The sequence below is a fragment of the Sorex fumeus genome, unplaced genomic scaffold, assembly GCF_029834395.1.
Source record: "Sorex fumeus unplaced genomic scaffold, SorFum_2.1 ptg000061l, whole genome shotgun sequence".
Classification (NCBI taxonomy): Eukaryota; Metazoa; Chordata; class Mammalia; order Eulipotyphla; family Soricidae; genus Sorex; species Sorex fumeus.
The window spans coordinates 13,571,853-13,643,941 of NW_026606118.1; the positions used below are offsets into that span (position 1 = coordinate 13,571,853).

At 43.3% G+C, this 72,089-nt stretch overlaps 1 protein-coding gene and 1 non-coding gene across 2 annotated transcripts; one reads left to right on the forward strand and one right to left on the reverse strand.

Annotated features, from left to right (window-relative positions):
• Nucleotides 1-38,473: 38,473 nt before the first annotated feature.
• On the reverse strand, nt 38,474-55,946 carry IYD (iodotyrosine deiodinase). The gene is made up of 5 exons (XM_056126243.1): nt 55,686-55,946; nt 50,308-50,505; nt 45,254-45,413; nt 41,228-41,384; nt 38,474-38,964 (listed from the first exon to the last, which is right to left on the reverse strand). The coding sequence occupies exons 1-5, from the start codon at nt 55,861-55,863 to the stop codon at nt 38,782-38,784; spliced, it is 876 nt and encodes a 291-aa protein (XP_055982218.1). The 5' UTR covers nt 55,864-55,946; the 3' UTR covers nt 38,474-38,781.
• TRNAI-AAU (transfer RNA isoleucine (anticodon AAU)) lies at nt 52,459-52,532 on the forward strand. Its single transcript has one exon. It is a non-coding gene; the product is annotated as a tRNA-Ile (tRNA).
• Nucleotides 55,947-72,089: the final 16,143 nt, after the last annotated feature.

Consider the following 72,089-nt stretch of genomic DNA (forward strand, 5'->3'; position numbering starts at 1 on the left):
AATAGAAGCAGAGAAGTCATAGCCAATGCATTGATATCAATATTTAAGTATGGGTTGAATGAACCAATATTTAAATAATATGTGTATTTAACAATTTATTAAATTGTCTCCTATATGGGCTGGAGCGATAGCACAGCGGTAGGGCGTTCGCCTTACAAGCGGCCAACATGGCCGACCCGAGTTCGATTCCTCCGCCCCTCTCAGAGAGCCCGGCAAGCTACCGAGAGTATTCGATATGCCAGACACAGTAACAACAAAGTCTCCAATGGAGACGTTACTGGGCCCGCTCGAGCAAATCGACGATCAACGGGAGGGCCTTTACTTACTTACTTACTCCTATATGTGTGAAGATTGTGGAAATAAATTGTCCTTTAAAAAATCTTGTTTAATCCATGGTGTTTTGTTTAGTGTAGTTTGATTTTGGGGCCACACATGGTAGTGCTCAGGGATGTCTCTCTATGCTAGGGATCTCTCCTGGTGGTATTGGGGACTGTATGTGGTGCCAGGGATCGAATCAAGTTTGTTGTGTGCAAAGAAAATGTCTTAACCCTGTACTATCTCTCTGGCCCTAAACTATGATTTCTTGAAGTATAAAGCTAAGGGTGAATATATATATTAGAATACATATATATGTATATTTGAGTATATATGTATGTACTTACTACACATATAAGAAAATATATATATACCCATGCATATACATATTATGTGTATTTGAGTATAAAAACATATAGGCACATATACACATATACTGTGTATAAATAGAGGCACTGGAATATATTCAGATATATATTATATATTAGAACATTCTAGTCCAATTATTGATGTCTGTTCAGAGTTAGAAGTTCAGACAGAGAAGCATCGATAAACAGCAGGTGAGAATTGCAGTCAGCCCAGAGGAGTTCTACCTCTGAAAACAGACATTTTGGTTCATGTCTACGCAGATAAATGAAGTCTTAGTCTTTTTTTTTCCTAAGGAACTATCATCTATAATCTGAGCAACTGTTCTTACTAACCAGACTCCTCATTAAATCTCTCTCTCTATTTTTTTTTTTGATGGACAGCTTCAAGTTTAATCCAAACTAAGCAATAAATACCTCCTTAGCCAGAAATTTGAACTCTTTAGCTGCAGGGTTTGACTTTGAACCAATTCATGCTTATTGGCACTCGGCCAGAGGTAAAATAAATTTGGATTCTTTTCAATTGTTGTAAACAAACCAGATTTCATTTTAAGTGAACTTAAATACTCCCCCACTCCAATTCAGTGTGAAATAGAAAAGCGAGTTTAACATAACACCTAAAAATAAAGCTGGCCCATAGAACTCATCTTCTTCTAGAAGGAAAAATTCTTGTACATACTGCATTAGAATAAGCAAAGTAATGTCCTCAGTACATGGGAACATTTCTCTGGTGGTGGAAGGTGAAAAGAGGGTGCTCTCTGTGAATATACAGAGATCTCTAGGGATGTAAACAGGTTTCAAGGGGACCAAGTTATGGGAACACTTGGCAGTAATTACCACTAGAAGACCACGGAAGAGTGTTCATGCCCTGACTCCAAATCAACCTGCCCCACACCTTATTCAGTTTTTTGTGAACAGAGATAATGAAAGAAAAATAAGTGAGATACCCCTGTCACTTTTGAGCATCTAATTATTTCTTTTTTTTTCCTTTTTGGGTCACACCCAACGATGCACAGGGCTTACATCTGGCTCGGCACTCAAGAATTCCCCCTGGCAGTGCTCGGGGGACCCTGTGGGCTGCTGGGAATCAAACCTGGGTCAGCTGCATGCAAGGGAAACGCCCTCCCCGCTGTGCTATCACTCCAGCCCCAAGCATCTGATTCTTTTAGAATAAATCCAAGCATTTGAAAACAGGAGAGACAGAAACAGCTCGCCACAGAAAGTCTACGTATATAGCCATGGAAGGAAACAGAGAGGGCTCTCTTTTCTTCTCCACTGAGAAACCAACCAGGACAGGAGCCGAACACTGTGTGCCCACCCCTTAGCCCACCCTCCTTGGTCTCTGCCCTTCCCAGAAGGCATCTCCCCAGGGAGGAAACAAATGGAGAAGCCCGCCCAGTGGGGTCTCATAAAACTCCCCATAGCTTTGATCTCTCCCTCTTTAAGTATTTATGAAATTGAGAACGATAGACTCTATTCTAAAGGACATCTATAAGCCCGGATCCCTCCTGTTTCTTTATGTGCATTTTTTTTCTTTTTTTTACTGTGGGGTGGGGGGGGGGGGGAATTCCACCGTGTAAAGAAGGAAGGAAAGAGTACTTTGGAGCTCAGAAGGAAGCGTGGGGCAAGAGCAGCAGCTCACGTCATGCGTGTTTGAGCATCCACCCAGCAGGCAGCAGGGCTGAATAATAGCCTCCCAGCGCCTGCTGGTTTATCTCCTCCCGGCAGTGCGGCTGGCTGTCCTGCTTGGGCAGGAGTCCAGTAGAGGACTGGGCCCACCCGCCTGAGCCCCACACCCCTCGCAGCTGGCTCAGCAACCAGCCAGCAGGCCCAGATGGAGCCGCAGCGACTCTGGCCATTGTTCTAGCTCAGCTTCTTCCTGCAAGGTGGCCCACAGAGGGTCAGGGGCTGCGGGGACCCCTGTGAACTCTGCCTACTTAATGAGAACATTTAAAGGCGTAATGCACAGGAGACATTACTTATTCACTCTTGGGGAAACCATTGTTCGCCGTAGGTCCTGCCTCTCCATTGCATAGTCTCGGTCCAACGCGGGAGAAGCCCTTTGAACCTAACAGAACCCATGAAGAGTCAGGACAGCCTTGAGCTAGCTCATTAAAAGTCATTCAGCCAGCAGAGCGATAGCACAGCAGGTATGACGTTTGCCTTGCATGTGGCCGACCCGGGTTCGATTCCTAGCCTCCCATATGGTCCCCCGAGCACTTCCAGGAGTAATTCCTGAGAGCATGAGCCAAAAGTGACCGCTGTGCATCACTGGGTGTGACCGAAAAAGCACCCCCCCACACACAAAAAAGAGTCATTCAACCCGGTGGTACCACAATGCTAATGGCTCTACAGAGAACTTCTCCTTTGAGAGGTCCTTCTAAAGAATCTCTCAATAATTCTCATGGATGGAGCGATAGGGCATTTGCCTTGCATGCAGCCAACCCAGCCGACCAGGGTTCGATTCCTCCGTCCCTCTCTGAGAGTCCGGCAAGCTGTGGAGATTATCCACCCACACGGCAGAGCCTGGCAAGCTACCGTGACGTATTTGATATGCCAAAAACAGTAACAACAAGTCTCACAATGGAGACGTGACTGGTGCCTGCTTGAGCAAATTGATGAACAATGGGAGGACAGTGCTACGGTGCTACAATTCTCATGGATAAAGTGGAGTGACCATCCAACTGGCCATGTGGCCTGCACAGCTGCCTCTTCGCTCCTGGGCCTGGCCTCAGAACCTCTTCAAGGACCTCAGTGCCCCTGAGATATTGCCTGCTGTCATCTCTCCAACCCATTAGTATCTGCTCTGCCAAACTTTCCCTTCTTCACGTCTACCTGCCAGCTCTACTTGGACTCAGCCAAGGTTCAGTTCCACCAAAGCTCATAACCATACCCAGGGCAACCTCCACAGGCCTAGAAGAGGGTGAGACAGCTCATGCCTGAACTCCAGGCTTCAGCAGCTCTGCTTTGTCTCCAGAGACCATCACTATGTAGAGCATCTGGGCTCAAAATGGCTCATGGGTGCTGGGTGCTGTCCCCCTTGGCACCTCCCACCAGTTATGGAGAGACCCCAGTACTATCTTGTTCCATTCTGAGGTATCTCCAGGGTAGTCAGGCTCTTGTAACAGTAGAAGAGAGTGATTGGGCCTCAGAACTCACCTGGGTTCCTCCTGCCTGCTTCCCCACAGGCGACTTCTGTCTCTCCAACCCCTCAACATATGCCCCCTTTCATTGCTCCCGCCCCTCTCATGTCTCTCATCCCCTCTCACTCAGCCTGAGACCTTCCATCATGTTCTTTCACAAGCCGACTGATGTCAGCCACACTTGCTCCAGTCTGTGAAGGAAGCAGGGTCTCTGGCATGAAGCCCCCCTGAGGAGGACTGGCACAGTTCCGCCACACATTTGGCCTTCTAGATGATTCTTCAGTCTTTCCTCCATGCCCCGTGGAGAGTGTGCAGTAGAGGGTGTGCCTCCCTGCTGACTGTGGTCATGTGACAGAACTCTGCTGATGGGGTTCGCTTGGCCTCTTGCCCCCTTTCTGCCTGGGTCTGTGACATCTCCTCAGTGACCTGGGCCTGGGGTGGAGATAGATGAGTGTTGTGGAACCCCGCTAGCCGGCTTGTAAACCTGAACCCTGAGCATGGTTCTTACTGAGCTTTCCCAGTGCTCTCCTGCTTGGCTCCTCTCTCCTGGAGACCAGAGGTCCTTAGCATGATGCCTCCCTGCTTCCTCCATCACTTCCGGGGCTGTTCCTTCCTTCTCTGCCCTGCCTCTCCATGATCTCAAACCTGGAAGGGTGACATCAGCTACCAAATGGTTTTCTTGGTCCTGGGGCTAAAATTCCTGTTTGTTCTGCATTCTGCATTGGGAAATAGCTTCAGGAAGATGATTTTTCCACTAAAGCACCTCAACAGAGCACACTTCAGAGGGTAATGGCACACAGAGACAAAGACATTTCTATTAACGGAGAAGGCAAAAGAGGAAATAAGGTTTCTAAGTGAATGCCTGTTTTCAGAAAAACTTCCATCATGTTGATAAAGTCCAGAGATCATACTATTTCAAGGCATGTCCAATCCCGCCAGGGTGGGGATATTACATATATATATGTGATACGCAAATAATTCTTGGAGTGAGCAACTCACTCTGACAAGTTCACTGGAACCATTTAAATTCAACACAGGTCAATTCATCTTCTTAAATACTTAAAGGAGCAGTACTCCAGAACACTTCTCTCTCGCTCTCTGAAGAAGATGTTCTGAGTGGGGGCATGAACTCTTGGAGTAAAATGAAATGCCTTTTGAGAGCTGCCTCAAGCTTTGATGGGTAGAGTTGGTGGGGTAATCCAGAGCTCTCACCCCACAGGGGCAGCTCCTGGCTTCCTACTCAGCTCTCAAGTCTCAGAACTCAGAATAATTTTTTGAACAGGGGAGGCTGCTGTTTTAAGTTTTCACCGGCTTGCACAAAAATCACAGATCTTTTAAATCTTTAGAAGAGGGAGAGAGAGAGCGATTCTGGGCCTGAGCAATATCATAGCGGGTAGGGTTTTTTCCTTGCAGTCAATCTGGGTTTGATTCCCAGAATTCCATGTGATCCCCTGAGTTCATCAGGAGTTATTCCTGAGCACAGAGCCAGGAGTAACCTCTGCACATTGCCATATGTGACCCAAAAACCAAAAAGAAGGAGGAAGAGGAAGAGAAGAAGGAGGAAGAGAAGGAGGAAGAGGAGGAGGAGAAGAGGAAGGAAGGAAGGAAGGAAGGAAGGAAGGAGGAGGAAGGGAGGGAGGGAGGGAGGGAGGAGGCAGAAGAAGGAGGAAGGAAGGAAGGAAGGAAGGAAGGAAGGAAGGAAGGAAGGAGGAGGAAGGGAGGGAGGGAGGGAGGGAGGGAGGAGGCAGAAGAGGGAGGAAGGAAGGAAGGAATAAAGAAGGAGGGAGGGAGGGAGGGAGGGAGGAGGCAGAAGAGGGAGGAAGGAAGGAAGGAAGAAAGAAGGAGGGAGGGAGGGAGGGAGGGAGGGAGAAGAGGAGGGAGGGAGGGAGAAGAGGAAGAAAGGAAGGAAGGAAGGAAGGAAGGAAGGAGGAGGGAGGGAGGGAGGGAGGGAGGGAGGGAGGAGGCAGAAGAGGGAGGAAGGAAGGAAGGAAGAAAGAAGGAGGGAGGGAGGGAGGGAGGGAGAAGAGGAGGGAGGGAGGGAGAAGAGGAAGAAAGGAAGGAAGGAAGGAAGGAAGGAAGGAAATAAGGAAGGAAGGGGAAAGGAGGGAGGGAGGGAGGGAGGGAGGGAAGGAGGGAGGGAGGGAGAAGTGGAAGGAAGGAAGGAAGGAAGGAAGGAAGGGAGGGAGGGAGGGAGGAAGGGAGGGAGGGAGGGAGGGAGGGAGGAGAGGAAGGAAGGAAGGAAGGAAGGAAGGAAGGAAGGAAGGAAATAAGGAAGGAAGGGGAAAGGAGGGAGGGAGGGAGGGAGGGAGAAGAGGAAGGAAGGAAGGAAGGAAGGAAGGAAGGAAGGAAGGAAGGAAGGAAGGAAGGAGGGAGATTCTGATGGGACTTGAGTATCTTATGCTCTCTGTCTAATCATTTTTCAATTTATATGCACTCTTGGTATCAACTTGGGAGACCAAAACTTTCCTTCATAGTCACCTGAACTTTTAGAAACCATCTTTCACCACTTTTAATTTGGCAGGAGTCATGCAAGCTGGACTGATGTCACCGGTTTTTTGTGGCCAATGAAAATGTCATATTCCACTGTTCATTTCCAGCACACAGGAATTTATAGTCACAATAAGAAACCTGATTTTCTGCCACCTCCCCTCCTCTCAGACATAAAATGGTGAACATTTGCTCCTGAGGACAAAGAGCTACTTTAGTTAACTTAAGTTTGCCATTGTGGTAATTTTTTGAAAAAAAAAAAAAAAGGAAACCCTAAAGATAAGGCATCGTGGTAGCCTGGGTGAGACGTGCAGAGACAGATGGCCACCTGGCACTGTCGAGCAGGGGCAGACAGATGCTGGAGGTGGCTGGGGGTGTGGTGGGGGGGTCCCAGGAAGAAGGATGCCCTGAAAAGTGATGTGTATGCCCTGAAAAAGAGCGATGCATTCGATCCTCTTCTAGAAGAGTTCTGAATAAGGATGGTACTAAGGATGTGGAATTGTTTATGAATATTTTATTTGTACCTTTTAATGGTTGGTTGGTTGCTTTTTTCAAATCATTTTTCTTATTTAAAAATAATTCTGTGGGGGTATGGTGCCGCCAGCAGGTCAGTCTGTACCTGTGAGGCGAGTGCATCAGCAGCCTGATGGCATCTTCAGACTTCCAGATACCCCAAAATTGCTGCTGTGTCTTTGGCCAGACCCCAAAAACTTGGGGCAAAGTTTACCAAGAAAGTAAACGGCCAAAAGTTAGGTATGTGGGAAACACACCCACAAACCACCTCCGGCTCAGCTATATAATTGGAAACATGGCCTCTCTGGTTCCTGATTGAGCTGCTTAACAGCCATGATCCCAGAGACTGAGAAACAAATCTTGAAACCCAACGTCTTTTGGCAGAAATGCGTCCGGTTCCTGCAGTTGGTTACCAGTACTGGGCCACCCCAGATGGGAATAGGTTTTGTGCCTTGGCCTGTTCCCTCTGGCACCCTAGTGGCCACCATCCTCCAGAGGTCACTGGACAGTAGGTTTGGACCTGCAGTGATGAGACACGTGGGGCCTCACGGGATGGGGGTGAAGTCGGCCCTTTCCTCCCCGTCCCAATGAGACCCCGAGCCACTGCCCATGAACGGCCTCTCTGGCTCCTGATCAAGCTGCTTGACAGTCATGATCCCAGAGACTCAGGGGCAGATCTCGAAACCCAGCAGCATTTGGCAGAAATGTGTCTGGACCCCTGAATAGGTTACTGTCGCCGGACCACCCCAGGGGGGAAAGGGTGCTGTCCCTCCACCTGCTCCCCCTTGGCAGCTCGGTGGCCGCCATCCTCCAGAGGTCACTGGACAGTCAGGTTTGGGCCCGCAGTGACGAGACACACGGGGCCTCATGGGATGGTGGTGGGGTTGCCCTTTCCTCCCTGTTCCATCGAGACCCGGAGTCGCCACCCACAAGCGGCCTCTCTGGCTCCTGATCAAGCTGCTAAATGGCCATGATCCTGGAGACTCAGTAACGGATCTCGGAACCCAGTAGGTTTTGGCAGAAATCCCTCCAGATTTAATTGTTAAAATTTCGGAATTTCAAAATTGTGCGGCTACTACTTCAGACGTGCAACATCATATGTTGTTCATGACCAGCAGTGGAGAGCAAATTGTCTACTGTTGCCTTTTTGGTGGATCCAAGTGTTGGTGTAGGGTCCCGAATGGTAGTGGTGGGTCAGGTGTCGAGATGTTGGATGTGATAGGCATGGAGGAAGAGTGGTGTGGAGATCATTTGTCCAATGGGTGGGGGTGGGGTGGGATGAGGGTATACTGGGGTTTTTGGTGGTGGAGAGTGGGCACTGGTGAGGGTATGGATGTTTCATTGTGTGGCCAAGACTTGGACCTGAGGGCTCTGTGGCTGCTCTCACAATGATTCAATAAATAAAATTATAAAAAATAAAAAATAAAAGTAAGGTGGAGTTCATGCCCAATTCAATCAGCCTAATCAATGGCTGTATAACTAGCAGTACTCCTACATTTAAAAAAAAAATCTGACTTTACTAAGGTCACATGTGATTTAAAAAAAAACAACTCTCCAGATTAAAAAAAAAATTCTGATTTTATTCCTCCCTCTCCTCACCCAAAAATAAATAAAGGTGAAAGTGTGCTGAGTAAGCATTTCGTAGGATCTCCTAATCATTTTCCTTGTTTGAATTCCTAATGCGTGATGCTCTGTGGGTACACTTAGGTCAAGACATGGAGAGTGAAAAGAGTCAGAGAGAGAGAGGACAGACAGAGAATGATGGTGAGTGCCATCATTGTGCCTGCAGGATAGAACAAAACATAGTATGAGACTAATATCTGAGGACAGTAGAAATGGGGGCTAGGAAGACCATTACATGGTATAAGCATGCCACAAGTTGTGGGGAAGCATAGTTAGTTCAAAGAACGGACCACTATGATAATGATAACTGGAAATGGTCATTCTGGACAAGAACTGAGAGCTGAAAGCAGATAAAGCGATATACATGATAACGTTTCAGTAACAGTTTTGTTGCAAACCATAATATCCAAAAGGAAAAGGAGGACTGGGGTGGGGTGGGGGATAGCAGGGGGGGAAACTGGAGACATTGGTGGTAGGAAATGTACACTGGTCAAGGGATGGGTGTTGGAACATTGGATGACTAAAACCCAACCATGAAGAACTTTGTAGCTATATTTTTCAGGGTAATTTGATTCAAAATTCTTATTTTTTTAAATAGAAGCTTCTCTAAAGTGCTTGATGCCCCCTTGCTCTCTGCCACAATTCCAGTGTTTCAGCTTCTTAACAGAAGATCATTTTAATGTATATATAGATGCACACACATACACACACACATATATATATATGTGTGTGTGTGTGCACATGTCTTCCACTTTAATCTTTGACCAAAAAATCATGACACAGAGCACAATTATACTTGTTTGGATGAATTCCATGTATAAATCACATGCCAATCTCTGATATCTTAGAATTCAATTTCATGGTCATAGAACTGATAGGACATTGGTTTTCTCACAGAACATACCCTTTCTAAACCATCAGAGCGCCAAGGCCCCAGAACACAGATTTAAGGTGTGGATGTAGAATGTGATGCTTCTGGCATGGCATCTGCTTCAAAAGAACAGACAGAAAGATGGGGTTCAAAAATTCAATCTAAGCAAATGCCATTAAAATACAATTCTGTATAAAAACTGATTCAATAAATTATTTAAAAATTTAGAGAATTCTATGTCTTTAATAATAACTGTGGTAAAGTACTTAATGCAGAACCCGGCAGCTTGCGGCAGTAAAGTGAATGGACTCTGCGTTAATCCATACCACCGTGCCTGCCCGGAGGGAAAAGGATGTTGCTCCCTTCTGCCTTTTTCCCTCTGGACAGCAAGATGGCGGCTGCCTGGGAGCTTTTTGGAAAGCCAGGTATGAGCCGGTCATGACGGGGGTGACTGAAACCTCATGGGAAGGGGGGCGTTCCCGGCTCGTCCTTCACGCCCTACCGAGGTCACGAGTTGCCCCCCACGAGTGGTTCTCCGGCACGGCCATGGCTCTAGAGCCACAGAGACCAGTCTCATAATTATCTGACTCTCGGCAGAAATACTTCCAGGCTTAATAAGTAAAATATCAGAAATCCAAAATCGCGCAGCCGCTATTGCGGCCGTGCGTCATCATTTGATTCCTGTAACCAGCTATAGAAACAAATTATTTCAGAATGTCTTTTCAACAGGTCTGATTTGGGGGTATAAACTCTACACAATAATAATGCATCTTTTGTCAAAACAATGAATCTAATCAAAGTAGATAGAGTGTTAACTAGAATTCATCTGCCTCACAGTCATTGGGAGGGTTGGGAGGGAGGTATATTGGGGTTCTTCTTGGTGAAAAATAAAGTACTGGTGAAGTGAAATGTGTGTGATGATTGCATGACCGAGACTTAAACCTGAAAGCTTTGTAACTTTTCCCACAGTGATTCAATAAATTAATAAATTTAAAAAAATTATAAACCCAAATATCCAAACCACAGAGTCAACAACATTGTAATAATGAGACTCAAACTTTATAACCATATTTAAAAGGTGCCATCAAGACAGCAGGCTGGAGATGGGGTGGGCAGTTAGGACAGGAAAACTGGGAGTACTGGTGGACAGAAGGGACACTGGTGGCGGGATTGGTGATGGAACATTTTATGCCAAAATCCCAACTATGAATGACTTTGTGATTCACAGTGCTTTAAGAAAATACAATTTTGAAAAATAAAAATAAATAAAACTTTTCTTCTCTTCCTTTTCCTCCTCTTAAAAAAATAATAATTCTGGTAGATTATTCCGGGCACACACATCCTTCCTTGAAACAACTCTCACGATATATTGAACAAGAAGAAGGAAGAGAAAGAGAAGGAGGGGAAGGAGAAGGAGAAGGAGAAGGAGAAGGAGAAGGAGAAAGAGAAAGAGAAGAAGAAGAAGATTTCTCTTTGCATGCTTCTAGGTTTAAAGGCCATCATTGGAAACCCCAGTCACACAAACATCTAAAATCTTGTAAGAACAATCAAAAACTGTTTTTTAACTCTTTTCCATAAAAAAAACCCTTTTATTAAAGAGCCATAATTTACAAACTTACTGATGGTTGAGTTTTAGGCAAACAATAGTTCAACACCAATCTACCAGTATCAACTTTCCTCCACCAGTGTTCCCAGATTCATTCCCTCCCCACCCATCCCCCACTAGCTGTCAACTTGACAGGCACATTACAAAGTCTTGTAAACTTTTTTTTTTATAAGAAAGCAAGATAACACCAAGAGAGATGTTATAGTTTTGAGATTTGATTTCTTTTTTTTTTTTTTGCTTTTGCTTTTTGGGTCACACCCAGCCATGCATAGGGGATACTCTTGGCTCTGTACTCAGGAATTACTCCTGGTGGTGCTCGGGGGACCACATGGGATGCTGAGGATTCAACCTGGGTCTGCCACATGCAAGGCAAACGCCTTACCAGCTGTGCTATGGCTCCAGCCCCTAGATTTAATTTCTATATTATGTCCTCCTCTTGTGAACATTGAGCATCCAGGGCTGTGTCTGCTCATATTCACTTACCTCCCACCTTCCCGGGTGGTCCACTGTATACTTCCTTTCCTTAGAATCCCACTCGCTTCCTGCATCCCCTCCTCAGCAAGGCTTCTTCATAGTTCATGAGATCCTAAACTCAAATTTCTTCTTTTCCCCTCTGCTTCCAAAATCTGTGTGTATGTATGTGGTGTTGAGTATCAAACTCAAAGCCCCACACTTACAAGGCAAGAGCTCTACCAATGAGCCATGTCCTAGGCCCTGCAAGCATTTCTCTCTTTTTAATAGAAATTACTATTTTATTTATTTATTTGCTTTTTGGTCATACCTGGCGATGCACAGGGGTTACTCCTGGCTCATGCACTCAGGAATTACTCCTGGCGGTGCTTGGGGATCCATATGGAATGCTGGGAATCAAACTCAAGTTGGCTGCGTGCAAGGCAAATGCCCTACCCGCTGCACTATCGCACCAGCCCCACCTCGACCCCCCACCCCCCAGCAAGAATTTCTTGAGACAGCTGCAGCCATCTGGCCTCGGGCAGAACTTTAACCTTTTAAACTGGTGGTTCAGGATTTTACTTCTAGTGATGAGGAACCTCTGCTGCCCTGCAGGAGGCTCAGTGCCCTCAGACTAAGCCTGTTGGTTGCTTTATGCTCGTTTGCTGACTCTGGACCTGTTCCAAATAATGACCTACTGGACTTCTTTCCTGGGGAGCCAGTGTGCCATGCTCTGGAGGGGTTCCTGGCTGGGGCCACAGGTACACAGGAAGGTGATCTTCTCAAGTGATCGCTGGACACGAACAGTTTCACAAACATGTCTGGTCTTGCAGGCTCAACCTCTGACTGCAAATACAATTTTTTTCTTACCTTTATCTTTTTTCTCTCTTCTTTCTCCCTTTCTGTCTCTCTCTCCCTCCCCTCCCTCTCTTCCTCCCTCCTTCTCTTCCTCCCTTCCTCTTCCCCCTCTCTCCCTCCCTTCCTCCCTCCTTCCCTGCTTCCTTCCTTCCTTCCTTCCTTCCTTCCTTCCTTCCTTCCTTCCTTCCTTCCTACCTTTCTTCCTTCCCCTCCCCCCTCCCTTCCTCCCTCCCTCCCTCCCTCCTGCCCGCCCTTCCTGGATACAATCATTTACTTTGAATCTTAGTACATTTCATCTACCATCTTTCCAAAAGCTGGGACTCCCCAATGCCACATAGAATATAGTGATCTCCTTTAAAGGGCTGGAGAACTTATGTGTTGTAAAAGACTTTCCAGGACATGAAAGATAAGTAATTTTCCTCTCTGTCAATATATGTGCAAACTAAAAGAGACCCAGGCCAGTGATGTAACTGTATGAAAAAGAAAGGAATGCGTGGCAAAGGAATAGTCAAAATACTTGAACTGAAAACAAAGGGAAGTGAGCATTTTTATAGCGGAGTTTTAGTCACTCAACAGTTGATTTGGTTGATGACTAACTCTAGCACATCTGTATTTACATGATCTGGAAGACATAAATTGCGAACACACAGAGAAGTTCTGGGGGAAAGAAAAAAGTAGACTGTAGTATCCCAAATGTCAGCTGAAGATGGTTGGGAACTGAGAACGGTTATTTCCGTCTCTGCAGTAGTCTCAGTCACAGCTAGTGTGACGACGCCATCTAGTGCTCTCCCTCACTCTAACATCCTCAAGTTCCAGCAACCACAGTAAAAAGGGAGTTGAAAGTGCTTTTCAGGACACCAGTGTGCAGCTGCTTCCAAATTACTTAAACTAATCATGGAGTGAAAGCCCATGAACTTCACACATCATCTGAAATCAGGCTCTCGATGCCAAGATGTGTGTCGTGGTTGCATTCCTGAAGCACAGCAGATGCTGAACCCTCCTTACAGAGCGTGGCTGCCTGGGAGAGGACGTAGCGACTTCTCTCTCTTTCTTTTATTAGGTGTCAGGAGGCAGTGATGGCATTTGTTGCAACCAATAAGGATACACAAGAATCCCCAAACTCAATAGCCATCCTTCATATAACCAAAGCAATGACATTCATCTTTCAAATCCCTCCTCAGAATTTTTTCTGATATTATTCTTTTGAGATCTAAATGTGAAACTTACTCACATCAACTTCTGACTCCCTCAAACTCTTTCTGGAATCTTCTCCCTGAGCTATTTACTCGTTCTGGAATCTTCTCCATGAGCTATATTGTGAAGGCCATCAGGACACCCCCCAGCCTTCCAAAGCTGTTCCCAATCCTCTGATCCCTGAAAAGTTCTCTGCTCAGCTACCTGCATTACAGTTTGGGCAAAGGGAGCACTCAGTGCTAACCACAAGGAAAGAACCAGAAGAAACCCACAAAACATAAAAAAAAATCCTCAGAGTTTATTTCCCCAATTTCCTTAAAGTGACTACATATTTCATATACCCCTATGAAAATATGACTCCACAGAATGACAAAACAATTGAGCTAAGAAGAACTCAGGGCTGGGGGGGGAACCTCTGGATACTTTGGAAAAGATGGAAAATTGAGTATCTCAGATTTGTTAAAACATTCTACCTCTTGAAACCAAATAATTGATGCATTTTTAAAAATTTTTATTAGTGAGACACCATGAGGTACAGTTGTAGACTTACAAATTTTTGTGCTTGGGTTTCAATTATACAATGATCAAATACCCATCCCTCCACCAGTGCCCATTTTCCATCACCACAGATCCCAGTATCCCTCCCACCCCCCATCCCCCGCATCCCACCCTGCCTCTGTGGCAGGGCTTTCCCTTTTGTTCTCTCTCTCCTTTTGGGTGTTGTGGTTTGCAAAAGAGGCAATGAGTGGCAATCATGTTTGGTCGAATAGTCTACTTTCATCATGCCTCTCCCATCCTGGGAGGATCCTCCCAACACCCTTTATTTGGTGCTCTCTTCTCTATCTGAGCTCCCTTTTCCCCTAGCATGTATGGTTGGCCTCCAAGCCATGCATTTTTAAAATTAGTTTTCTAATGAGGTAGAATTCACATAGCCTAAAACTCACCTTTCTTAAGAAAAGTGAGTTTGGGATCATCCACATGTAATCATCATTTCAAACACACTAGGACATTTTTTATATCTACCAAAGACACCCTGTACCAGGGCAGCAACTCTCCTCTCTCTTTCCACTCCAGCCTAGGGCAATTACAATTTACTTCTTAATTTCTATGAATCTCCCCCCTTCTAGATATTTTATATAGATGGTTTCATACAGTGTTTATGGCCTTGGCTCTTGGAATGATTTCTAAACTTCTTCTGTCTTAGAGCATTTAGAGATACTATTCCTTTTTATGTGGAATGCTAGTCCATTATACACAGATACCACACTTTACTCTCTCATGCTTAGTAGCTAATGCAAACTTTGCGTGCATGTACTCTTGGCTGTTAGGTATAGTCCTATGAACATTTATGTAGAAGTTTTTGTGTAAATGGATGTTGTCAATGTCCTGGGGTATGTATCTAGATAAGTCATAATATAATTTTGCTTAACTATGAAGAGCTATGAAATTCTCCCCTACTCCAAAGCAGCTGTACCATTTTATTCCTGCCAACAATATGTAAGGGTTTAAATTTCTCTGTATCCTTACCAACACTCATTATTTCTGTCAAAAAGTTGCATAAGAAAAAATATTAATGCAAATTTGGATGGGGGGAAGGGTGAGGAAAGATCTTTGAGCATATGTTAAAGTCAGCTAGCTACATACTTTAGCATTAATGAATCCAGAGGAGAATTCCACAGCTTGTCTGTGTATATTTTCTGCTGTCAGGATATTTGTCTAATCCCAGAATCTTAAAGTCAATTTGTCATGGAGGAGTTCTTCCAACAGATGCCACAAAATTCCCTGCTGTTTTACTGACTGATAATCATTTCATTCACTGCATCGCATCCAGTGATGGGCAGTCTCCTTCACAAGGTTTTCCAACTTATTTATAATTTCTAAAATGCCTTTCTACAGTAGTCTAACCTTAAGGTTTTCATTCTATAACTCTTCAGTAAAGTTTTAGACCTTGTGAAAAATCTTAAGCTCAACAAGTCACCTTCTTGTCTTTAGTATTATTTCTCTCTGTTCAGCTGTCTTCATGAAAAAAAGGCATGGATTGCATCCTATCTCTTGGACCTTCTCTAGATAATAAAATGTGTCAATATTCTTTTCACTCAAATCTGAGCACAAGGTGTTCTGGGAAACGGGGATACAGTATGAACATTATTTAGCTGTGAAACTGATAATGTAGTCTAAGACTACATGACTGCATGGCTTTTTTGCAACTATGTGTTATATTTGCTCAAATGGGCTTGTATCAGCTAAAATCCCCAAGACTGGAATCACATGCTGTTATTTCAGTTTTCTCGGAGAGGTGGTCTTGGAAATTTATGGAACTCAATTTATATTTATCCCTATAAATTTTCATTATTTAGAATCTTTTGGATTCATGAATCTATTTTCTTTTTTATATTAAAAAATTTTTAATAGTGAGACATCATGAGGTACAGTTGCAGACTTATACATTTTTGTGCTTGGGTTTTAATTATACAATGATCAAATACCCATCCCTCCACCGGTGCCCATTTCCCACCACCACGGATCCCAGTATCCCTCCCACTCCCCATCCCCCCCCATCCCACCCTGCCTCTGTGGCAGGGCATTCCCTTTTGTTCTCTCTCTCTTATTGGGTGTTGTGGTTTGCAAAAGAGGCAATGGGTGACAATCATGTTTAGTCTATAGTCTACTTTTCGCATGCTTCTCCCATCCTGGGAGGATCCTCCCAACACCTTTATTTGGTGTTCCCTTCTTTATCATGAATCTTTTTTCTCTTCAAAAACTTTCCCAGGTTAGATGTGTGCAGAAAATAGATAAAGGACCAAACATGATAACCTCTCAGTGTCTGTATTGCAAACCATAATGCCCAAAAGTAGAGAGAGATTATGCGGAATATTGTCTGCCATGGAGGCAGGGGGAGGGTGGATAAGGGGGGGTATACTGGAGATATTGGTGGCGAGGAACGTGCACTGGTAGAGGGATAGGTGTTTGATCATTGTGTGATTGTAACCCAAACATGAAAGCTTGTAACCCAAGATTGTAAAGATTGTAACCCAAACATGAAATCTCACGGTGATTCAATAAAATTTAAAAAACAAAACAAAACAAAAAAAAACTTTCTCAGCTTTATGTCAATCATAAGTTAGCTGTTTTTATTGGTTCTTGGCAAGGTCATTATGATGAACCATACAGAAAATATCCTCTCAAGAGAGCATCCATCCTCAGAGGCAGTACACTTTAATGCTTGAATCCCTCTTCACTTGTCTACTTCTCTATTAGATTAGACTCATTGTCTTTGTAAGTACTAGTCATTTTATAAATGTTTATTTGGTTGAATTAAATCTTCCCTTTCAATGCCAGTTTAGGGCTTTGTTGATAGGAGCATTTAACAGACACATAAGTCACCTTTTGTTGCCTGCTATAATTGTGCTGCTTAGCTATGTTAAATTGTGGTCAAGAAACACACACACACACACACAAACACACACACACACACAGACTTCTGCGAATCTAACAATTTACTTCCTGCTAGACTTTTCTCCATATTCCTAATTCTCAAAATAATGGCTTTTAACAGGGGTGGTCGTGCACATCCCATGGTGGCCCTGGATTTTTCCTGATTCTATGTTCAGGGGTCACTCCTGGCTATGCTTGAGAGACCAAATGTAATGTGGGGGACTGAACCAGGGTTTATTGTATGAAAAGTAAGTGTTTTAATCTCTGTTCTGTCTTTCTATTCTTGGTTTATAATTTTTTTCAGTCTTATCTATGTGTCAGGATCTGGGCTAAACATTGTATGTATAATATTTCATTCTAGTCTTACGGCAAACCTTTAAGGTACAATTATTTATTCCCATTTTAGAGTTGAGGAAACTAACGCACAGAGTGAGAGTATGGGAGATTTAAGTAAATCACCCAGCATACAAAGTGAAGAAAAAAACTAAGCCCATCCAAAATCTCAACACAGATCAAGTCAAGCTAGAGGCAGAAAAGCTGTCAGATGCACACCTTAACATCTTTCAAGAAGTTGTGACCTTCACCTAGAAAAACTGATGAATTATTGAGTTTGTACTGAACACACTATTTCATTACTGTCATCCACATATTTCTACCATTTGTTGATGTCTTTTGTTCAAAAGGGACTCCTGAGGAAGTGACTCCTTACAGAAAGGTGAAAATGAGTTGAGAACAAGATGGGACAAGTCGAGGGTTGAGAGGTGGGGTTGCACATTCATCTCCCAAGCTTTTTTTTTTTATTTTAAGAGAAAACTTCAAAGTTACAGAGCATAACACTGTCTGTCAAACACTATCCTCCCATTGTTCATCAATTTTGCTCGAGCGGGTCCAGTAACATCTCCATTTTGAGACTTGTCATTACTGTGCTTGGAATATCGAATATGTCACAGGTAGCTTGCCAGGCTTTGCCATGCAGGCGAGATACTCTCGATAGCTTGCAGGGCTCTTCGAGAGGGGCAGAGGAATCGAACCCACCTTGGCCCGGCTGGCTACGTGCAAGGCAAACGCCCTACTGCTATACTATAGCTCCAGCCCTATAAAACATAAATATTCATTTATCCCAAGTGCTATGCTTATGAATGTATATTAATTTATTTATCTTTTTTGGAATCCTCCAAAGCAATGCCCAGAGAAGCTAGGGTTACTCCCAGGAATACTTGGCCAGTTAAGCAAGACTCAGTGCTGGGCCTGGGACGTCTGCATGCTTCTGTAGTCTCTGTATTTACCTGCCTTTTGCAAGTTACCAAAATAGTGTTTCAAAAGGCAAATCCAGAAAATGCCTAGTGTGTACATTTGGACTCATGGTTCTTCTAGAACACCAATTCACCTCCCAAGACCTAGGAGAGAGAAATATCTAGTATCCTTGACAGTGTGTGGATTCCTCTCAGATGCTCTAATAACTAGCTTTCTATTTAAAGCCAAGCCAGGCAATTAGGAAATGAACTAATAAATGGTAGTGCTATGCAAATTACTGCACATATTGGAGGAAATAAAACAAATGAAAAACAATGATTATTTCTAAATTATAGGATCATGGTCTTTATGTCCATTCCAGATTTTCCACAGGGAAAAAATGTCTCTTGAAATACATTCTGTCTTCCAATGTTTTGAATAATCCTCTAGGAGTTCATATGCTCTGACAAAGCTAGACATTATTGAGCACTGTTACATTTACAAGTAATAATTTGCTGCCCCTAAACTGCTATGGATACAGAGCAGTGATGAATCTGGCCTCAAATTTTTGTTAGTTGCCTGCCTTGCTAGCCAACTTACCTGGCCTAATGTTCCCCCTTTCTGTTTTTGTCGCCTTCTAAATTCCTAGACATTTCAAAAGTGCTGGGAAAGTAATTAAGTAGGTATTTTGAGCTTGTTTGTAAAATAAACAGACTCAGAATGAAGATCTGAAGATCTTTGTAGCAGATGGTTGTCCTGCATCTTTAGGAAGATATGTAGGACAGCTTCTTTATGTCTTGAATGGGTGAAATTCACTGGCGTACCAAACGGTTGATGTTTGGGGCAGAGGACCTCTTCTTCTGTTCAGCACTCTGGGGCCCCATTGGTGATTCTCAGCCCACTGGGAAGGAGGTTAAAGGTACGGGTGGGAGAGAAGATGGGGCTGCTCAGGCCCTGAGGTGGTATTACCCTAGCCATCCTGGTGGTGCTAGGGGGCACTCAGCAGTGCCCAGGGATGCACTGAGTGATGCTCCAGGGACCATGCGTTGCTGGGAATCAGTCCAGGGAAGGAGCATGCTAGGCATGTGCCCAAACCCTCTACTATCTCCATGCCCAGGGGCTGATACTTTTATAGATCTAAATGTCTTCCACGTAATATGTCTTTATACTTGATGGAAACTCTACACCTTCTCATTTTTACCATTAGAGAATTTTTGAAGAAATTATATACTTTCTGTTGAAAATTGTGCCTTGAAAATCGAAATCAAGATGCTTGAATCATTGTGAAAATATTTTTTTTTCACTTCTTGGATTTTAATAATGATAAAAATCGGTCTTTTTTTAAATTAAAAAAAATCTTCTTTGGGGTTTCTGTGCTTGGGGGTTGCTGGTGGTATTACTCAGGGACCGTGCCCTGCTGACCTGGAAATCCTGAATGCAAAGCATGAGTTCTAGTTTTTTGTCTAGTTTTTTTGAGCTGTTTCTCTTACCCCTACTTCTTTCTTTCTTTTTTTTTGGGGGGGGTCACACCCAGCAATGCACAGGGGTTACTCCTGGTTCATGCACTCAGGTATTATTTCTGGTGGTGCTCAGGGGATCATATGGGATGCTGGGAATCGAACCCAGGTTGGCCGCGTGCAAGGCAAATGCCCTACCTCTACCCGCTGTGCTGTCACTCCAGCCCCTATTTTCATTTTTTTAATCCAGTAAATTTTATCTAGGGAAAATTCACTTCATGATCTGTGTACCATACAATATCACTTGAACCAAATAAGCATTATGAACTAATATTTTGAGTTCACTTTAAAAATACGACCATTGAGTATTCATATATATTTTTGTGTGATTACTTATGTTTTCCTTCAAAAAACCAGTAATCATATTCACTATGTTCTGAGGCTATAGATCAACGGGAGAAAAACATTATTGTGATTTTCAGAGGATGGAATTTTTTAAATTTTACATTAGAGATTCTGTTTACTTCATTTATTATTTTTCATAATAGAGACCACTGATAAACTGATTGCATTTTATAGGCACATACTTTGGGTCATTTTTTTCAGAAGTTAAAAAAACAGCTTATATTGAATCACTAATATTTCTGTGTTCACCGTATTTCTCACATATAATCTATAGCTTCAGTTATCCATGGCATCATAATATGCTTTATAGCTTCAAATAATACATGATCTCATCAGATTGTACAATGCACAGTAGGAGTAAATTTGGCTGACCTTACTTGCCCAGAGAACTGAGAGATTGTCTTCTCTGTCTTGCATTGGTACTTTGACCACTCAGAGTAACTGTGAAATGAATCTGAAATGCTAGTTTTCAGTATTAACCCCAGGGAGCCTTCCTGGTTGGCTCATACTAGTTCACCAGTCTGTTCCTTTTTCAGCTTAATTGCCAGTTATGATAAACACTCCTCACCATAAGCATCATTTTATCAATTAGTGATCTCAAATAAGTTGCAGTGATTTCTACACAAACCTCCCTATATAGAAAGTTCCCCCAATCACAGACCACACTGGCTGTGGTCCAAAGCTTCCATAAGCTGCCAGTTTGTCCCTCTTACCTGGACTTTGAAAGGATACCTCTTCTGGTAGTTTGGCTGGCACATGTGTCAGTTTACTTTTTATGATCAATCATAGGAATTTGAGTGACAAAGAGGAAGGTAAAGGTAAAGGTAAAGGCCCTCCCGTTCATCATCAATTTGCTCGAGCGGGCCCAGTAACGTCTCCATTGGAGACTTTGTTGTTACTGTGTCTGGCATATCGAATACTCTCGGTAGCTTGCTAGGCTCTCCAAGAGGGGCGGAGGAATCGAACTCTGGTCGGCCATGTTGGCTGCATGCAAGGCAAATGCCCTACCGCTGTGCTAAATGGCATTTAACTTTTCAATCTATTAGTATGTAATTACTCACTTCTACTCGATGAATCACATTGAGGTCTTAAAGCAATTCTGAGCCTTACATACTGTAGCACTACAGTACTGCTTTAAGACCTCAATGTAATTCATCGAGTAGGAGTGAGTAATTGTCGCAATAATTATGATCTTGGGCATCTCTACCACTGATATGCTGTGTATACACCAAGCGACTGGGAAGCCCACGGCTCTCTCTCGCTGCCTGTGTTGGGTGGTCTCAAGCCGCTTCCCTACCCAGGATGGCCGATGCCATGGAAACGAGAGCCAGGCTGGTTGGTGATTAGTTGCTGTTTATTCCATTCTCCCCACGTGCCTGTTCCAATCTCATTAAACCCCTCATTCCCTTCTCCTCCTGTCTCCCTCGCTCATCTCTCTACACCCTGACTCACTCCCTTGGTCTCTCTCTAGTCTTTCTCATTGGGGGTAGCAACCACACACTCAGGTTGGTAGCTCAATCAACGTATCAAAGCCCTTCCTGATCAGGCTCAAGGGCAACCTACCATCTAAGGGTTTTTTTCCTCCTTTCCTTAGTCCAATACCTTAATTAACATCTTAATTCTACTTCTTATTATTAGCTACTTTGTATGGACACCGTAAGAGAAATATTGAGCTTGTAGGGTGGCTCTCCTGGGGTCATCTTGCTATGGATCTCAGACTACAGTGCTCAGGCCAGATTAATCTTTCCTAACACTAGCAGGGTCCTAATCTAGTTGTTACTTTTTGGATCATGACAGAATTTGTCCACGACCATGCTCTTAACTTACAGTTAAGTATTATGGCTCTTTGGCCTGGCCCATTTTGATGCCAGGTAGCTCACAGCTTGCCATGGATCCACACAGGCCCTTGTCAGGACCCTGCTTTTGGGGTGCTAGGAAGTAAGGGCAACTGAGATTTAAGTCGAGAAAACAGATGCCCAGGAGTGAATATTATTAAGAGTCCATTAACTCCCAAGCTACAAAAGCATAGCATTAACTGTCTTCCTGTGCCTATACAAAAAGGACATTGCTCTGAATTAGCTATGCAGGGGAAAGAAGGAGAAGAGAAAAGCAATATTTACAAGTTAATAGTCTGATTAGGAGATAAAGGTGATTGGCCTGTTGGGGAAGCAGAGCACAAAGAGGTTACAGATAAACACAGAGAAATGGGAGTGCCTTGGGGGCATTGTGATTGGGTGCAACCCAATAAATCTAAGCTCGCTATGGCAAGGTAGAAAGGACAAACCAATGTTATCCTACAATATGCCATATATCCTATTAAAATTGGCCCAAACTGCAGTTCCACAACTGAAGAAGTGAGCAGTGAAGAAGGCATATGTTATCAGGAGCTGCCTCCCTATGATCTTTAACTCTACCTTTTCTAACGTATGTTTTAATTATGTCAGCTGCCTTAAATCTTTGTTGAAGGTAGACATATTAAAAAAAAACAGGTGAGAGAGGTTTTTATACATTGTTATACATTTAACAAACACACAAATTCTCTTGCTTGGAATGGGCCTTGGAAACTTGGCGATGAGGTTTTAAAGAATTAAGCCACCATCTATTAACTCTATTTACGTGTCCCATTTTAGATTCAATTAGCGGACATCTGCCTCTTTTAAGCTTGCTTTCCTCTGAGCTTCTTCCCGCACCCCTAATTTTCCCTTCGGGTCACACCCAGAGTTCACGCTGGCTCAGGCTCAGTTTCTGCCTCTAAGCTAGGAAACTCTGAGTTTACTTTCAACATGGAAAAACTTCATGCATGGATAAAAACTGGCATAACTTAAATCACTTCATTCCCTTAGACCTTAATTAAGGGAATTGCAGCCGTGCTAATTTAATTACATTTAAACACCTCATTGAAAAATCAGAGGTCCACTAGCTTTTAAGCACACCGAGAGTGTGTGATAAAGGTTTCACCAACCTCCACTTCAGTCATATAAGTGGAATCTTTGATAATTGGTGGGAGGGCCTCACATTAAAAAAAAAAAATTAGAAACTACCTCCAACAAATACTCCCAAGAGAGCTGAAGCCAAACCCAGAACTATTTGTCCCCACCCACAGTGGTACAGAAGTGATGTTGCAGTGCTTGGGGCCACAGCAGGTGGTACTGGGGGGGTGCAGGTAAAGTGGGGGACACATAGTTCCAGGATCAAATTCTGAACTTTGTACATCTTCCTGGCCTTATATAATCTTATTTTGTTTCCAAGATTGACATATTCAGTCTAAAGAGCCATAACCTGATTTTTCACTGGCCTCGTTTGTATTCTTTCAAACATAAGTATCATAAAGGAGGAATATCCTGAAGGAACCCTAGAATCAGCAGATGTTCACAAATATGAACAGCCCAGGTTTTGGGTGATTCACCAACCACGGGGTGACATGGATGCGTGCTAACACGTTCTGCTCTGTCTCTGCCGAAGTGCACAGCCTGCCAGGCCTTCTGGCTGGAACTGGGCGGCCACTTCACTAGCCAATGCCCAGGGCCCTAATTCTGCAGGTGCAACACATTAACCCTGATTTGTGCTGGGGCAGCCGCTGAGCATGGCAAATTTTGAAATGCCATTGCGAGTCGTTTACAGGAGCTTATTTTGTCTTTCCTCCGGAAGGACTGCCTGGTTTAATTGGGTCCTAACCAGATGACATTTGGCAGGAGGCCAAGATAGCATTGGCATGTCACTGGTGGAAATAGTGTGTGTTTGGTTAGAGACTGAGGGTCGAGGATCCTTGAGCTCTAAGTCAAAGTATTTCCAAGGGAGGACTGTGGGGGCAGGTTTTCTATTCTCTGGATCTTTTTTCCAAGGACAGTTGAGGACGACAGAGCCATTTGGTACTGATAGCCAGGCACTGTTCTATGTCCCTGAGTGTGTAAATACTGTGACGAAACTCTATGAGGTAAGGACTGTGAGCATTGCTCTCTTCCCATAAAGGAGAATTAACTCTGGGGAAGAGGTTGACGCCCAACCTTTAGGAAGATGGTTAGGAGGAGGAGCTGGAACTTGGGTGGAATGTCTAGATTCCAGAGACAACATTTCTCCTCACCCACAAGACTTGGTATGAGAGAAACATTGCTCTGCAGTTTACTTGGGTTCAATGACCTCAAGAAGGAAGAAGTATTCTCAAGATGCTCAAGGTTCTCAATGTACTAGAGATTTTACTCTTTATTGTTAAATTGTGGGTTTTTTTTTTCTTTTTTAGTCTATCAGTAAGCTCGGGGGGAGAGGGGGATGGTTGTTAATTTTTTTTAATGTAAGTTAGGATGCAGTTGTTTGGGGACAAAAAGATCACTGCACGGTTTTAATGATTCTTTGGGCACTGATATGAAGAGTGCTTCCTCCAGAAATAATTTGTATTTGTTCTTACTCATACTCAGAGTGCTACTATCACGGAGGATAAAAAGAGGAAGGGGTCGAATAACCAAGTCATCTGATGTGTCCTCATGCAAAACTATATACGGGCATATGGGATTCTATTGGTTATATTACAAGCACTTATTTACAAAATTCAAAGGCAAAATCGTTATAAAGGTATATAGGATCTGATTGGTTGTTCATAATCAACTCTGATTTGCATGTGACATCTGGTTGGCCTTCCAAACCAGATAATTATGTAGGGCACAATCAAGTGGATAGCAGAAACCCTAAGAGGTGAGGATATGTTTGTACATATACCTAGCTAGATAAAAAACACAAGCCACTTGAAAAGAAGAGGAGGAAGAGGAGAGGGGAGCAGAGTGTGGCAGTTGGGGGTTGTTGTCTCAGATATGGAGGTTGCTGCTGAAGAATATCTCAAAGGCTCAACCCACAGAGATGCACCTAAGTGAGCTGTAAAATAAAGAGCTAGAACACTGAAGACATCCGATGGCTGGCACATTATTTTGACAAATTACAAACAAAATCTAAAGTTAGATCTATTGTCACTGTCACTGTCCTCCCGTTGTTCATCGATTTGCTCAAGCGGACCCAGTAACATTTCCATTGTGACAATTGTTACTGTCTTTAACATATCGAATACATCACGGGGAAGCCTGCCTGGCTCTGCCGTGCGGGCGAGATACTCTCGGTAGCTTGTCGGGCTCTTCGAGAGGGGCGGAGGAATCGAACTTGAGTCAGCCATGTTGGCTGCGTGCAAGGCAAATGCCCTACTGCTGTGCTATCGCTCCACTACCATTTTAGGGATGTGTTGTGTTAAATTGAAATCTTCACCCCAAGATGTTTGAGCCACCCAGGGGGTACAGGCTTACATGAGGGCCAGTTTGTGAGTTCTCGGGAGCTATGCCTTTCTTTTTCCCTATACTCTCAGTGAAATTTTGGATATCCTTTTTTTTTTTTTGTAGGAGGAAGGAAGTGTTAGGTCTATAACTAATTCATACTTTCTATATCCCTCTGCCTTTTTATTTTGAGTCAAGCTTTAGGAAGTAAAAAAATCCTTTGGACTTTTGACCTTTAGTGATCATGGGCTTTATTTCCTACCCTTGTCCTGGTCTTGATGACCCCCCAAACCTGAGGCCTGATCTGTTCCTTCAGTGTTGCTCTCCAAGGATAATCCTACAGTGCCCCCACAGACTCATCCAGATGCCCCCTTTCTCTCAATGAACTCGGCTATTCCTCGTTAACCTGGCAGTCAACAAATGCATTTTGTAAAAAATTTGAAAAAAAAGGTATTTTAAAAACTTTTAAAAGAAAATGGAAGGGAATATTAAAGGGAAATAAAAAGGAATGGAGAGATAGTACAGCTAGCAGGGTACTTGCCTTGCATGCAGCTGACCTGGGTTTAGTGCCCTGTACCCCATAGGGTCCAACAAGTCCTTGTAAGAATGATCCCTGAATGCATAACCAGGAATAAGCCCTGAGCACTACCAGATGTGACCCCCACAAAAAGAAAATAAGAGAAAAAAAAACGTCATGGCATTACCTTTATCAAGGATTTTTTGGATTACAAAAAGTAAAGGAAACAAAAGTTACATGACTTGAATCAAAATTTTGAACTCATAAAAATTTAAACTTCCGTTCATCAAAGGATACAACTGAAAGAGTAAAAGGCAACCCATGGAATGAGGAAAATAATGGTGAGAAAATATAGCAACAGAACAGTGGATAGAGCATTTGCTTTGCATATGGCCAACCCAGGTTTGATGCTCAGCTTCCTAAATGGTCCTCTGAGTCCTTCCAGGAGTGATTCCTTAGCACAGAGCCAGGAGTAAGCCCTAAACACCACCAGGTATGGTCCCCAAAACAAAAACAACTGAAAAATAAAAGAATGGCAAATGATATATCTATTAAAGGCTTAATGCCCAGGATATATAAAGTGCTTCTTTAACTCAACAATGAGCACCACCAAACCAAAACAACCTGACTTAAAAACAGGTAAAAGACTTAAATGTATGTTACCAAAGACTACATTACAAGTAACCAAAAGTGGAGCGATAGCACAGTGGTAGGGCGTTCGCCTCGCACGCAGCCAATATGGCCGACCTGAGTTTGATTCCTCCGCCCCTCTCAGAGAGCCCGGCAAGCTACTGAGAGTATCTCGCCTGCACGGCAGAGCTTGGCAAGCTACCTGTGACATATTCAATATGCCAAACACAGTAACAACTAGTCTCACGATGGAGACGTTACTGTGCCCTTTCGAGCAAATCGATGAACAAAGGGAGGACCGTGACCATGACCATGACAAGTAACCAATGAACACAAAAAAATCAGCATTATACACACTAGCGAAGAGAAAATAAGATGCCATCTGATTTTTATTAAAATGTCTAGTATTGGGTTTGGAGCCATAGCACAGCAGGTAGGGTGTTTGCTTTGCACGTGGCCAACCCAGGTTCGATTCCCAGCATCCCATATGGTCCCCTGAGCACCGCCAGGAGTGATTCCTGAATGCATGAGAGAGCAGTAACCCCTGTGCATCGCCGGTGTGGCCCCAAAAAGCAAGAATTTTTTTTAAAAAGTTTACTATTGAAGTTAAAAAAAAAAAAACAGAAGGACTTGGGAACTTAGCTCAAAAGCTTTGCTTGTGGGAGTCCCAGTTTCAATCCCTAATGCTGTAGGATTTCCCTGAGCAAATTCATAGGCAGAAAGGCAACAACCACAGGTGCTCGGCAGTGACCACAGGAGTGGAAAACAGGGTTTGTTTAATGGGTACAGAATTTTTTACAAGACAAGGAGTTGGGTGGTAAGGGTTATGCAATGTGAACCTGCCATTGAGCTGTCTGCTTAGAAACGGTTAAAATGGTAAATTTTATGTATGTGTATTTTACCACATGTTAAAAATAAAATTTAAATTTTATGATTTACCTTAAAACATATTTTAAAGATGTTTTGAAAAATGGTTCAAGCACAAGTACAGAAGTCAGGAAGAAGAAAGGAGGAAGGCAGATGGTCTCAATGCCCGGGAAGCCTTAGTGGGAATCAGAGTGAGGGAATCAGGGTGAAAGCAAAGTCAGTGTCTGACCTCTTCCCGCCTCGACTGTGTCTGTCTCTGTCTCTGTGGTTGTGGCTGCAGAATCCTGTGGCTCTAACTCCTACCTGGCATGAACATTCATATCCCCAGCTTCCTCTGGGCAGTCTGTCTGGTGGCCCTGCCCTCACCTCCACACTCTAACCATTAGTTCACCATTGAGTTCAATGAACCAAGTTCATGTCTTAATTCCCGTTTATGTAAAAACCTAGAAAAGCATCTGCTTACTGTATCTAATACACTCTGTAACACCTTTCCTAGAGTGAAGCAACACGGTGGCACCCTTCCCTTCCAAGAGCAGAAGATGGCCTTAGTAATAGCTATTTCATTCCTCTGTTAGTCTCCAAAGTAATGGTGTTGAGTCAGCCCAATACTCCCAGCTGGTAATCAGAAATTAAATGATAAACTCCGAGGGTCACAGAGTGAAGAAGCTGTGCTTCGTTAAATCTCAACTGGCCACCCACCCTCCACACATATACTGTACCCCACTCTGCCCATAATTATGTGGACTTGGTTGTATCTGGTTTATTAGACCCTACATTTGAAAACAACAGGACTTGCTCCTTTCTTAAAGGAGTTTTCCATCAAAAGTATAGAATCGAGGGGGCTGGAGGGATAGCATGGCGGGTAGGGCATTTGCCTTGCACGGGGCTGACCCAGGTTCAATTCCCAGCATCCCATATGGTCCCCAGAGCACCACCAGGGGTAACTCCTGAGTGCAGAGCCAGGAGTAACCCCTGTGCATCACTGGGTGTGACCCAAAAAACAAAACAAAAAAAATGTATAGAAAACAGAATCATTTTCAGTGGTGTCTTCTAAACACCCAGATAGAACAAGAAATGCAGAGAGGATTGTCTGCTTTGTCAAACCACTAAGTGTTTACCCAGGACTGCCATGAGACAGCCCTGCCCTGAGGGCTGCCTCTTATCACACAATGGGAGGAGGATATTCTGTGTCAGGTCAAGAGGACAACCAAGGGCAGTTGATAGGACAGCAACTTGACAGGGCTCTGTGAGTGAGCATGCATAAGTATGTGATAAGCAGGGAGGGAGGGGCAGGAGGTTCGAATCATCTTTTTGAGTGATGTTCAACACCCTGAAGCTGAATTCTGGGCCTCATCTCCTCCCTATACTTTATGTATGCACAGTCCATGCCTATCTCTGTCTTTCTTCTCTCTCTCTCTCTCTGTCTCCCCCCCCCCCCCCCCCCGCCCCCCTTCAGGTGTCTAAGTCTGGATCTCAGCCTGGGAACCAGGCATACTGTTTCTGTCCCTGCCAGCTTCCACCCTCCATTCCTCTAGGGTTCCCAGCCCAGCCTTTCCCCCCCCCCCCCCCGCCTTGTTCCCCTTTCTCTAATTGCCCTGCCTCAATCCCACTTTGGGGGTTTTATTTTCCATCCTTTTGGTGGCCCGGCTTGGCTTGCTTGCTAACTGATTTATACATTCCAGGTTGGATCCAAGTCAGTGTGGGAAGCAAACCAAATGCAAATTGATGAGAAAGAAAGGCCAGAATAAACAAACTTCAAGGCCTCAAACCAACAGTTTCTAAGACCATGCCTCCCTCCCAGCTGTCCCTCTGGGGTTCTTAATCTCTATCCAAAGCAGTGCCCAGGGCTGCCTCACAAGGACTTGTGGGGACAGGGGAACCAGCTCTGGGCATCTCTTGGGCATGAGCTCAGGACTTCTTGGGAAGGCTCTGCCAAGTGAGTGTCCCTCTATTAAGCAGTGGCATCTCCCTCTCTTTCTTCCTTCAGCTCCACTCTCCTTGTACAACCACCCCATCTTTCCAGCCAGTCTCCTCCTATATGCTGGGGTTCTGATTCTGAAGAATCTTCTAGAAAATTCTAGAACATTCTAGAACAGAAATGCCCACCTAGCCTATACCATCTGGAGCAAAGTGGAAAGCCCCCTAGTCATTGTGAATTCACTTTCTGGGGCCAGGGCATGCTTCCCTTTAGCCAGACTCTGAGAGAAAAGCCACACCCCAAATCCCAGCCTGGTCACTAGATAACTTCCTTGGGTGATTCATCCCTCCGGGTCTCCATTTCTTCAGACATTTAGCAAATATTTGTGGAGCAGCCAATATTATGGACACTGGGGATATAGAAGTGAACGTGGTTTGATAAGAAATCTTAGAATTTGCAGTTTGGTCATGGAGGTCATTAACAATTTCTTTTTTTTAAAAAAAAAAAGAGGGAAACGTTTTTATTATTGTTAATTTGGAAATATCTAGGAAAGTTAAAATATGAACACCGTTTAGCCTCGCAATTATATGTGTTGGTATGTACTATAAAGACATTGTTAAATATATGAATAAGGAGAAATGATAGTCATGGAAAAAATGTAATTGCCCACTCAAGAGAATAAATAATGATAGCACAGTGGGTAGGGCGTTTGCCTTGCATGCAGCCAACATGGCCGACCCGAGTTTGATTCCTCTGCCCCTCTCAGAGAGCCCGGCAAGCTACCGAGAGTATCTTGCCCACATGGCAAAGCCTGGCAAGGTACCCGTGATGTATACAATATGCCAAACACAGTAACAAGTCTCACAATGTCACTGGGCCCACTCGAGCAAATCGATGAACAATGGGAGGACAGTGATATTCCTTTAATGAGATATAGCAATTAAAAAAGTAAAATAAGCTGTAAATGTGATGTGAGTTATCTCAAAGTCATTTTGACTTAAAAACTATGCTATAGGGCAGGTAAAGTCCTATGTCTTTGTGTAACAAATGCCAATATGTATTACTGAATGACAAACTTGTTGTTTTTTATCATATCATTCATATTCCTCGTTTGTTTATTTATCAAGATTTTACAATACTATGGAATCTCAGTAATTTTTCATTTGTGTTTGTATCTAGAGTTCACTGCACCCACCACCAAAGTTCCAATGCCATCCTACCTTCCCAAAGATCCCTCTGCCCCTTCCTCTCACCCACCCTCTTTCCCAGATGATGACTACAATTGTTTTAGCAAAGTCTAGTAGTTTTATTGTTTTCAGATGCAATTTTTAAGGCATGAGATGAAATAACATCAAAATTATATTCATTCTTTCCTCTGTGGAGGGAAAAATGCATAGAATGGGCAAGAGTGGGGCTGGAGTGATATCACAGTGGGTAGGGCATTTGCCTTGCACGTGGCAGACTCAGGTTCGATTCCCAGCATCCCATATGGTCCCCCGAGCACCGCCAGGAGTAATTCCTGAGTGCAGAGCCAGGAGTAACCCCTGAGCATCGCTGGGTGTGACCCAAAAAGAAAAAAAAAAAGAATGGACAATAGTACCTAAAGGGCATCAACTGTATTGATAATATGCTATGTTTTAATTCAAGTTGCTGTTAATAGCTATCTGTAATGATATTCTTAGGTTGTACATGTATACATCAAGTGCTGCTTTAACATTTATAAATGCATTGAATGTGGACAAGTTCTACAAAGAGAATAAACAGTGGTGGGCACGATGGGAATTTAGACTGGGGGAAAGTTCAGAGAGGTACACCTGAGCTCAAAGTATGAATGACATGGTAAGTTCAGCATTTGGGCCAGAGAGAACACGGTGCAAAGTGTTCACTGGGAAGGGTCTGAGCTGTGCTTTTCTTGCAAACTAACAAGGTAGTTCATCCAATCTGTGGAGACTCAAGAGAGACTCAAGATATCTGTTCAGAGATCCGGATTTGTTTATTTCCATTGGGAGGAAGGCAGCGTTCACATTGTGTCTGCATTTGCTGGTCCCTTCCAGGGGCAATGTTAGAGGAAGAGTGAGTGGGTTAGCCTTAGTGATGGATTTGGTTGTGGGAATATGAGCATGCTGGACACAAAAGATGCTTTTTGTTTTAGAAGTTTGCCCATAGAATGAGTCATAGCAAGCGGCAAGAAGGAGATACATATTACTTTGAACATGTGAGAGAAAGATTCCTAACAGACATCAAAGTGCAGAAACCCAGAAAAGAGTTGGATGAAAGCGTGTTCAGTCAAGGTTTCAGGCAAGGCTCTGGGAACCACCTGCTGAGCACATGGGCTTAAAGACCTTCGAGAGAAGAGTTCACAAGAGAAGGGTCAGCAGAATCACCTGGAATGAGAACATAGATTTCTAGGGCCCCTTCAGATCTGGCCGTCTAAAATTGTAAGTTATTGGACTGGAGCAATAGCACAGCGGGTAAGGCGTTTCCCTTGCACGTGGCCGACCCAGGTTCAATTCCCAGCATCCCGTGTGGTCCCCGAGCACCTCCAGGAGTGATTCCTGAGTGCAAAGTCAGGAGTAACCCCTGAGCATAACCAGGTATGACCCAAAAAGCAAAATAAAATGAAATGAAATAAATAAAATAAAATTGTAGGTTATGGATATTCAGTTTTGCATAATTTGCAAATAATTTGCAATAATTTCAAGTTCAATACTAAGTGTCTATTATGTTTTGAACTCTATGTTAAATGGTAGAGCTATAGCAATATCCTATGGTTATGAAGAGAGACCAAAGGAACCACGGACACTTTGGCATTGATTTCATTAAACCAGTGGATCTTCATCCAAACTAGTCATTATGAGGGGGAAATAACCCCTATTTCTTTAAGCCACTGTAGTCAGCATTTTTGTTTATTTTCTACCAGAAGCATTCTCACATGAAACACATATTTTAGTATCATATTTATAAACCTAGTAAAATCAAATCAAATAAAAACGGATCACTTCTGGGAAGAGGGCCTTTGATTAATGTTTGATGAACTCAAGTTGAAGAAGCTAAACTCTTTGAAACCATTAGTCTCATTTACAAGCATCATTTATTAACATCTCCTAAACATTTTAAACTCCTGATACAGATTTATCACGTTTAATTTTCTGTTTTAGCACTTAAAATAATTGATATGGCAAATTTACAGTCAATTAAACCAAAAATGTTCTCTTAAGCTTGTCTTCTGAATCTAACAAATTAGTCTTCAAAATATAGTGATTCCGTTCTAATGCTGTTAATGAGCTTACTCAAATTTCCTTATACCTTTAAACTTAAGATCAAAAGCCAAAAATCAATTTTTCATTTTTAATTGAAATCACATGTATTTTGGAATCTTTGACTCACTAAAATAAGAAACACACTCACAGTTATTCTTAAAGTGATTATGAATGTATCAACATGATGGGTTTGATTCAGTTCATCCTTTCTGTATTTAATTCTAAACCTTCCAAGACTTGGAAAGTCACTTACTCAACAATGGTTGTGCTTTCTGCCTCAAGGAAGCCCAAGCAATTGGGTCAAGAACTCACGTCTTCTAAATGATGGACAGCTGAGATCAATTGAGATTGATTGCAAGATGAGAGTAGAGCAATGCATTCCCTGCCCTTTCTGGGGCCACTATGGTAACCATGGAGACACTGAAAGGAGTTTGCTTTTAGGACCTTCATTCCAGCTCCCTTTTAGTTACTATTTCTGAGTTTTTAATTATGAGAGTAGAAGGAAGTCGGCTACTCCACCTCCACCCACGTTAGCTAACTTCCTTTATTACTTCACTGGCCTCTGTTTACTTGGCTCTCTGCAAACATTACTGACATAGTTCCATGGCTCGAAGGACGTTTTAATGCTCTTGAGTTTAATCCTGAGCATTTGGCTCTGGGCCATGACTTGAAAGTCATCTTAATAACACAAACCGTTCCCTTTTCTTGTGACTTTTAAGAAATTCCCCAATGGGATTATAGCAGTTTGCATTTCATCAGAACCACTCTCTGTGACCGGACAGAATCTCTGCTTTAGGGGTTCTTCTGTCTTGAGCTCATCCCTGGATCTTTTCTATAATTTGCCGGAGCACGCATCCAAAGCTGACGCTATGCTGGTCTCTCCCAGATGGGAGTGTTTATTCTTTCTACCCCAACTGGGGAGTTTCTTTACCACCCCAAGTCCTGTTCTGTTTTCCACCTCTCTTTTAATAGGTAGATAAACATATCCTTTTTTTCAGTCTTCAGTCTTTTCATTTGATTATGAATTAACTGCAACAGTAGACCTGAGATGATATTTATTTTAGAATTTTCATTATTTATAGGTATCATTTATCTCTTTTGTTTTTGTATTTATTGCTTTTGGCCACATCTGGCGATGCTCAGGAGATACTTCTGACTCTGCACTCAGGAATCACCTCTGGCAGTGCTCAGGAGACCATACTGGATGCCGAGATCAAACTCAGTTCAACCACGTGCAAGGCAAGCACCTTACCCACTGAACTATCTCTCCAGCCATGATATCAGTTCTATTTGACCACATGATCTGAGTTGAGCACTTCTCTAATACCAAGAAAAATAAGTTATTTTTCTAATGTCTCTTGGGAGAAAATATTCATTGATGCTGCCTTTTCTTTAGGTTTATAGATGTTCTTTATTTTTCTTGGTGGGTAGGCCACACCCAACAGTGGAGGCTACTCCTGGTTCTGTGTTTCCAGGTTCTCAGGGTATCATGTGCTATTGGAGATCAAACCTGTGCCTCTGGCTTGGGCTGCCACTTATTCTTCCTATCTGGATCCTCTACAGATAATTTTAAATGACATTTATACTTTTTAAGATTATCATGTTCACTTGGCATGCTTTTTGAAAATTCTGATGTTTAGAGAAATTTAAGTCAATTTTCTAAGATAAATAAGCAGTTCTAATTTGTACATTTTATTTTAAAATCAAGTGCTCTTTGTCGGCTTGCTCTTCAAACCCATTGTTCTCCCTTGAAAACGTATCTCTCTTGATTTCTCCCTTGAACACGTTTTCCCTTTTTTTCTCCTCTCCTCCTCTCACATTTTTCTCAGTAAGTTTCCATTTTTAAAAAACTAAGTTGCTTCACGCAAACTTAATCACTTCACTTAACTTCCCGTTAGTCGTCGATTTGCTCGAGCGGGCGCCAGTAACGTCTCCATTTGTCCCTGTCGCGTGCTAGTGTAGCCCAATGGCATCTCTTCGCTCCGGGAACATGGAGGGCCTCAAACCGATCGTTCATGACCTTGACAAAGAAGTCTGACCATCTGGTAGGTGGGCGGCCACGCGGTCTCTTGACATCCCGTGGAATCCAATCAGTAACAGCTCTAGTCCAACGGTCGTCTTTAAATCTCATTACGTGACCAGCCCATCTGATTTTCGACACCTTGGCAAATGAGACAGCGTCCCTGATCCTTGATCGTCGACAGATGTCAGAACTCCGGATTCGTTCTCTCATTTGAGTGAAACGTGTTATTCCAAGCATAGCTCTTTCTATTCTTCTTTGGGAGACCTGAATGGCGTTCTCATCTTGTTTGCGTAGGGCCCAGGTCTCTGAGGCATATGTTAATGCAGGAAGAACAGTGGAATCAAAGAGATGTGCCCGGAGCCGGAGGTTCTTCGTCCTCTTAGCTATTTCTTCGACGTTCTTGAAGGCGTTCCAAGCCGCTCTCTTCCTCCTGCGCAGCTCGGGTGCCAGGTCATTTGTCATGTTGACCTCTCGACCTAGGTACACATAGCTGTTGCATTCGGAGATGGTCGTTCCATTGAGAGCGAATGGGGCGTCAGGAACAAGGCTGTTTCTCATAAACATTGTCTTCGTAAGATTCAGCTGTAGTCCTACCTTTCCACACTCACGGTCAAAGTCGGCCAGCATTTGTGCCGCTTGGCTGATGTTTGGTGTTATTAAAACAATGTCATCAGCAAAGCGGAGGTGGTGTAGTTGCCGACCATCTATCTTCACTCCCATTCCTTCCCATTCCAGTCGTCGCATGATGTTCTCGAGGGTGGCACTGAAGAGTTTTGGTGAAATGGTATCACCCTGCCGCACCCCTCTCTTGACATCAACGATCACTTCTTTGTAGAATGGTGAGATCCTGGTAGTGAATCCGCAATACAGCTCACGGAGGATCCTGATGTATTGGGCTTGAATGCCCTGATTGGCTAGGGCTTCAATGACCGCTTCCGTCTCAACAGAATCAAAGGCCTTCTTTAAATCAATGAACGTTAAGCAGAGCGGCATCTTGAACTCCCGAGAAACCTCAATGAGTTTGGTTATCGTGTGGATATGGTCGATGGTGCTGAATCCTTTGCGGAACCCTGCTTGCTCACATGGTTTGCTTCACGCAAACACAAAAACAAAATCAAGTGTTGTTTGTTGAGGTTTAGACATGTGCAAAAATTACATTTCCCCTCCAATTTTACCCATCAGAGAAATCACCAGTGCAGTCTCCTGCCCCTGCGCCTGGCTGTTCCTCGCTGGGGCCCCTTGGAGGGGGGCGGGCTGAGCTTTCCTCCCCGCCCTGACCAGGGCTCCGGCAGCCGAAGACCTCCAGGACCAGCCACCACCATGCTGAGACCACTCTCCGCACACATGAAGGTACTGGCAGAGGGACAAAGCCACGCGGGTTCCGGGGCCGAGATCTCCAAGCCTACTCGGATTGGAGTCGAGCATCCTCCACCCAGATCCTCCAAATTCCAGTAGGCGGGGGTCACACCCACCACCTGGCCCCCTGGCGCCGTGTAATCCCATCAGCAGCCAAGACTCTGAGACTGTAAGAACCAGCTCCCAGAACCGCGCGGCCGCATTTGTGGCTGTGCGACATCTTATCAGAACATCTTTTTATGACATCTTATTATCTCATTCCTACTTTGGACAAACTTGCAGGCTATCAAATGTAGCCTGCCCACAGGGCAGAGTCTGGCAAACTCCCCGTGGCATACCAAATATGCCAAATACCAGTAACAATGATGGGTCTCATTCTCCTAAAGAGCCTTGAATATAATCTCAGGGCTAGGATGAAAGAGACGTTACTGGGGCCTGCTCGAGGCAATCGACGAATAACAGGATGATGAAGGAATGAATGAATAAATGAGAAATCACTCTATTTTTGTAGATGAAGCTAAGTGGGAATGGGAGTTTTTCTTCTTTTGCTTCTCAGGAACTCCTATTTCATTTTGTGAGCAGAGGCAGAACCACTTAAAGAGAAGGGAATTTGAGTCCTCATCAGTCTACATTTCTCCATACATTTCTCAGCCCCAAGTGATGCTCTGTTTTCAAATCTCTCAGACAAATTTCTGCCAATCTCAAAATTAAACTTTCAAAAGAGAATCCTTATGTCTTTCAGTATTTTAATCTAACTTTGTTAATTCCTTCAAGCTCCTTTCCTTTCCCCTGTTTTCTATGTCATATTGTTTTCTTTCCCAAGCTCCCAGTTAGTTAAGGGAGAAACTCCTAAAGTCGCCCCATGTCTGGTCTCCATGCAGACGTAGGAGAAAGACACTTGCTTTTCTGGGAGACCAGGGAACTCATTTTTGCCAATGGACAATAAGAGAGCATTGGAGGGATGTAAGTAAGCACCAGAAGAGAATCCAGATAAAAGTGGACACTCCAGTGGAGGGAGTGGTGCCAGAACCATGAGCAAGGAAACAAAACACTCAGTAGTGTAGCCACCGCAGAACTGAATCCCCAATGGAGAACAGTTGTCTTGGTGGGTTTCAGAATCTGCAGAGGACTTTGCCTTCCCTAGAAACAATTTTTCTGTTTGTTTTCTATATTTTTTTCTTTTCTTTTGACACCATGATTTACAATTCTGTTAATGATAGGATTTGGTGAGTAACACTTTCCCATACCACTCTCCACTAGAGTGTCCACGTTTATCTGGGTTCTCTTCTGGTGCCTACTTGTAGGGTGGAGGGGACTATGGAAAGTTAAGAGTTACTGATAATCCATCCAACTAGAGAGCTGATTCTAACTCTTCTCTGGTCTGTGCCTTGGCACCTTTGTCCAGTCTTGAAACATCAGGGTTGTTTTTCTGGGAGGTTGGCCAACCCTTTGCAATCCCTTGGTTGAGGGCGCCTGATTCATGTACACCCTAGGCTTTGTCTTTGCTTTCAAGAAGCTCTGAGTTCAGTGACTGAATTCAGACCTCCCACGGTTGAGCAGATTTCCTCCCACCCAAAACCCAGGAGGCTGGATTCTCTTCTACAGCTCAGCCCTCCTCAGCAGGGTGGGCTAAAACACCAGCCAAGAACTCCCTGATCTCAGATAGTTTTTCATATAAGAAAGGGAAATTTATAAATATAACATTAGTATCTTTGCACTGTAAGGTCCAAGTGTGTTTATTATTCTGCTATTTGGAACTCAGAGTATCTTTTTTCCTGTTAAAAACAATGAGGATGTACAATGAGTAGGTTCCCCTTCAGTTCCACAAGAGCCACAAAAACGCCACCACACAGCTAAAAGAATGTTAGTTTACAATAGAGAGGGCAAGACAAATACCTGTCACAGTACTAATAATTCTTAAAATAAATTATTAAATAAATAAAATGTCAGAAAGCTTGTGTTTATTACAATGTGAGGGCCTAGAGAGAATCACGATGAAAGAAAATTAGGCCAACAAATAAATGTTTTGAGATTTTAAGAGACTTCTGGAAACTTCAGAAGTTGAGGACATAAACTCCCATAATATCAAACTATATTAAAAATTTAATCTCTGATACAGATTTATCACCAGCTCTTACTTTTTTAAATATATATATTTTTAAATGAATCACTGTGAGATATAGTTACAGACTTACAAACTTTCACCAGCTCTTACTCTTATTCTTGTTACTAAGATTTTATTTTTCAGTATGTGCTGAGTGTTGTAAATGCCCCACCATGGACGACATAAAGAAGCTTAGTTGATTCACAATCTACCAAGATTCAGAGCTCCCATGAGCTGGTGAGCACCAGCCCTATAACACCATTGAACCAGAGCAAGGAACCAGAGGCTGTTTGCCGCAGTGCTGTGCCCCACCTACCCAGCACATTATTCTGTGTTTGATGCTTTTAATTATTTTGATGGTTACTGTTCAAAAGTGGCACATCACTCAAAGTTCAGTCAAGGAGTGTCTCCTAAAATCATATCCTTGTCTCAAAGCTACTAGAAATCAGAGATCAGAAAGCCATCTGACTAGTTATTACATAACTGAATTCTTGAGACTATATTTTCTGGTCATCTGTGAATTAAGAAGAAAAATAAGAAAATCGTCAGTGAATTTTCTGAAACAATTTAGAAAAATGTACAAAGCCAGGCATGTCCTTGGTACCATTTTAATGCATCTCCAAAATCGATGAGACACAGGAGAGAACAAAGGATGAGAACACAGGATTAGAACATAACATGTCGTCTATCTGTTCTCCCAGTCACACTACTACGGACAAGATTGCTCACACTTGGTGCTGGAGAATGTGGAAAGCTTTGCATATACTCAGTGGCCTGCCCCGTGGTACAGAGTGCTGAGGAGATGAACTCCCCTCCCACCCCATCCCCCCCAAAAGGACAGCCTGAAGAGCCCAGAGAAATTGCAGGAGAGAGGAAGGCATGTACCTCCTTGAATCTCCTGCCTACACAGACACCATGATCTGGTCCAGAGGTTTCCGATGGAGGTCTGGCACCGTGGCCTCCTTGCTGGGGTACCCCACAGGGAGTAGCATCAGCAACTTTTCATTGGGGGGACGATCCAGGAGCACCCTCAGACGAGGGCCACAGTTGAGAGGAGTGGTGGTGACAGTCACGAGCCCTGCATTCTGAAAGGAGAGAAAAAGAAAAGTGTTGGTACAGTTGGTTGATACAGCTTTGAATCCATTCCGGGTACTTTCTAGTCTTTTTCAAGATCTATTTGTCCCAGCACAGAGGCTGCCAAGCTAAGACTGACTAGTATCTTGGATCTTATCTGCCCTACTCCACACCCCCAGCCTGGCCCTTTTTTGAACCATATTTAAGAAGGGACAACATTGGTCTTATTGATGCTTAAGATGCTTATTTTGTGGAAAGAAACTTGGGACCTCAGCTGTACCAATAAGTAAGAAAGAGTCAGAGATAGCACAGTGGGTAAGGTGCTTGCTTTGTACACGACTGACCTCAGTTAGATCCTGGGCACTATTGATGGTCTCCTGAGCACCACCGGGCGTGATCCCTGAGCACAGAGCCAGAAGTAAGCCCTGAGCACTGCTGGGTGTGCCCCCCAAAATAATAAGTGACAAAAACAAATCACAAAGGAAAAATAAAAATCCAAAGAGTGGGGCCAGAGTCATAGTACAGCAGGTAGGGCATTTGCTTTGCACATGGCTGACCTGGGTTCAATCCCTGGCATCCCCTATGGTCCCCCAAGCACCGCCAGGAGTAATTCCTGAGTGCAGAGCCAGGAATAACCCCTGAGCATCACTGGGTGTGACAAGGAAGGAAAGATAGAAAGATAGGAAGGAAGGAAGGAAGGAAGGAAGGAAGGAAGGAAGGAAGGAAGGAAGGAAGGAAGGAAGGAAATTAAAAATCCAAAGAGTTCCTAGAGAGGGAGGTACAGCATCACCCTATCTGGAAATCCCTATGACCAATAAGAGGAGACCTTGATGCCACGGGAGATGGTGAATACAGTGTAAAAACTCTATCCACTGCTCCCCCGTCCCACCTAAATCTCTAACAAATACTTCTGCAGTTTCAAGACAGCAGCCGTCTCCATGCACCCCAATCAGAGAGTTCCTGTAAACTTGAGTTGAAAGTTCTGGATGGAGCTAGACAGTCCTGCAGAGCCAGCTGGTTTAGTCCAGTCACTGCAGTCTGCCCTGCTGGGGGCTCTTTCCTCCTACAATTCGTCCTATGAAACGCTAGAGGGCAGCAAACTCAACAGCAAGGAAAGAGTCCCCCACTCTGAGTGCCTTCCAGGCCACTTTTGGGGACTCTTGAGATGGATGGCAGTGCCCAGTGCTCACCCTGAGCTCTTCACTAATCCCCGCCCAAGACCGGGAAGGAAGATGCCGGGTCCTTCAACACACATCTCCAAGTAACAGAAAAACGTGTCCCTCTGGGATGTCACAATGACTGTTAACACCCAAATTTTTTTAAGTTTTGGGGTCCACACTGTTTTCCGTTGAGGTAGCGGAGAGCACGGAATGGCTTGTGCTCCCCAGAAGTGCTTTCACTCACTTGAACTTCTAACTTAGACTTTTATTTTAACTGTCCCTGTTTACTTTACCCCTCTACTTAGTCCCCACCAAAAAGGAGTGCATTCCAACATCTGCCACATAGCCCATGCTTGGAATGTGGTTGCTAAGCACTGGGGATGAATGTGTGAAAGGCAAACTCCAGCCCTGCTCTGCTTCCTGGTGTGCATTGCTCTGGCTTCTAGGTAGATGGAATTTTTGAAAGCACATGGAGCCTTTCTAATTCATGACAGTGTAAACTCAGCCTCCAAGGAGCTGTGTGCCACCTTCTGGCTTTTTCGATCATGCAAAAGAAGAAACACAGCTGGGAAAACAGCTTCCGAGACATTTCACTGCTGGACACTCGGCTGTGTAACTGCCGCAAAACCTGGAAGTGCCTTGTCCATTCAGAGGAAGGCAAACACAAAGACCACCTTCTTATTTATTTATTTATTTATTTGCATTTTGCATTTTGGGTCACACCTAGCAATGCACAGGGGTTATTCCTGGCTCATGCACTCAGAAATTACTCCTGGTGGTGCTCGGAGGGGCCATATGGGATGCTGGGAATCAAACCCGGGCCAGCCGCATGCAGAGCAAATGCCCTATCCTCTGTGCCATGGCTCCAGCCCCCACAAAGACCACCTTCTGGCCCAGAAATAAGGTGGAGTGAATGTCCAACATAACTGCCAGTTTGTTGAATGGACCCACCCATTCAGGATTCCAAAGACAGTTTTCACATCAGAGTCACCTTATTTAGGAATGCACCTTTCTCGGTTTCCGGGAGTCCCCACATTGCAAACGCAACTGCAATTTGCAAGGATGGCCACTGTCTGATGCCCACACAGAGCTGACAGGGCGGAGGGTCACGTACCTGCAGGGCAGCCAGGAGCATGCCACAGGAGATGGACACGCTGATCTCGTTGTAGTAGTGGACCTTCTTCTTGCCGTTTGCAGCAAACCCATGTACTTGCTTAAAAATGAGAATCAAAACTGGAGCTGTGTCCAAGTACTCTTTGATCCAGTTGGTTCTGAAGGGGAGAAAAAAAGATATTCTAGAGCATATGTGTTCTTAGCAATTTCCGTTCTCTGCGACCACTCTGGTTTATTTACCTTGAAAACAAAAACAGTTGTCTTACATGATAAAAGGTGCAGGATTTTGGTATCTTGTTTATCTTTTTTCAACCCAAAGTTATTGGATTCAATAAACAGGTGTTAAGAAAGGCCTAGTATAGGGGCTGGAGTGATAATACAGCAGGTAGGGCGTTTGCCTTGCATGTGGCCTGACCCAGGTTCGATTTCCAGCATCCCATATAGTCCCCCGAGCACGGCCAGGAGTAATTTCTGAGTGCATGAATCAGGAGTAACCCCTGTGCATCACTGGGTGTGACCCAAAAATCAAAAAAAAAAATGTCTAGTATAGCAAAGCAGAAGGAATGAATACAAAGTTATCCCTATTATCCAGAGACCAATATGATGCCAGGTTTAGCAACATAAAATCCAGATCAACTGGTAGTCTAAAAGTCACTGTCACTGTCCTCCCGTTGTTCATCGATTTGCTCAAGCAGGCCCAGTAACGTCTGACAGGTCTGCATTGTGAGACTTATTACTGTGTTTGGCATATTGAATAGGTCACGGGTAGCTTGCCAGGCTTTGCCATGTGGGCAAGATACTCTCAGTAGCTTGCCAGGCTCTCTGAGAGGGGCAGAGGAATCGAACCCAGGTCAGCTGCGTGAAAGGCAAACGCCCTACTCACTGTGCTATCGCTCCAACCAGTCTAAAAGAAATTTAAAAAAATGCGTTGGAGGATGGGGGCAAAGTGAAATACTAGTTATTTTGACTAAAGAGCGGAAGAATCCTTCCAGAGTTTTCCTGAAGTTCGGGTAGAGAAGGGTATATGGATGCGCTGGCGGCGGTGTGGTGTGGTGAGTGGGATAAGGAAGGAGAATGCTGTGCAGGCATTTCCAGAAGCCTGGAGTGCGGGGAGACTGGGGCATGGGTGACCTAGGAGGTTCTGAGCAGAGTGAGCAGGTCCTGGACTTCTTTGGGTACAATAAAGAGTGGCCCATGCACCTGAACAGAAGCGTCTCATAATCCAATCTATTTCAGAAACAGGTAGGTTGCTGCAAGGTCGGGAGTGTCAGAAGATGCCAGCAAAACCCAGAGAATGTGGGGAGTTGTTGATAGTGGAGCAGAGGGAACAGATAAGGGAGCACGTGGTGGGGGTGGAGGTTTGACCAAGATTCCAGGGCCGAGATGGTCAGACAGACCTATCGGGAGAAAAGGCAGGAGACTTGGTGGAAGTGGGGGAGATTTCATGTGAGCTATGAAGGTGAGGCGTAGGAGAAATTTAAATTTAAATTTCTGTTTTCCACCTAAGAACATACTGTCATTTCATTATCCCATCTCATGTATCTTGGCCCAAACACCTTTCCTGCATAGATATTTAAGGAAGAGGTACACATAATGTAAACTTATGAAAGGGAAATATCATCCATCAATTTCAAAAACAAGTTAAATGAAATCTATAGCAGAAATATAAACAAAGTTCTTGAAATGGTAGAAAGAGAGAAATAATAGTCATGATGTCATCTGTGGGTTTTTTCTTAGAATGTGTCATAATTAGAAGATGATTGTTCATTTTTAGTCAACTTTATGCTTCAGTTCTTAAGCACACTAATTTCATTTGTGTGTTTTTCTGTGTTCCTCTTACCTGATTAACCTCTCTTGGTCACAGTTTAAAACAGCTCTACTCTACTTCAAGTAACTTGCTCATCCGAGATCTATTCATCCTGTTCTCCAAACAAATTACAACATTCATGCTCTAAAAGATACTCTCTAGACTTTACTAATTTGGCCTTGTAGTGAAAACTAATTAATATCTCAAGACTCCGTTTCCTCCTGGGTCACATGGACTATGGCATCCAAGACTCACACAGTTACTGTGACGAGGAAATAAGTCCAAATTCATAGTGTTTAGAATAGTCCCTAGGTCCTAGTGCCAGATATATGTTAACTGGTGTTATTATTCCTGTTAGTATCATGCTTATAGCCATATAAAATATTTTTAATGTAAATGAAGAATAAATGTTGGCCAATTCACCTTGTTTGAAGGCATGCTGGTAATTTTTTTTTAACCATGGTGATACTCAGGGGCTACAACTGGCGTGATATTTGGGGGTTATTCTGGGAAGTTCTCAGAGAACCATGCAATGTTGTGGATTAACTCTAGAGCTCTTGGATGCAAAGCATGAATTCCAGTCCTTTGAACATCTGACAGGTTGCTCATTTTTTGTACCTACCCTTTCCTCTTTCTTTTGGCTTTAGGGTCATACTTGCAGAGCCCAGGGACTACTGGCTCTTTGTCGGAAGTTGCTGTGGGTGCCACTGGGGGACCATGTGGAGCTGGGGATTGAACCAAGTGTTCCTGCATGAAGAGCACTTAACTCCCTTTATAAGTTTTAAAATAAAATGTTTGATGATAGCTCAGACACATACATCATCCTGGTAGGGAGGCTTTTTGTAGCGAAATGATATATGATCCAGATTGGTAAATTTTTATAATTTCTGTACTATTCAATACTATTTTCCTAGGTATTCACTGACATAATAGTTTGAATTTGTTCTAAATTATAAATATTCATTATGACATCTTGTTAAAGCGCTTTTGCTGCTGTGGGCAGACTCAGGAGGCCAGCAACAAAAAATGAGACAATCTGAGAGACAGAGAGCTAGTAGCGCAGAGAGGGCATTTGTCTTTCATACGGATGACCTGGGTTCAATTCCTGGCACCAAATGTGATCCCCTGCATACCACCAAGAGGGTCCCTGATTAAACAATCACATGATTAAATATAATCCTGGCTATATCTATGAAGAAGGTTCTGGTAAGATGAACAGAAAATCCCTAGACTGAGTAAAGATTTCTCATCTCAGTGTTGGTGAACCTCACCTAACCTGCTGACAATCTGAATACAACAGAAAGGTGAAATAAGAGAGAACTTTCCTCCTCTGTCTGGAAGTGTCTGAGCTGAGACCTCAGTCCTTCTCCTTCACTGAGCCTTGGTGTTGGATTGGTATTTTTTCATTGGCTGTCTTGTTTCTCAGACTCTCGGACTTGGGCTGGAACAATTCCATATGGTCTCTTGCGTCTTCAGCTCGAAGCCACACAACTTGGGACCTCTCAGCCTCCTTAATTTCACATCAATTAGAGATGCATGTCGAAAGTAGACTATGGACTGAACATGTTTGCCACTCAATGCCTCTTTTGCAGACCACAACACCCAAAAAGAGAGAGAACACAAGGGACTGCCCTGCCACAGAGGCAGGGGGGGATGGGGGGGATGGGGGTAGGAGGGATATTATCCATGGTGGTGGAAAATGGGCACTGGTGGAGGGATGCGTATTTGATCATTTTATAATCGAAACCCAAGCACAAAAAATTGTAAATCTACAACTGTACCTCATGGTGTTTCACTAATATAAATAAATAAATAAAAGAAAAAAATTACTTATAATAAATCTGTGTGCTTCTCTCTCTCTCTCTCTCTCTCTCTCTCTCTCTCTCTCTCTCTCTCTCTCTCTTTCTCTCTCTCTTCCTATTATTTTCATTTTCGTACAGAACCCAGATTAATATTTCATGAAAGTGAACAGCCCTGCAATCAGGGAAACAGAGCTAGGATCTGAATTTGGCTCTGCTTCCAGCCAGCCAGCATCCCTAACCAACACCACCGTCCCCGAGGTTCTGGCTGATGGTGAGTGGTGAGGCCCGACTTCAATCCAGTGTTTCCCCCTAGTGGTGGAACTAAACTGTTTGACACTGAAAACAAAACCAGGAAACCTAAGTCATAGTCATTTCTTTTGGGGGAAATGAAATCCCCCTTCCCCGACAGCTTCTGTACCTCAGTTTCTTCAGGTCCGTGACCCATCGTTGTCCCATCCTTTTCATGTAGTTAATTTCCTCTTCCTCCTCAATGATCTCACGAATCTTATGTTTCACTTCTGGGTCCTTCACCACCACGAAAGTCCAGGGTTCTGTGTGAGCCCCACTTGGGGCTGTGCCTATCACCCATGAAATTAAAGCCGGAAATTAAAACAAGGAAATTGTGAGAAGGTTAACCAGGAAAACATGGAACAAATTCAGTTTTGCTCCAAATGGAGTTAGGTCAAGAGGTAGACAAAGTCCTCGACTGGAGACTCCGGTGTGTTGCCACTGACTGACACTGTTCTGTTCAGCGTCACTCTAGATCCTTCAAGCCAGCTGAATGAGATCAAAACAGTAGCTCCAAGTCTGGGGAATGCATCACTGCTTTTCTAAGTAGGTGAAGGAAAGTCCCAGGTGACCACTATATAACCCTCAGTAGGCACAAAGGAAACGCAGAGGGGAAATTTAGAGTACGCTCTCCAAAGTGTAGTTTGTTTGGATAGTCTTGTGGGGGTGGGGGTGGGGAGAAGGATCAAGTTATGAAACTTAATGGAAATAAGTTTCGCGTGGTCGAGTTTTGAAAACATTATTTTAAAGGCAACTAGAGCATGTTTGTTTAGGGCGTATGTCAAAGCTCTAAGGGGGGGGGGCTCTCTGGATTGATGGGATCTGTGAGGACTCCCCAGAACTCCTGGATCCTGGGACTCAGCATCCATCACTTGCTCTCACTGGCTCCCACAGTCCTCTGCCCAGACCTGGATCAGTCCCGGTGTTGTGGAACGAAGCTCGACAGTGCAACACAGGGTCCAAGGAACTGGAGTAACATCCCAGTGGGCTAACTTCATTTTTTAAATTTTTATTTATTTATTTATTTATTTATTTATTTGATTTTTGGGTCACACCCAGTGATGCTCAGGGATTACTCCTGGCTCATGCACTCAGGAATTACTCCTGGCAGTGCTCGGCAGACCATATGGGATGCTGGGAATTGAATCCCGGTTGGCTGCGTGCAAGGCAAATGCCCTACCCACTGTGCTATTGTTCCAGCCCCGCGGGCTAACTTCTAATTGAGAATTATCCCTCTGTCCAAAATGGCCCACTATTTCTTTTCTTTTGTTTTTATAAGTTCTCTATCTTATTTTTTTAAATTGAATCACTGTGAGATATACAGTTACAAGGTTGTTCATGATTGGGTTTCAGTCACCTGTCCCTTCACGATTGTGCATTTTCTACTACCAATGTTTCCAGTTCCCCACATCCCATCCTGCTTGCCTCTATAGCAGGTACTCTCTCTCTCTCTCCTTCTCTATCTTCTCTCTCTCTCTCTCACATACACACACACACACACTCTCTCTCTCTCTCTCTCTCTGTGTCTCTCTCTCTTTCTCTTCTCTCTCTCTGTCTCTCTCTCTCTCTCTTTCTCTCTCCATGTGGCCCACTGTTTCTAGCAGTAGGCCATAGTCACTCATCAGGAAGGGTGTCTCAGAAGAAACTTTTACTTCTAAGTAATGAATAGTCTAAAGGCATAAAATGTACATGGGCCCAGGAGGTGGCAGTCGGCTTTGTGGGGTTCTTGCTCACCAGGTTCAAGCCCATGGTAGAAAGGTCTGATTGGATTGTGTGATGCAAATCAAAAGCTGAACATAAAACCCAAATTTCTGACCATGATTCCAGTTCATTTTGGTTTTAACTAAAAATTTATATCACTAAACACAAGAAATAAACTTTTTTTCTAATGTTTCCTATTAGGCCAGATTGATAAGAATATCTTATCTTTGTGCTTATTTAGAGATCCAAATATAATCATGAAATAAATTGAGTTGCTATTAAAATGTGATATTTTAAGAATATGTATACCAAGAGTATCCTGCTTGCACGGCAGAGTCTGGCAAGCTCCCCGTGGCGTATTCGATATGCCAAAACCCAGTAACAATGATGGGTCTCATTCCCCTGACCCGGAAAGAGCCTCCAATGTGGCACTTGCTAAAATCTCAGGGCTAGGATGAATGGAGACGTTACCTGTGCCTGCTCGAGGAAATCGATGAACAACAGGATGATAGTGACAATGATTTTAGGAATATGATTGTAATCAGAGAAGACTCAAATAGAGGGCTTTCTACCATGTTTTATCCTGACTTTTTCTGCAATGCTCATTGTTTTCATTGATGTTAAATTTTATATTATATTAATATATATTCTACATGGGAAATGGTTTGCCTTATTTTGATTTACTAGGCAAATTCACATGGGTAAATTCACTGAAATACAGTCCTGCAGCAAAATATTTGTATATACATAATTAAAAATTTGATATCCAAAAGAAAAATGAGTAGGGATGAATAAGAAAATGTTTGCATTATGACATGGGAAAACATTTCTTTTCCAGTGTATAGCTGTGCCTTCAGAAAATGTAGGGTTTTTTTTAAATAGAGTTTCATAATACTGAACAATCTCAGAGGTTTATCACTGCTGCCACACCTACCCCTAAGAAATTTAAGAGTTGGAGGCTTAAAAATGTAGTCAGAGAAACAGAGCAGCTAGTCCTGGAAGACACCACAGTGCCAGAAACGGAGATGGAGCAGGTGTAGTCTCTCCACCTACTCCAGATCGAATCCCGGCGACAAAGAACTTCCACAAGCAAGACCCAGGGATGCAGGTTCCAGGACTAAATCTCTAGGCTGAATGGCAGAAAGCAAGACCCAGGGATGCAGGTTCCAGGACTAAATCTCTAGGCTGAATGGCAGAAGAGGAGACAGGTGGTCCCTCCCCGGCTTCCCACCTGCTCCAGCAGCCTGGCTGTCATGCACACAATCTGCCTCCCGTCGCCATCTTAGCACAGTAACAACCCTGGTCCAGAGATTCCCAGTTGAATCCCAAAATGTATTCGTGCCCTACAGAGATGTCTCTGAAACCCAACCATTTACCATCTAGAATTCCATAAATGTGTGGCTCTCGTGATATTCAAAATGAGCAATGAAAATAAATTATCTAGTGTCTGCCCCTGGCAAGCAGGCTTGAATGGTGGTGGGAAAATTTGAGCAAAACATGATGCCCCAAAGTAGAGAGAGAGAGTACTGGGGAAATTGTTTGCCATAGAGGCAGGGTGAGGATTGAGATGGGGAGAGGGGATACTGAGACATTGGTGGTGGAAAGTCTGCACTGGTGGAAGGATAGGTGTTCAATCATTGTGTGGTTTAAACTCAAACATTAAAGCTTTGTAACTCTATCTCACAGTTATTCAATAAAATTATATATATATTATATATATTAAATTTTATCACTGTCACTGTCCTCCCGTTGTTCATCGATTTGCTCGAGCGGGCCCAGTAACGTCTCCATTGGAGATTTTGTTGTTACTGTGTCTGGCATATCAAATACTCTCGGTAGCTTGCCGGGCTCTGCCGTGCGGGCGAGATACTCTTGGTAGCTTGCCGGGCTCTCCGAGGGGGCGGAGGAATCGAACTCGGGTCGGCCATGTTGGCTGGATGCAAGGCAAATGCCCTACTGCTGTGCTATCGCTCCAGCCCATTAAATTTTATATACATATTAAAATTATATATAATATATATACTGGAGCGATGGAGCAATAGCACAGTGGGTAGGGCATTTGCCTTGCACATGGCCGACCCGATTCCTCCATCCCTCTCAGAGAGTCTGGCAAGCTACCAAGAGTATCCATCCACATGGCAGAGCCTGGCAAGCTACTGTGATGTATTTGATATGCCAAAAATAGTAACAATAAGTCTCATAATGGAGACATTACTGGTGCCTGCTCAAGCAAATCGATAAACAACTGACAGTGCTGCAGTGCTCTCTCTCTCTCTCTATATATATATATATATATATGTACATATATATATATTATAATCTGGGTTCCGTGGGACTTCATTCTTACGTGAGGCTCGGCCTGAGCATCCAGGAAGAGTCCTGGAGCAGCGTGGTGGTGGTTGGGCAGTGATTGAGCAGTGGGAGGGCTCTCACCCGCCCCACAGCCCGGGGCAGTCTGGTGGCATGGTTCTGGAAGCCTTCTTTTATACTCCCGTCTGGGAGGAGCATTCGTGAGTTCTGGAGGGTGGCCAATGAGGAGATTATCTGGTGCCTGCAGGGTGTGGCTTATGGGTGTGATCCCTGAGCCACTGAAGACTGGGGGAAGTAGGCAGAGGATCTCTGTTCTGGTCCCGTTGAGTCCAGAGTCCAAGGTCACAAAGTTCCACATTATCTGGGTTCCGTGGGACTCCATTCCTGCATCAGGCTCGAACCATGCCACTGGATTCCGCATCAGGCTGTGGGGTGGGTGAGAGCCCTCCCCACCCCAAGGGACCAGCTCCGGCAGCCGACCTCCACTGCCCAACCATCACCAGGCTCCAGGCCACTTTCCGGACCACATAGCCACAAAGTGGCCGTGCAACACATTAGAAAACACTTCCTACCCATTTTTGTCTCTTGGAGAGCCCGACAAGCTACTGAGAGTATACCGCCCACATGGGCAGAGACTGGCAAGCTCCCCGTGGCATAGTCGATATGCCAAATACAGTAATGACAATAGATCTCATTCCCCTGACCCTGAAAGAGTCTCCAATCATTGGGAAAAGATGATTAAGAAGAGGCTGCTAAAATCTCAGGGCTGGGAGGAATAGACATTACTGGTGCCCGCTCTAGTAATTTGACGACCAATGGGATTTATATATATATATATATATATATATATATATATATATATATGAGTTTCAGGAGTTAAGGCACTTTTCTTGCACATGACCGGCCCTGGTTTGATCCTCAACACCATTTATGGTACCTGGAGCACTACTAGGAGGATCCCTGAGCAAAGAGCCAGGAGTAAGACCTGAGCACCATTGCTAAACATGGCTCCTCCGCCCCAGCAAATTTAAGAGTTGAAAGTGTAAGTTCTGTTTCTAGGCTGACTTGTGGGTAATGCTTCTAGATAAACATACTGCTCTAGACTCTGGTCTCTATGCTGGAACTTAAACATTGCCTTAGTATCGCCACACATCTCTGTCCTCAACTACGAACCTGCTGCTTTGATGACGTTATCAATGACTTCCATTGGAACTTGCTCATTACTGATGAATCTAACAGACCGTCTCTTATTGAGAAGTTCATAAAATTCCTGGGATCGCTTTACCATTTCCTTCTCAGGATACCGAGTGTGTGAGAATGGGATATGCTCCACACTTTCTTCGGACTCTTGCCATTCGTCAGCATCTGCGACTAAGAACAAGAAAGACAGTCACTCCACAGGAGAACAGGAAGACAGAATGACAGAAGGACGGGATGCTGTCAAGTGATATGTACCATACCATTTCAGCAACAGAGAAGAAGGAAGAAGAAACTGAACGAAGATGACAAAAAAAGACAATGAAGAAGATGTTGGTCAGTTTAATTAGAGTAACTGACCAAGCACAAACAGCCACACGAAAGAAGAAATAAAACATCTTGAGCAAGAAACAGCAGGAATGGGTTTTAAAATAGATTCAGCAGAGATCTATTGCAAATCAAATGCAAAATTACCAGGCTCTAAAGACAAAACTCTAAAGACAAAACAACAATGGTTAATATATTTACAAAAAAAAAGAAATAAAAGAGACATAAGAAGTACAAAAATTAGGCCCAGAGAGACAGCACAGGAGGTAGAACACTGGTCTTGGCATATAGCCGATCCGGTTTTGATCCCAGGCACCATATATAGTTTCCAGAGCAACACCAAGATTGATTCACAGAGCCAGGAGTAAACCTTGAGCACTGCCAGGTGTGGCCTAAAAAACCAAACCAAAGCAAAGAAAAAAAATATAACTTTTAGAACTAAAAAATAAAATAATGTGCTTAACATCTTAATGGAACTGTTTGGTATTGGTTTAGACACACCAAGGGGAAGAATTAATGGGCTTGAGAAACAGTCAGAAAAAAAAATCATAGTTGAGTAGGAGAGACCAAAAGATGGAAAACATGGGTTGGGGGAAAGCAAGGAAAAATAAAGAAGAATGAGAATGTCTACCATACATGACAGAATAACCAAGACCGAAGAGGAAAAAGATGCGGCAAGACAATAAGTTAAGGAGAAAACAGCCGAGATTTTCCCCAGTGCTAGGAAAAATAACAGCATTACAGATCCAGGAGACCCAGGAAATTTCTGAAATCCTCACAAGAAGAAGAAGCACTGTAGCACTGTCCTCCCGTTGTTCACTGATTTGCTCGAGCGGGCCCAGTAACGTCTTCATCGTAAGACTTGTTGTTACTGTGTTTGGCATATCGAATACATCACGGGTAGCTTGCCAGGCTTTGCCATGTGGAAGAATTTCAGTTAACATAAATGGACTAAATTTGTGGTCTTAGTAGCACTGGGGGCCACCAGGACCATCACTGACAGTGCTTAGGGGACCATGCAATGCCAGGGATCAAACCCAAGTCTTGCATGTGCAAGGCAACTTACCTGCCACTAAGCTACGTCTCCAACCCAAGTGTATTATTTGCTCAAATCAACACTGGGTGCCTCAAAGATACTCAATATCATCCGTAATTTTTTTAAGTCAGAAAAATAAGATAAATGTGTTCACATAATGGAAACAATTTTGAAATAAAATCACTGTCACTGTCACTGTCCTCCCGTTGTTCATCAATTTGCTTGAGCAGGCCCAGTAACATTGTGAGACTTGTTACTGTATTTGGCATATCAAATACTTCATGGGGAGCTTGCCAGGCTTCGCCGTGCGGGTGAGATATTCTCAGTAGCTTGCTGGGCTCTCCGAGGGGGTGGAGGAATTGAAATAAAATACTCACTGATAATTTTCTCACTATAATTCCAGAATATATGAGAGTTTGATGTCCAAGGTCCTGGATCATATTACTAGGAATTATGCATTTGAAACCTTATTGATGTCAAAAGTCATGCTTTTGTTAGGCAAAAATTTAAAGATTTCTGATACTTTTAGTAAATATCAAAAAGTGAAAGATCTGGTAGATGGTAAAGGTAAAGGTAAAGGTAAAGGCCCTCCCGTTGATCGTCGATTTGCTTGAGCGGGCCCAGTAACGTCTCCATTGGAGACTTTGTTGTTACTGTGTTTGGCATATCAAATACTCTCGGTAGCTTGCCGGGCTCTCCGAGAGGGGCGGAGGAATCGAACTCGGGTCGGCCATGTTGGCTGCTTGTAAGGTGAACGCCCTACCGCTGTGCTAGCTCAGTTGGTTAGAGCGTGGTGCTAATAATGCCAAGGTCGCGGGTTCGATCCCCGTACAGGCCACTAATCCTGGTAGATGAGGATTTAAAATAAACTAATTTAATAGCTTATTTATATTCAAGTGAACTAATTTTCCATTTGGTCTAAATTTTTATTAAGAACAAAAAATAAATAACCAAAAATGTCCAGGGAGAGATTATTGAATATAGGAATTATGCTATATATGTGTATATACATTAGTATATGTACAAATATATGAATACATATTCACAGTGGAGCACTACTCAATTACAAGAAAAGATGAAATTTTACAATTTGCCACTACATATAAGGAACAGAAGGGGATCTCACTGAGTGAAGATAGCCAGAAGGAGCAAGATTGTTCTGATCACTCTCATATGTGAGATTTAAAAACCCATAGTAAAGGAACAACAAACGGCCAAAAGCAACAGAATATCAGAGCTGGTCTACAAAACTGATCACTAGGGCAGTGAGTAATGGGGAGAGTCAGGTGGGGAGGAGAAGGGGGGGTGGGGAGGGACCCTGGGACAATGGGGGAAGGAAACAGCACCCACGGCCATTGTGGTGTTGGGATGTTATGTGCAAGAAACCCTACCATTGACAGTATTGTAAATCATGAATCATGGTGGTAAGATACAAACAACAAACACTATCCTCCCGTTGTTCATCAATTTTGCTCGAGCAGGCCCAGTAACGTCTCCATTTTGAGACTTGTTACTGTGTCTGGCATATTGAATATATATTATACATTGAATACGTCACTGGGAGCTCGCCAGGCTTTGCCGTGCGGGCGAGTTACTCTCGGTAGCTTGCTGGGCTCTCTGAGAGGGAAGGAGGAATCGAACCCGGCTCGGCCAGGCTGGCTGTACGCAAGGCAAATGCCCTACCTCTGTGCTATCGCTCCACCTAGATAAGACATATTTTTAAAAGTATCTATCAGTAAACCATTTTTCAATGTAGTTATAAGGTACATATAAAATATATAAGAATATAGAAAAGTTTTAAGGTGCAAGACAAAAAGTATTGATGATAAAAATGGTGTCATAACAAATTTTAATTGAATGAATGATTCTGTAAAAGAGAATATCACATGTGCATGCATTTATATTACAGGACCTTAGATTTTGAAAAAGAAATGTAAAAATCAGTAATTGTAATGTAATCTCTTCCATATCTCTCAGTAATGATGGGATAAATAGAAAAAAAATCAATGAGCAGCAGAGGTTTGAGGACAATTGGCAAAGTAGCCAAAAGGACATATTTAGAGTGCTGCACCTAACAATTGCCAAAAATACATTATATTTAGCAATTCAAACAAGCATTTGTAAAAATTGGTCATTCACTGTGTGACATAACTTTTTTTAACATGTTTTTTTTAAAAAGATTCAATAACAATTTCTGATCACAGTGTAGTTAAGCTAGAAATCAATAATAAAAAGATAACTGAAAAATAAAACAAAATAGAAATTAGAAGCACTTCAAACTTAATATGAATTTAATTTGTAACATGATTTGTAATATTTGTAATACTAAAATATGCAATATTCTACAGTATTTTATTTGGAGGGAAATTTACTGCCTTAAATACACACCTTTCCCTGCAGATCATTATCCAGTTTCAAAAGGTTGTGTTTAAGGGCGTGTCTCATAGTAAGGAATAATTGGCTGTGTGGGGGGCACATCCTACAACCTATGAGTGAGAGGTGGTCCAGACAGGAGGCTACTTGCATTTGACCCTTTGCAGCACATTCAACAATGCTGTCTCCCACTACTGACACCAACTATATACCCAACTCCCTGATGCTAATATTGAAATAATTCAGGTGTGTGCAAACACACACCTGTACTTGTGCATGCACACCTAGATGTGTGCATGTGTGACATACACACATATTTTATATGGCTTCTGTGAGAGGTCAGGAGCATCACTTATCCAGTAGATAATCACTGAGTTGTTCAGAAATTGAATCTACCCCACGAACCCACCCCCAAACCATTCTGGAACACCGATAACTCAAGACTCTTTGAAAATCCCCCATCCACCCACCTCCGTCCAGCACCCTTGTGACCAATTCTTTCTCACGTCAGCTATAACCTGGCTCTCCCTGGCTTCCTCATCTCATTCCAGTCCCTCCTCCTGGTCAATACGCCCTTCCTTATTCCCCAAGGGATAAGGAGTTTCAGCACTGTCCTCATACTCCTTCTCTGGGACGCCTCTAGAATCTTGAAATTCAGATCTTTCTAGACCTCCAGACTAGCTTCTCCCTTCTTCTAAAGGTGCCCTTCTACCACCTGGAAATTCTTCTAAGGGTGAAATATCTGTAATCATTTCACCCAGTCCTTATCTTTATTACTCTTTTGCCTGTTTATTACCTTGTTTGCTGCATTGGATCCTCAGCTTTGAGAACAGAGGACACTTCTGTCTCTAATGTGGTAAAAAGTCTCTGGCCAGCTGCCATAATTTATTTCAAAGCTCTTGACTAAGGGCTGGGAAGGTAACTCAATGAGCCGGAGCACATGCTTTGCAGGCAGGAATCCCAGATGCAATCTCTGGCATCTTATGTTCCCTCAGTACTCACTGGAGCAACCTCCATGAACTGCACTGGGAGCAGCCCCTAAACCAGTGCCAGGTGTGACTCCAAACAAAAACGAAAGTTCTCCATCAAAAACTTAACTGCTTACGGGCTGGAGCAATAGCACAGCGGGCAGGGCGTTTGCCTTGCATGCAGCCGGCCTAGGTTCGATTCCCAGCATCCCATATGGTCCCCTGAGCACCGCCAGGAGTAATTCCTGAGTGCATGAACCAGGAGTAACTCCTGTGCATTGCCGGGTGTGACCCAAAAAGCAAAAAAAAAAAAAAAAAAAAAACTTTAACGGCTTATTCCCCTTCAGCTGCCAGCATGGCTGCCCTTTCAGGAAAGTTTTAGCAGCTAGAAGAGGCTTGGAGTCAGAAGAAATGTCATCCTGAGTTTGCAGAGTACCAAGCAATAAGGGAGGTGGGTACCACACTCCATAAATTGGCCCCCTGGGGAAATAATTTGCCTCTACCACCCACTCACATGTCTGTAGAGTAGAGGTTGATGGTGAAATTGCTCTGGGTACATTTCTTTCCCTCCACAGTCCTGCCACCAATCCACACTCACTGGTCACAGAAATACTCCCTGTCGCACTGGGACCCTTCACCAGCGTCTTTACCTTCTTCCCCTGGGTGGAGGTCAGAGCTGTCTTTCAAGTCTTCATCCACCCAGGGACGAGCCTGGGTCCTGGCTGGAGATTCCTCTTTCCTCTTCCCGGGGCTTCCATCAGCATTTTTAAAGATCCACACAACCAGAATGCAGATGACGGCTACCAAGACTGGGGTCAGGAAGAACATGGTGATGAGCCGGACAGGAACGGGGAGCACACACTTCCCACCCTGGGATTTAAACAAACAGCCGGGAATGAGGATGGCTGGGAGGTGGAGCGAAGGAAGGGGTGTGTTGGGCAGGGACTGAGCGAACTCCAGCCCACGGGACTTTGAAAGGGGCAAAGGCCAGGCGTGTGCGCTGGGGCGGGTTGTGGGTTTGGCAACGCACAGAGGCATCGCTTTTCAAACTGTGTACTCAATCGATATATTTTTAGGCAATAATTGCCAGGATCTCAGTGAACACTTCAATGCACTTGAGATCGCTAGCAGTGGTGGAAGGCACTTCATCGTCTGCTTTCAGAACTTTTCTCTGAGAAAATGTATCTTCAAGGTACCTGAAGCCAGGACAATTTGTTTTTAAAAGAACATATTTCTAGGAACCAGATGTGCTGAGGAAAAACTTCCAGGAAAAAGCCTGACACTGTTTGTAGAACATATTTGTGAAACTTACTTTGGATTTTCCTTCCTTCCCTCCCTCCCTCCCTCCCTCCCTCCCTCCCTCCCTCCCTCCCTCCTTCCTTCCTTCCTTCCTTCCTTCCTTCCTTCCTTCCTTCCTTCCTTCCTCCCTTCCTCCCTCCCTTCCTTTCTTTTCCCTCTTCTTTCATTCCTTCCTCCCTCCTTCCCTCCTTCCTTTCATCCTTCCTCCCTCCCTTCCTTTCTTTTCCCTCTTCTTTCATTCCTTCCTCCCTCCTTCCCTCCTTCCTTTCATCCTTTCTTCCTTCCTTCCTTCTCTTCTTCCCTTCCTTTTTTCCCTCTTACTTCATTTCTTTCTCCCTTCCTTTCTTCCTTTCTTTTTCCCTCCTTCATTTCTTCCTTCCTCCTTTTCTCCTTCCTTCCTTCCTTCCTCCTTCCCTCCCTCCCTACATTCTTTCTTTCTTTCCTTCCTTTCTCCCTTTACCGTCCCTCCCTCCTTTCCTTCCTTCCTTCCTTCCTTCCTTCCTTCCTTCCTTCCTTCCTTCCTCCCTCCCTTCCTTTCTTTTCCCCTCTTCTTTCATTCCTTCCTCCCTCCTTCCCTCCTTCCTTCCTTCCTTCCTTCCTTCCTTCCTTCCTTCTTTCCTTCCTTCCTTCCTTCCTTCCTTCCTTCCCTCCCTCCCTCCCTCCCTCCCTCCCTCCCTCCCTCCTTCCTTCCTTCCTTCCTTCCTTCCTTCCTTCTTTCCTTCCTCCCTCTCTTCCTTTCTTTTTTCCCTCTTACTTCATTTCTTTCTCCCTCCCTCCCTTCCTTTCTTTTTCCCTCTTTCCCTCTTTCCCTCCTTCCTTCCTTCCTTCCTTCCTTCCTTCCTTCCTTCCTCCTTCCTTCTTTCCTGGTTTTTGCCACATCTGATGGTGCTGGGGCTCTATGTAATGCTGGTGATCAACGCCAGAGGTTGGTTGCATATTAAGCCAGCACTTTAACCCTTGTACGATCATTTTTTCCTTATTCCCCTTTCTTTTTGTTCTTAGTTTCAACTGTCACTTGATTGCAAGATGTAGCACTGTAGCACTGTCCTCCCATTGTTCATTGATTTGCTCAAGTGGGCCCAGTAACGTCTCCACTCTGAGACTTGTTACTGTGTTTGGCATATTGAATACATCACAGGGAGCTTGCTGGGCTTTGCCATGCAGGCGAGATACTCTCCACAGCTTGCCGGGCTCTCCGAGAGGGGCGGAGGAATCAAACCCGGGTTGGCTGGGCCAGTCGCGTGCAAGGCATACGTCCTACCCGCTGTGCTATCGCTCCAGCCCAGTTGCAAGATAGCAGACGTTAATTCAAAACTTAGATAATAACTCAGAGATTTTCAGTTAGACAACACACTTCATTATAATCAAGTTACTATTTAAAGGTGATCATGGAACAACGCCAAATGCAGAGCAAAAAAGATAAGTCGCTCCCCACTGGCCAATTATCCTCTCAGTATGTAGAACTCAATATCTCCTTTACAGCAAAGGCAACGTGCACTGCAGCTGGCAACGATGCTGAAGACGTAGTCACCTACCACTCCCACACTGTCAGTCCACTGTTTCCTGCTACTGCAGCTGACACTGTGTGCATTTACAGGAATGACTATGCTTCAGGCATCCTTGGGAGCAGCCTTAAAGTTACAATGCACCTGGCTGTGGTCTTCTCCCGCTACTATGCAGACATGCTCTACAGCACAACTTCTCCACCCAGTTTATGGTGTTCACTTGCTCCTTCTGGAACATAATATTCTTCACAGGACCCTTTACCTCCTCATATGTTCTGCGCAGCCATTCCTGGACACTAGCTTCCGAGACTATAGCAATGCTGGTCCTCTGAATAGTAAATGAACAAACAAACAACCCAGAATAGTACTTATGAATCAGTTCTGGCTATTATTTCTCCAGTCCAATTGCATTCTAGGTATGTATGATGAAAATCTGTTTTGCCCTTTCTAGCCATCTAGGCATTTTTTTTCTTTTTGAAATTACCAGCAAATTCTCCAGTAGAGGTATCATTAAGGGGATGAGGGGAAACATAGGCAGTCTTTTGGTTGATTTGGCAGAGAAAGTACCTGAAATAATCATAGATATTTCTGCGGTTGGGCTGGAGCGATAGCATAGTGGGTAGGGCGTTTGCCTTGCACAAAGCCAACATGACTGACCCAACGTGTCATGAGTAGAGCAGAGCAGAGTGGAGATACTGAGACAATGGTGGAGGGAAGCAGACACTGGTGGAGGATATGGTTCTGGAATGTTCTATGTATAAAATCATATTAACAGTTTTTGTAAACTACAGTACCAGAAATAAAAGTTTTAAAAATAATTATCAAAAGGTGCTGGAGCCATAGTACAGTGGGTAGGGTGTTTGCCAAACATGCGACCAACCCAGGTTTGATATCTGGCATCCCATATGATCCCCCGAGCCTGCCAGGGGTGATCCCTGAGCTCAGAGCAAGGATTAATCCCAGCCGAGTGTGCCTCCCCCCAAAAAATCATAAAAATAAAAATAAAATAAATAAAAGAAGAAAAATTGTGAGGGTAAACAACTTGCAGAAGAAAAGGAAGAAACTCTTATACTGGATTTATTGGCTGAAGGCAATGAAGAAAAGTAAATTGCTAATCTCTTATTCCACTAGTTCACTCAGCAAATTTTAAAAATACACCTGGTGTTGGCGAGGATGTGGCAAGAAAGGGACCCATTTTCACTGCTGGTGGGAATGCCGACTGGTTCAGCCCTTTTGGAAAACAGTATGGACGATCCTCAAAAAATTAGAAATTGAGCTCCCATTTGACCCAGCAATACCACTCCTGGGAATATATCCTAGAGAGGCAAAAAAGTATAGTCGAAGTGACATCTGCACTTGTTTGTTCATTGCAGCACTCTTTACAATAGCTAGAATCTGGAAAATACCTGAATGCCCGAGAACAGATGACTGGTTAAAGAAACTTTGGTACATCTACACAATGGAGTACTATGCAGCTATTAGAAAAGACGAAGTCATGAAATTAATATACAAGTGGTACTACATGGAAAGTAACATGCTAAGCGAAATGAGTCAGAAAGAGCGGGATAGACATAGAAAGATTGCATTCATCTGGGGAACATAAAGTAACAAAATAGGAGACTAACAACCTAGACTAGCTGAGATAAGTACCAGGAGGATTACTCCATGGCTTTGAGGACAGCCACACACGCTAGGGGAAAAGGCAGCTCAGATAGAGAAGGGAGCACCAAATAAAGGGTGTGGGGAGGTTTCTCTCAGGATGGGAAATGCGTGATGAGAGTAGACTATAGACCGAACACGATTGCCACTCAATGTCTCTTTTGCAAACCACAGCACTCAAAATGAGAAAGATAACAAAAGGCAATGCCCTGCCACAGAGGTAGGGTGGGATGGGGGGGATGGGGGGAAGGAGAGGTAGGGTGGGATGGGGGGATGGGGGGAAGGAGGGATACTGGGACTGGTGGTGGTAGAGAATGGGCACTGGTGGAGGGATGGGTATTAGATCATTGTATAACTGAAACCCAAGCACAAAAATTTGTAAGTCTACAACTGTATCTCATGGTGTTTCACTAATTAAAATTTAAGAAGAAAAAAAAATACTCCTATTTTATTTATTTATTTGGTTTTAAGTCCACACCTCGCAATGCTCAGGGGTCACTCCTGGCTCTTCCCTCAGGAATTACTCCTGGTTGTACTCGGGCAACCTTACGGGATGCTAGGGATCAAACCCAGAATGGGGTCTAATTGGATTGGCCTCATGCAAGGCAAGAGTCCTACCCACTGTACTACTGGTCTGGGGATAGTACAACAAAGTTTTGAAGATCAATGTGAAAGGCATTAAGTTAGGTGCTGGGAATAAAATGGTGAACAGAACAGAGGCATGTGTCCTGTGGAGCTATAAGGAAAGGGGGAAGATGGGCAGGATCAAATCCCACAAATCGATTTCACATTTCCACTTCTAAAAACAATGTTTGGGAGCAGAATAGAACGTGCTTTGGCCTCATTGGTAAGATTAGAGATGTCACATATAGGAAGAGATTTTTGCCTTACAGTAGGAACTATGAGTGGAATCAAGAGAAGGGAAGAGCTTTCAGGCAGAGGGTTAGGGTTACAGGGCTTGTGCTTTGGAAGCAGAGCAGACACAGGGCATGCAGTGAACCACTGAGGCTCAGAGCTAGAAGGGGGTCCTGGTTTTTTGTTTGTTTGTTTGTTTGTTTGTTTGTTTTTTCCTCTTTGGATCACACCCAGCAATGCATAGGGGTTACTCCTGGCTCTGCACTCAGGAATTACCCCTGGCGGTGCTGGGAGGACCATATGGGATGCTGGGAATCGAACCCGGGTCTGCTGCATGCAAGGCAAATGCCCTACCCACTGTGCTATCGCTCCAGCCCCCAGGGGGTCCTGTCAAAGAGGTTTTTTTCTTCGTCCTAAGTGGGATTTGGGGAAGGGGTTGTGAGATCAGAATTAATTGACACAGCTTGATGCTAGGTTCTCCCATTAGCGTTTAATGTTTATTAACTCACATTTGCTTTACATGAGTCTATGCAATCAATTTCATTATCATCACTTTTCCACAAATGAAGAAAATAAGCGCCAAGAAGTTAATATGCCAAAGGGGAAATATAAATATTCGAATGGGTGAAAAGTAAATAACTCCTGAGTGTTACCCAAAAATGGCTTCACCCCACTGACTTCTTTGTAGAAATTTGACAACATTAGTTTCATACCCACTGGAGCCAAATTGACTTCACTGGGGAATGAAAGGTGGGAAACTGAGGAACTAAATGTGTGTGACTCCCCAAATTCTTACATTGAAACCCTGACTCCAAGGTGATTTGGAGGTGGGGCCTTTAGGAAGTCATTAAGCCATGAGGATGGAGACCTTGTGAATTAGTGCCTTACAAGAAGAGGATCCAAGAATGCATCTGTGTCCAAATCTTTTTCTCACTCCAAAATGGAAAATCCATAATCATTAAACAATAGTGATATGAATAATAATTATTAATAATATTATCCCAAGACCACCTACCTCAATGCCCTCTCACATTCTCCCTGTCTCTGTGAAGTTGACTCGACCTTGCTCTCTTAGTGTGACTCTGTGTTTCTCCCCAGATCGTGAGAGGCTCCTCTCCTAGCAGAGGGTCTTCAGAGTTCATGTTTGAATAGGTATCAGAACTCCATCCCTTTTTATGGCGTAGCATGTGTCAAACACTTTTTATAACTACAAAAAAGATACTACATGCTTTGTGATGCTTTAAAAAATGGCCTTCCCAAGACAGTGTGATGAGTACAATTAAAATATATATAGAATCTATTCCATCTGAAAAGGGACAGGTCCCCACAGAAGACAAAGAACTTTTTTTTTATTTTATTTAATCACCGTGAGATAGTTACAAGCTTTCATGTTTGGGTTACACTCACACAATGATCAAACACCCTCCCTCCACCAGTGTACATTTGCCACCACCAATATCCCCGGTATAACCCCCCTTTCCCACCCTCCCCCTGCCTCCATGGCAGATATGATTCCCCTTAATCTCTCTTTATTTGGGGGCATCATGGTTTGCGATACAGACCCTCAGAGGCCATCATGTTTGTCCTTTATCTACTTTCTGCACACATCTCCCATCCCGACCGATTCCTCCAGCCATCTTTTTCTTAGTGATCCCTTCTCTATTCCAGCTGCCTTCTCCCCTTAGCTCATGAGGCAGGCTTCCAGCTATGGAGCAATTTATCTGTCTCTAGAAGACAAAGAACTTTTGTTTTGGGGGCCTGGGAGGTTTTTTGTTTGTTTGTTTGTTTTTGTTTATTGAGCCACACCTAACAATGCTTAGGGCTTACTCATCCTGGCTCTGCTTCAGGAATCATTCCTGATGGTGTTCGGGGACCCATATGGGATACTGGCGATCCACTGCAGGCCAGTCTGCTGGGCCCTCACTCCAGCCCCAGAAAAAGAATTTACAGAGCCTGGATAAAGCCAGTGTCTTCTGGGACACTGTTGGTCAATGTGTCTGTGGGATAGGGAGTTTGTGCCAAAATTTAATCAACTCAATACCATTCACTTCTTCAAGATAGTTTTTCTTTTATAAAGCCAGCTGACTTATATCCCATTTACCATATAGTGAGGGGTTGATTTTTCAGAAATTGACATTGAGTGCATGCCCTACTACTCCAAATCTCATGTTGTGATTGGTAACTGAAAGTGAATGTTAGATCAGTCAACTTCTGATAAGATTGAATAGCTCTGTGCTAGAAAAACTCAGTTTCCTAACTCACACATATGGTTTTTACTTTCAGTGCTCATGTTGAATCCGATGATCTCTCTTCCTATTTCCTTTCTGCTTTCATAACATCCCACAAGTAATGGCAGGGAAAGCCAAATGACTTTGAAAGAGAAATTCCCAGGAAAGATTTCCTGGGGCTGTGAGTGAGGTGTTAGTGTTCTAATAGTTCACACACGCAAGCTGTTATCAAACATTTATATCAAGTGCTCACCAGTGTTATCCCATGTGTTTCATAGCAAGTGTCTATGTGAAAGGCTTGAAATGAGATGTAGCTCTGTGTACTTCGTAATCTTAACTGAGTTCAGGTGTGAACTTGGAAAGACAGAGAATTCATATATGCTTTTAAACCTAATTGACATCACTTGCAGGCAAGTCACACTCACTGGAAACATCAACACTACCAAGGGTATTTGTTCTATTTGCACCTAATTGCTCAGAAGACTGTGTGATCCTGACATCTACCCTGCTATGTGCCAGCATTGTGTTTACCATTTATTCACCTCATTCCATTTAATCCACAGGACACAGCACTTATTAAGAAGCTCTACTCTTTAGCAGTTTCTCTTTTGGTTGTTCGGTTGATCTTTAAACCACATTGGTTTGAATCAATGTGGATCCATATAGTTGAAGAATTTTTTTGTAGACAAAAGTAATTGAACTTATAATATTGATGAATGTATTTTATCTTATGATTTTCTTAATAACATTTTATTTTCTCTCACTCTTTCAATTGAACTTTATCAATATTTGTTGTAAGAATATAACATATAATAAATATAATAATATAATAAAGATAGCATACAACAAATATAATAAAGATAGCGTACAATATATGCATAATTGACTGGTGATGTTTTAGGAAAGGCTTCCAGTCAATAGCAAGAAATAAGTAGTTGAAGGTTTTTGTTTTTTATTTTTTGGGCTAAAAAGTTACACCTGAATTTTTGGCTGTATGGAGTTAGGATCAGTAATCCTAACCCCTATATTGTTAAGGTTTAAGTATAAACTCAAAAGAACTGAAAGCAGGACTTAAAGGAGATATTTGCATACCTATGTTCACCGTGGCCAAGAAGTGCAAGCAACTTAAGAGTCTGTGGATGGATGAATGTACAAATAAAGTGTGTTATATATATATGATGACATATTATTCATCCTTAAATGGAAGAGGAATGCAGGTATGCTACAAGGATGGACCTTGAGGATATTATGCTGAATGATATAAATCAGCCACAAAAGAAAATCATTACTACTTATATGTGGTACGTAACAAAATTTTTTCTTGATATCATTCTTACCTAGTGTCTCACTACAATATAGTAGCCTATATGTCTTTCTCTTTCTCGAAATATAAATTCTGTATTTCAAGAGAAAGTGATGGCTTCAGAACCATGTTAAGGAAGATGAATCTGCTCACGAAATCAAGGTTCTGTCATCAGGAAGGCCAAGGAAAGAACCACTGTGGCAGATTGGATGATTCTAACTGAGAGGATTACATCTGAGTCTGATCTGGGGAGAAAATTGTGAGCCTGGAAGAGGGAATGTTTGTGCAAAATGTGGAGATGGTGGAAAATATCAAGAGCTGACATGGGGCATAATAGAGGGAATCAAAAAATAATCCCCCTTCCTCCCAGGAAATCACATATTCCACTCTGTACTTTGTCTCATACCCTACCACTGTTCCTGAGGAGTTTGAGATTCTACAGGCTTATTGTTTTATTTAGCCCAGTAAGCATTTAAGTGGGAACAGCAACTGGATCCCTGGAGAGACTCTTCAATGGAAAGAACTCTCAAGAAAAAAAAAATCTTAGAAAATGCAGGTCTCACAAAGCTGGGAATTGTTCTGAATGTGATTCTTCAAGTGAAACGCCTTTATCAAAACACGACTTCTGAGATGCTTTGATCACACCTGGGGGTACTCTGGGGGTAAAAGAATGGGTTGTGCATTGGGGATTTCTTGAGTGTTTTATTTTTCATGAAACAGCGAAACAGCACCACTAAGTCATGGATTGGAACACACAAACGAATATGATAGAATTATTCAATCTTTATATGATAGTCACTGTCACTGTCACTGTCCTCCCGTTGTTAATCGATTTTCTCAAGTGGGCCCAGTAACGTCTCCACTGTGAGACTTTGTTGTTACTGTACCTTTTGAAAATTACACCTTTTTTGTTCATTTGTTTTGGGGACACACAGCAGTGTTCACAGCTTACTCCTGGTTGTGCACTCAGGAAGCACTCCTGGTGGGCTTGGGGGAATGTACTGGAAATTGAATGAGGATTTGGACACATGCAAGGCAAGTGCCTTATCCACTGTACTATCTCTCCAGCTCTAAAAGCTATGCCTTTATATAAAAGAGCTTAATCATAAACAAAATGGTGTACATTGTACACAAGAAAATTAAAAATGCTGTGATGGTACTAGTTACACTTTTGGGGTGTGTGTTTGTTTTGAGGTCACACCTGTCAGTGTTCAAGCCTCTGTGCTCAGGGACCATTCTTCGTGGACTCATTGTGTCGGGGATCAATGATCAAAAACATGGCTGGGTCAGCCACGTGAAAAGCAAGTACCCTGCTCATTGTGCTAGCTCTCCAGTCCCTACATGTTTTTAAATAGAAAAGAAATGGCATATTTCAGAGAAAAATTATGCAGCACTTACCAATATTGCATTTGCTTCCTAATCACTTAATCACTTAACTTCCCGTTAGTCGTCGATTTGCTCGAGCGGGCGCCAGTAACGTCTCCATTTGTCCCTGTCGCGTGCTAGTGTAGCCCAATGGCATCTCTTCCCTCCGGGAACATGAAGGGCCTCAAACCGATCGTTCATGATCTTGACGAAGAAGTCTGACCATCTGGAAGGTGGGCGGCCACACGGTCTTTTGACATCCCCGTGGAATCCAGTCGGTAACAGCTCTAGTCCAGCGGTCGTCTTTAAATCTCATTACGTGACCAGCCCATCTGATTCTCGACACCTTGGCAAATGAGACAGCGTCCCTGATTCTTGATCGTCGACGGATGTCAGAACTCCGGATTCCTTCTCTCATTTGAGTGAAACGTGATATTCAAAGCATAGCTCTTTCTATTCTTCTTTGGGAGATCTGAATAGCGTTCTCATCTTGTTTGCGTAGGGCCCAGGTCTCTGAGGCATATGTTAATGCAGGAAGAACAGTGGAATCAAAGAGATGTGCCCGGAGCCAGAGGTTCTTCGTCCTCTTAGCTATTTCTTCGACGTTCTTGAAGGTGTTCCAAGCCACTCTCTTCCTCCTGCGCAGCTCGGGTGCCAGGTCATTTGTCATGTTGACCTCTCGACCTAGGTACACATAGCTGTTGCATTCGGAGATGGTCGTTCCATTGAGAGCGAATGGGGCATCAGGAACAAGGCTGTTTCTCATAAACATTGTCTTCGTAAGATTCAGCTGTAGTCCTACCTTTCCACACTCACGAGTAACTACAACTGGTCTCATTCACCTGACCCTTGCTTCCTAAAGAGGCTGATTATTACTTATTTTCAAATTAGTGTATATATATGTACATATATACATATATATCAGAAGTAGTGATTCTGAGTGATTCTTTTGGCAAGAACTATTTCTCCCCTAAGAATAAATTATGAAGCATAATTTTTGCAAAACAAGATGGCACTTGATTAGACACCGTTGTTACTTATTTTGAAGGGTTCTCCCAAGAAGTGATCAGGGACCAGGGGACATAGTCTCAGTCAAGTTGAAACTGCAGTTCCAGGGGCCTCCAAGGCTACCCCTGAAGTGCCCAGGGGACCTCCATGACCATATCTGATGGTGCTTAGAGGTGGCTCTGTGGTGTCAGGGCTCTCTCACCAGGGACTGGTATGTGCAAGTTTTGTGTCCTAACCTCTGCAGGTGTCCTTCGCCCAGCCCTAATTTCATGAAGGGGAATGCCTGCTCTATTCATTCTTGAGGGCTAATGTAACCATCACAAACAGAGTTATTTGAAACAACAGAAATGATGATATCGCTTACCGATGGTATTAGAGCAACTGGATGAGAAAATGCAATGGTGTAAAGGGGGAGGTTGCCTAGATCACCCTTGGCACCAAAGTATAAGAAGGGGAAGGAAAGAAAAAGAATGAAAGGGAAGGGGAGAAGAGAGAGATGTGAAGCAATGGGGTCAGGGGTCAAGGGGATTCAGGTACATCAGTGGTGTTAAGGAATGACAGAGCTAAATATCCAAACCACAGTCAATAACACTGAACTCACGAGACCCAAACTTTAACAACCAAAATGAAAAGATGCCCGTCAAGATGGCATCTGGGGCTGGGACAGGGGGTAGGAGATGGACCTGCGAGCACTGGTGGAGGGAAGCTGACATTGGTGGTGGGATCGGTGATGGAACATTGTATGTCAAAAACCCAACTATGAATAACTTTATAAATCACGGTGCTTTAATAAAATAAAATTTTGGGGGAAAAAGGTAAAGCAACAGAAGTGGATGGTATCCTGTTTAGGAGGCCAGGATTCCCGTCAAGATCAAGACACCAGTAGGACCAAGTCCTTCTGAAACTCGGAGCTGGGAATAGGATCTGTTTCAGATCCGTTTCTTCCTTTCTGGAGTCTTCCAGTGATTTCTTGATGCTCCTTGGTTTACAAACATACAGTCTGGTCTTTGCCTCCCCTTTTCCTGGGGGGGCTTCTATTTCTTCTCCACTTATGGTGCTTATCATTTTTTAGTAGATCCCACCCTAATGACATCAGCTTAACCTGTAAAGACCCTGATTCTAAATAAGGGCACATTCACAGGTTCCAATGAACTTGACACAGATTTTTGAGGACACATTTCAATTCATCGTACCCGGTAAAATGGAAGTAAAGACACTTTTTTTTTGTTTGGTTGGTTTTTTTTTTTTTTTTTTTTTTTTTTTTGCTTTTTTGGGTCATACCCAGCGATGCACAGGAGTTACTCCTGGTTCATGCACTCAAGAATTACTCCTGGCAATACTCGGGAGACCATATGGGATGCTGGGACTCAAACCTGGGTTGGCCGCGTGCAAGGCAAACGCCCTCCCCACGGTGCTATTGCTCCAGCCCCAGTAAAGACACTTTGGCGTAGTTTCTCTGAGGCCAAGTTAAATGGGAAATATTAATCAAATTATACGGTGTCTCCAGACTTTCAGTCTCTCTAATGTAAAGTGAAAGAGCGCATTGGAAATTGCACCCATTTCTCTCCCTTTGACCTTGACTATGGTCAAACAAACAACCTATCTGTAATCAATTTTCTGTGTCGGAGACTATGCTTTCCAGAAAGGATGCTGCAATTACATTAAACAAATTTTGGAAGACTAGAATCCATTATTATTATTGTTGTTGTTATTATTATCATTATTATTACTTGGTACTCCTCAATCCAATCTTAGTCTCTGTAAAAGCTAGAGACCCAAAGGTACCATATTTTAATTTTACTTATATTTTAATCTCAATTAAGTAATGCTGACAACCCTAATTAAGTAATGCTGACAAGTACTATTCAAGTTCTTTACAAAAATAGTCAATTTTTCTCAGAAAGAAAGGAATAGACATAGAAAGATTGCATTCATCTGGGGAACATAAAGTAACAAAATAGGAGACTAACACCCAAGAATAGCCGAGATTAGTACCAGGAATTTTACTCCATGGCTTGGAGGCCAACCACACATACTAGGGGAAAAGGGAGCTCAGATAAAGAAGGGAACACCAAATAAAGGTGTTGGGAGGATCCTCCCAGGATGGGAGAAGCATGCTGAAAGTAGACTATAGACTAAACATGATTGTCACCCATTGCCTCTTTTGCAAACCACAACACCCAATAAGAGAGAGAACAAAAGAGAATGCCCTGCCACAGAGGCAGGGTGGGATGGGGGGTATGGGGGGTAGAAGGGATACTGGGATCCGTGGTGGTGGGAAATGGGCACCAGTGGAGGGATGGGTATTTGATCATTGTATAATTGAAACCCAAGCACAAAGATGTGTAAGTCTGCAACTGTACCTCATGATGTCTTACTATTAAAAATTTTTTAATAAAAAATAACAAAAAACCCAAAAATAGTCAATTTTTGAATCACTATATACATTTATAAGGATTTCAAAAGTTATCTGACATCAATTAATATCGAATCTGATTTTCAGAAATGCTTTTAGATGTTATTTTTTTTAGCATGGTTAAAAACAATCATCCTAACTGAATCCCCAAATTTCTTTCTTTTTATTTCTTTGGATTTTGAGTCACACTTGGCTGACCTCAGAGCTTATTCTTGGCTCTGCATTCAGAATCTTTATTTAGGCATTGCTGGAGGACCATACGTGGTGTTGAGGATAGAACCTGGATAAGGCAAGTACCTTACCCATTGTACTATTAACATTCTTGATGACAAAATATCAGAGCAACTTCATTAGGAATAGAAATCCACTTACAAATCAAGGACAAAAAAGCACAAGGAAATGGATTGGGGAGGCAGAGGAAAAGTAGTTTACTTTCTAGCATTCTTGTTTCAGAAATTTTAGTGAACATATTTAGAGAGAAACATAATAGACCTAGAGTGAAACGTAATAGAACATAAGTACAAAATAAAATGCACCATAAAACTTGGAAAAGTGGAAAACTAGAGTTGCTTATATCTCAGTTTAAAATTGCCTCAAAGTTGTTCAGAAGAGAAATGCATAAAGTAAGCTAAAGATAATGCTAATGACAAAATCATTGTTGATGTTTTTGTGAGAATTGCCCGTTTCAGGAACTGTAATGATCACATTATACCATTTCATTTTCATTTCAAATATTTGACGTAGGTTTCAAGAGGCATTTTTTTCCCTTTTCTTCTCACTACCATCCATATAAAAGAAAAGAGACTTCCAGGCTGAGGTTGCTACTCACCTTGTTCTCTGCTTAACAAAAGAGGGTCTTTCCATGGGTGACAGGATTCTGACAAGAATGAATACAAGCTGTAGGGCTAGAGTGATAGTACAGTGGGTAGAGTGTTTTGTTTTGCACACGGCCCACCCTCGTTCGATTCCCAGCAATCCATATGGTCCCCCTAGCACTGCCAAGAGTAATTCCTGAGTGCAAAACCAGGAGTAATCCCTCTCCATCACTGGGTGTGACTCAAAAGAAAAAAGAAAAAGAAAGAAAAAAAAAGAATGCAAACTAATAAATGGATGGACATGGAGAGTATCATGCTGAGTGAAATGAGTCAGAAGTAGAGGGGCATTCATAGAATGATTACATTCATGTGTGGGATATAAAAAAAAACACAAAGTATGAAACTATTACTCCTGAACAATATAAATAAGGGTCAGGAGGAGTGGCCCATGGCTGGAAGCTTGTCACAAATTGGGGGAAGAGGGAGAGTAGTTAAGACAGAAAAGGGACAACTATGATAATGACAGTTGGAAATGATCACTCCGGACAAGAATTGAATGCTAAGGGGCTAGAGCAATAGCACAATAGCACAATAGCCCGGGTCAGGCGTTTGCCTTGCATGTGGCCGACCCGGGTTCAATTCCCAGCATCCCATATGGTCCCCTGAGCACCGTCAGGAGTAATTCCTGAGTACTTGTCAGTAATTCCTGAGCCAGGAGTAAGCCCCATGCATCGCCGGATGTGACAAAAAAAAAGAATTGAATGCTAAAAATAGGTAAAGGAATATACAGGTTAACCTTACAGTACTTGTACTGCAAATCATAATGACCACAGAGAGAGTCTGCTATAGAGTCAGACTGGGGTTGGGGGTGGGGGATGGAAGGAGGCAAATTGGGAACATCAGTGGTGGGAAATGTGTCCTGGTGAAGAGATGGGTATTGGAACATTTTATGACTGAAACCTAATCATGGACAACTTTGTAACTGTTTATCTCACAGTGATTTAATAAAAAATGGAAGCTCTGCTTAGTAAGATAGAGAGGAATGGAAACAACCCAAATGGCCAACAATAGATGAATTCATTTGTGGCATGGGCATGTTTACAAGGGCATATTATCTGTAAGAAAAGAGGAACTCCTAATTTGCTGCATGATAAAATTGGAGAGCATAGTGTTAAGTGAAATAAGTCACTGATCTGTGGAACACAGAGAAACAATATAAGGAATAGACAATATTGGATAATAATAAACCATTGGCCTTGCATTGCAAAACTTATTGACAGGCAGTAGAGGGAGGAGTGGGAATCGGACCAGTAACAAAGTAAGGCCAGTAGTGAATGAACAGGAGGTTGGAGCAGTAACGAAGCATGGAGAGCTCTTGCCTTGCACATAGTCCACCGGGCTCGATCCCTGGCATTTCATATGGTCCCTGGAACTCCACCAGGAGTGATTTCTGACCACGGAACCAGGAGTAATCCCTTGATACAGCCAGGTATGGCCCCAAATGCAAGAACAAAATGAAATAAAAATTTTAAAAATAATGGGAGATCATGGGCACTTTATTGGAGAGGTACAGAAATTTTATTTATTACATTCTATCAAAATTTAATTTTAACACTGTGTTTGGCATATCGAATACGTCACAGGGAGATTGCCAGGCCCTGCCGTGCAGGCGAGATACTCTCGGTAGCTTGCCGGGCTCTCCGAGAGGGGCAGAGGAATCGAACTCAGATCGGCCATGTTGGCTGCGTGCAAGGCAAATGCCCTACCGCTGTGCTATCGCTCCAGCTCTATTTTAATTTTAACACAATAGTGTTAAATCAATATTTAACACTATCAATATTTAACACTATTGTGACCATATTCCCTAAACTAATAATTTTTTTTTCTTTTTGGGTCACACCCAGCAATGCACAGGGGTTACTCCTGTCTCTGCACTCAGGAATTACTCCTGGCTGTGCTCAGGGGATAATATAGGATGCTGGGAATCGAACCCAGGTGGGTGCAAGGCAAACGCCTTACTCACTGTGCTATTGCTACAGCCCCAAATTAATTTTTTTTAATGTGAACTTTGTGACCCAGCAGCTTTTGAAATCTCCCAGTTTCTTAGAGGTCTGTGCTGGTCATACCTTTGCTCCTCTGAGCAGTTGGCCTATAGAGCAGAACTGGGAGAGGGCTTGGAGGGTGGTGGGCAGCTGGACTACTTTGACTACTTTGGAAGTTGTGGGAAAGGAATTGAAAGTCTGACTCTGGCCAAATCTCAAGCTGTATTCTCCAAAAGAGGTTTCCCAGTAATGAAATACATGCTTTTCTTCCCATCTCTCTAACTTCTGTGTCGATCTCTAAGTTCCAAGCATCAAGGAAAGATGTGATTAGTTATTGCCCTCAAGTCTCAAACACTTTTATTGTACTGATTTTATATAGGGAAGTGAGGCTTGGAAACGTTGAGCAGCATATGTGAACATTGTCTCCAAAGCAAGACACCGTGCTCCTCGCTGTTGGGCACTGTCTAGCGGGCCGAGCACAACCTTCTATCCCACACAGCATCTGCAGTGATCTTGGTGCCCCTTGGAAGGGAACTGCAGAGGCATCAGGTAGGCATGT

Excerpts from the sequence above, each read along its gene's own strand:
- IYD (XM_056126243.1), bottom strand. The coding sequence starts at position 55,863 with ATGTTCTTCCTGACCCCAGTCTTGGTAGCCGTCATCTGCATTCTGGTT. Across the intron at positions 50,506-55,685 it reads CCTCCACCCAGGGGAAGAAG|TCGCAGATGCTGACGAATGG; the intron begins GTAAAGACGCTG and ends TCTTGTTCTTAG. Across the intron at positions 41,385-45,253 it reads ACGGACCTGAAGAAACTGAG|AACCAACTGGATCAAAGAGT; the intron begins GTACAGAAGCTG and ends TCTCCCCTTCAG.